This window comes from Ascaphus truei, chromosome 11 (genome assembly GCF_040206685.1).
Source record: "Ascaphus truei isolate aAscTru1 chromosome 11, aAscTru1.hap1, whole genome shotgun sequence".
Classification (NCBI taxonomy): domain Eukaryota; kingdom Metazoa; phylum Chordata; class Amphibia; order Anura; family Ascaphidae; genus Ascaphus; species Ascaphus truei.
The window spans coordinates 11,717,322-11,789,410 of record NC_134493.1 but is presented as its reverse complement, the minus strand read 5'-3'; the positions used below and the strand labels follow the sequence as shown (position 1 = coordinate 11,789,410).

General features: G+C 43.6%; 1 protein-coding gene across 1 annotated transcript; it reads left to right on the top strand.

Moving 5' to 3' along the window:
- Window positions 1–35,628: 35,628 nt before the first annotated feature.
- Window positions 35,629–50,106, top strand: LOC142463046 (hemoglobin subunit alpha-5-like). The gene is made up of 3 exons (XM_075565269.1): window positions 35,629–35,782; window positions 49,023–49,224; window positions 49,860–50,106. Exons 1-3 carry the CDS (start codon window positions 35,688–35,690, stop codon window positions 49,980–49,982), a joined length of 420 nt encoding a protein of 139 aa, XP_075421384.1. The 5' UTR covers window positions 35,629–35,687; the 3' UTR covers window positions 49,983–50,106.
- Window positions 50,107–72,089: the final 21,983 nt, after the last annotated feature.

Below are 72,089 nucleotides of genomic sequence, written 5' to 3'. Positions count from 1 at the left end.
GAAACTACATGCCGATAAGTCCTGGTCAACTACAAACTTTGTTTTAAGGACTGTAGAAACTTGGAAAGTCTAGTTTTTCCCCCTAGATCGCCAGTAAGTGTCTTTTTCTTATATATTTTGTAATTCACTGAGTGTACGTCTGTTTCTACGAAATAAATTACAATTTGTTTTACTCACTTGTTTTGTGTTTTGCTCAGTGAATGATCCCGGTTATAAAGGTGTAAATTTCCATGTTGAAGGGGAGCGCAATCATGAAAGAGAAAACATATATCTGAGAGTGAAATAGGCTTCTAATATTGTGGTGTTGAGTCTTCCCAATCCCCAAATGGATGGTACTCACAATTTTCAGTTAGTTTCAATACACATAAAGGTTTCTTTTTAAAGGATTTCCAAACGATAACCTCAGGACCGAGCGATCAGGAAATACACACGAATGGAACCGTCATAGATTAAATAGAGGACCGAACATAGTGCAGACGGATATGACACTTTATAATGATAAGTAAAATGTTGAAATGCACTCACATGGTACTAGAATTATAAAACCAGTTTGATCCAATGATCTACACCAGCGGTGCGCAAACTGTGGGGCGCGCCCCCTTGGGGGGGCGCACGATTATGTAGGGGGGGCGCGGGCTGCGTGCGGAGAAACCTGGGGGCGGGCAGAGCTGTGCACGGGCGGCCAGAAGCTCCGTGCTGAGGCTGCTTCTGTGTGATGTCTGCCTTGCTGTGGGGGCGGGGCTTCTCACTGCACACAGACAGCCCCTCCTCCTCCTGTCCCAGTTTTCAGCGTACATGGGGGACTGAAGCAGGCTTAAAAGTGAAAGTAAGTATTTGTGTGTTGTGTGTTGTGTGTGTAGAGGTGGGAGACATATTGGGGGGAGGGAGAGAGAAAGAGAGCCATGGAGAGGTGGGAGACATATTGGGGGGAGATAAAGAAAGCCATGGAGAGGTGGGAGACATATTGGGGGGAGGGAGAGAGAAAGAGAGCCATGGAGAGGTGGGAGACATATTGGTGGGAGAGAAAGAGAGCCATGGAGAGGTGGGAGACATATTGGGGGGAGATAAAGAGAGCCATGGAGAGGTGGGAGACAGAAAGAGAGCCATGGAGAGGTGGGAGACATATTGGGGGGAGATAAAGAAAGCCATGGAGAGGTGGGAGACATATTGGGGGCGGGGGGAGATAAAGAAAGCCATGGAGAGGTGGGAGACATATTGGGGGGAGGGGGAGAGAGTCATGGAGAGATGGGAGACATATTGGGGGGAGGTGGAGAGAGACATGGAGAGGTGGGAGACATATTGGGGGGAGGGGGAGAGAGACATGGAGAGGTGGGAGAAATATTGGGGGGAGAGATATGGAGAGGTGGGAGACATGTTGGGGGGAGTGGGGAGGGGGAGAGAGACATGGAGAGGTGGGAGACATTGGGGGGAGGGGGATGGAGAGGTGGGAGAGAGACACTGGGGGGAAGGTGAGAGAGAGACACTGGGGAAGGTGAGGGAGAGACACTGGGGGGAGGGAGAGACTCAATGGCTAAACAGTGGGATGAAGGTCAGGCAGGGATGGCAGAATTGAGGGGCTTGGGAGGATGAGTTTTGGGGGGCTGAGGGTTCTTCTTTGGGTCAGAGGGGTCACTTCGGAGTATTGATCAGCAGGGGAGATTCATCAGTACCCCCCTTGAGTTTGGTTATGGGGTTCCCTGATCCCTGGGCAACGTTTAAAACAGGAAGAAATAAATAATACATAAATCTGGTAGGTAGGAGTGGATGACACTGGGGAAAGCAAATGGGAGAGGGAAGGGATGTAGCAAAGAGGTGGATGAATGCCCCCTCAAATGGACTGCCTTTGTGCACCAGAAAAAAACATATTACCAGATACCAGCAAACAATAAAATAAACAGTGATCCAATACTAGTATACTGCCTGCGCGCACGCCTGCAGCCCAAGCGATTTGTGAACTTGGCTGTAGGAGATTGTAGACGCGTGGCGGGGGCGTCACAAAGCTGGTTCGCCCTCATTGGCTGAACCAGCTCACGTGCGCTGACGTCATGTGATTTTGATTACATCAGGCAGGGGGGCCCGAGAAATTTCATGGATGAAAACGGGGGCTCGGCATAAAAAGTTTGCTCACCCCTGATCTACACCGACAGCTAGAACACGGAGTGCTCTCCTTCCCTGCTATTCAGCTCCGTCGGCATCTCGCGTCGCCGTACTTCTGGGTGGTGATCTCCCGGATGTTCAAGCAACAGGCGATTTTCTCAGGCAGCAGACAGCGTGGTGTGCAACATCTACCGCTACATGGACACTACGCGTTTCACCTCAAAAGGTTTCTTCCGGAGTGTTTGATGAGTGGTATGGAGGCTCTTAAATACCCTCCATGATGTTCTAATTGACTGCTGCATAAATAGTAGCAAATGTTTACAGCTATGTATCAGCGTGGAACTTGAATAGACTGACAGCAATGTTATTTCTTGCTAGTGCAACAAATAAACTTCTATATAATGTACAAAGTTTAAATCCTCCATGTAAACATACATGTAAACATACATGGTGGTTCAAAAACACATTGAAAAATGTCTCATATTACTTACTATCGACAAACATAAAGCTATAAATAAAACTGTAAATAAAACTGACACCTGAAAACAAAATAATTGTGTGTCAAAATAAAAGAAAGTAATTCCAACAAAAATTCCACCAATTCTGGAACCAGATTGCCCCCCATCAGGAAGTGCTATGCTGTCCGGATCCCATCATTATGATGAATACTGGTGTATAATGATTCAACATCACATGTCACAAGCATGGTGCCCCCCTCTAGGGCAATCTGGTCCAGTCTCAATAACAAATCCGTTGTATCCCTAAGGTGGGAGAGAAGTGACTCTACAAACAGTCTGAAAAAATGGTCAAGAAAATGGCAAATGGGCTCACACAACCCTCCTATGTCAGGGACTATGGGTCGGCCTGGTGGACGAGCAATGTCTTGTGGACCTTAGGCAACATATAAAATGTAGGGAACCCCGGTGTCCAGAGATGAGCCCCTCACTGATTTTAGATGTAATTATCCCCTGTGCAACTTATTTATTTTTATTTATAAAATGTTTTACAAGGAAGTAATACATTGAGAGTTACCTCTCATTTCCAAGTATGTCCTGGGTATAGAGTTAAGACAAATAATACATGGTTAAAAATACAGTTACATAAATGAACAGGGTATACATTATATACAAGACATCGCGTGCACAGTTAAAAAAAATATATATTATACCGTAATCTTATGAAACAGTTACAGACCAAATTAAAATGTGAGACAGCCTTAGTTTTGAAAGAACTTAAACTGGTGGTGGATGTGAGAGTCTCCGGAAGGTTGTTCCAGTTTTGGGGTGCACAGTAAGAGAAGGAGGAGCGTCCGGATACTTTGTTGAGCCTTGGGGCCATGAACAGTCTTTTGGAGTCTGATCTCAGGTGATAGGTGCTGCATGTGGTAGGGGTGAGGAGCTTTTTCAGGTAGCTGGGTAGCTTGCTCAGAAAGTATTTGAAGGCAAGACAGGAAAGGTGAATTTTGCACCTAGACTCGAGTGATGACGAATCTAGTTCTTTGAGCATTTCGCAGTGATATGTGTTGTAGATGCATTGAAGAACAAAATGGCATATTGAATTGTAGAGGATGTCAAGTTTGCTAAGGTGGGTTTGGGGGGCTGAAGCATATACTATGTCTACATAGTCGATAATTGGCATTAGCAACTGCGGTGCAATACGCTTTCTGACCAGGAGACTTAGGGAGGATTTGTTCCTGTAAAGTACCCCTAGTTTGGCATAGGTCTTGGTTGTCAGGGTATCAATGTGCATTCCGAATGTTAAGTGGGAGTCAAACCATATGCCCAGGTATTTAAAACTAGTGACAGGGGTTAGGGTGGTGGCGCTGGTTCTGACCTGGAGCTCAGTCACAGGAAGCTTTAAAAATGTAGTCTTGGTCCCAAATACCATTGTTACAGTCTTGTCAGTGTTTAAAAACAGTTTGTTTTGAGAAATCCAGTTTTTGAGTCTCAAAAAGTCAGACTGAAGTATGTGTTGAAGGTCAGAGAGACTATGGCTGTGTGCTTATAGGATTGTGTCATCTGCATACATGTGTATTGAGGCTTCCTTACAAGCTGTGGGAAGATCATTGATGAACACTGGGAAGAGTAGGGGCCCCAGAACAGAGCCTTGCAGGTGGTTGGAGTTAGAGCCTGAGATGGACACATGTTGGGATCTTCCTGATAGGTAGGACTGAAACCAGTTTAAAGCATGCTTCCCTATTCTAGAGCTCTGGAGTTTGTTAAGCAGGATAGCATGATCAACAGTATCAAAAGCCTTTGCAAAATCTAGGAATACTGCACCAGTGAGTTGTCCCCGTTCCGTTCCACACTGGGTTTCATTGCAAAGTTTTAGCAGGGTAGTTACGGTGGAATGTTTGGGGCGAAAGGCAGATTGGAATTGGCTAGAGAAATTTGTCTTGGTATAGTAATCGCTTAATTGGGAGTGGACACATTTTTCAATGAGCTTGTGTAATCTCCCCTTCGGATACTGGGCCAAATTGAAAATTGTGGGCAGTGTTGCGAGGGGGTGGGGATATATGGGTACTCCCAGGATGAGATTCAGGTTTGTGGTTTGGGTTGTGTTTCGCTAATAATTTAGTAGCACACCCCACAAAGTAATCATTGAATGCATTTGCAATGTCAGTGGGGTTTGTCAGAGTAATATCACCCTTAGTGATATTACTTGGATGTTGATGGTTAGAAGGCTGGAATATATTGTTGATAACTGTAGACGGATGTTCACAGAGGTACACAATTGGAGACTTTTGTAAGGGGAAATTATAACAATATGGAAAATAGCTGAAGCGCTCGAATGCAGGTATATCTCAAAATGATAATAAGCCAGATCACTGTACCAGGGTACTAACAATTGATATAGTACCTATTGTGTCATATAATGGGTACTATCCTCCTGAAGACAGGTGGTGTGTGGTGCAACCCACTCACCATATGTCTCATTGGCAGGTTCCCCTGAAAAATATGCAAATACTCACATCCTGGTAGGGCAGGCAGGCAGGCTGTGCAGCTACTCAATGCAATACAGGGAAAAGGGAGACCAAAAAGCGCACCAGCACAAACGGAGCAGGAAGAAACCAGAACAAAAAAATGATTAAAAGGGCACTTTAATGTTCGAAATGCATTGGATGGGTCTTTTGCCACATTAAAGTGCCCTTTTAATCATTTTTTTGTTCTGGTTTCTTCCTGCTCCGTTTGTGCTGGTGCGCTTTTTGGTCTCCCTTTTCCCTGAAATTATAACAAGGCTTTATTGTGCCTTTTCCTTTTCATCAGGAAACCATCCAAACACAGGGGGGGGGGAACAAAGCTTCTATTCACTTGGGAGTATTTCTAGTGAAATACTATGCAATTAATTCACAACTCCCTTAGATAAGCATATCTCCCAGCCCTAAACACATAGCATGAAATGAACAGATATAAAAAGTCTTGTAATAAAAATCTTATCTGTTAGCTGCTGTAGATTAAGCTTCTCTGCTCTCCTGGAACCGCACCTGTGTGTGAACAGAAAATGTCAGCATCCAGGTTTAGAAGTCTTATTTGTCAGCTCCAGAGATCTGTGTTCTCTTGGTCAGTCTCTCCTGGGAGACTAAAGAACCTCTGCTCTGTCTCCAAAGTTCAGCTCACACGTGAGCTAAGGAGTCACTTCCTGTCTCAAAGGTAGGCTTTTTCTACCACCTGTAATCAGGCAGGCGATGTTAGTTAATTTGCTACCAGCAGTTAACCACCACACTGCTGGATTAGAGGCACATTTGTGAACAGGGATAAGTTCCCTGTTACAATAACCTTTCAGAAGTTAGCTGGGTTTGATGTATTCTGGCGGAGATTGTCAGAGTAATATTGTGCTTTTGCATGCCTTGTTTGCCTTGTGCACATATTCCGCTGGCATCTGTAGTGATTGAGATCCTTGGTAGTGCCAGTTACTTTGTAGCTTTTCCACAAAGCATTCCTGAACTGGTAGAGTGCTACTGCACCGACACACTTTATTCGAGCAAATACCCAGTATGTACCTGGCAGATACCTGGAATGCGCCGCTCCTCACCTCTGACAAGCCCCGTTGTGTTTGCCTTCCCAGCCTGGGTTCATGCCTGGCTGACGGGCGGCTGATCTGTTAAATGATAATGATTAGGATTTAATAGGCTGCAATGCTTCGCGTGTCTACCAGATGGCATAAATTCATGAATTGTAATGCAGTATATATATATATATACTGTGCAGTATTGCAGCCAGCGGGAATAAAATGCTTCAATCCCTGCTTGGAAAATACCTCAATGCACTCGGGCAGAAAACAGTCACAAACCTCAATACACCCGGGTATACCCGAATTCGTGGGACTAGCCGAGCTCGAATAAAGTGTGTCGCCAGTGTATAAGGTCATTTGTAACCCATGGAAGGTGGGCCCCCATACCCTTATTCAGTGTTGTGGAGCATGGATATCACAGAGTTTTAAGAACTCGGATTTGAAATAGTCGAACGCAGAATCGGGGCCGGGAATTAAATCAATTCTGTGCCAAGGGCAGTTGGTAAGGTCAGCCAGAAACTGTTGTGGGTTAAAGTTTCTAAATGTTCGTGTGAGGAGAACTTTAGGGCTTGAATGGGGCGGTTTAATTTTCCTTACACAGTACACTATTGCATGGTCACTGAAAATGTCAGGAAGGATGCCAGAGGATTGGATTCTGCTGGGGTTTGAGGAGAGAATCCAGTCTAGCAGGGAATGGTTTTGCGATTTCAGGTTTGCCATGTGGGTTGGGAAATGAGTTGCGATAGGTTAAGTGACTTGAGTTGTATCTGGATTTTGTGGTTTTTAGGGTCGAGCCAATTGAAGTTGAAATCCCCAAGAACTAGCAGCTCACTCTTCTTATTCAGAGAGGAAATGGAGCCAAGAAACTAGGTGATATCAGTTAGGGATTGTAAAGGGGCTTTAGGGGGGCGGTAGATGCCAGCAAGCAAGATGGGCTTAGAAAAGGGGAGGCAGATTCTGCCAACTAGGATTTCAGAAGAGGGTGGGCTTGGGGGCAATTGAGCACTGTAAATTGTAAGGTGTCTGCAATATAAAATAACACCCCTCCTCCTCTCTTTGACCTATCTCTCCTAGAAATTGAGAATCCCTGGATGGCAATATTTGCATCGGGAGTTTTAGGGGTTAGCCATGTTTCTGTTAGAACGATGGCTTTGGGTTTATGCATAAGGCTCTTAGTTCATCCAGTTAGGGCAGTAGGCTCCGAATATTTATATGGGCGACAGATAGCCGTTTTTGGAATTTGAAGGGGGTATTCTCAGGGGTATGGGACAGAGTTGAAATGGGAGGTCCTGGGTTAGGTTCAATATCACCTACTAAAGAGAGTAGTAGTATGAGTACAAATTTGAGTAGTTGCTTGCAAGTTGTAAATTTATGATGTTTGCCATTAGAGTGAGTGGTGATTGCCGTGCTGGTTTTTAGGGTTCTCCACCAACATTCAGTAGATAGTGCAAGGCTTTTGAGCAGCAACTGCATCTTTGATAATATTATCAAGTTGCACTTTAAACCTACTGTAGTTGTGGGGTCACTGGGGAGTAATTTGTAACAGCCTACATCTCGTAGTTGGCGGTAGGCCTCCTTCTCGTACATTGCCCTTGGCCACAGCACAACATTCCCACCTTTATCAGATGGTTTAATTACCACATCTGTAAGAGCTTTAAGTTGTTTAATAGCAGAGAATTCACCTCTAGTGAGAATACTAGGGCCTCGAGTAATAGGTATAGTTGAAAATTCCTTCGTTACTATATTCGCGAACACCTCCACTTTTGAACAAGTCTGTAAGGGGGTAACAGAAAACAGATTTGGTTTTAAGGTGAGGAAAAACATGCTATTATCAACATTGTCAGACCCAGCCAAGGTGTCACTAAATTGTACCTCCATATCATGAATAAGTGATCTTTCTTGACTATTCCATATAGTTTCGGTTGGCTTCTGTCCTATATAATCCTGTTCTACAGCATTCTTAGAATAAAATGTATCCAATAATAACTTTCGGCAAAACAGGTTAAGATCTTTTATCCATTCAAACCTGTTTGCCGAAAAAGATGGTGAGTATGACAAACCTAATTTGAGAACTGATATCTGATCCTTAGATAATACATTATGGGAGAGATTTATGATTTGAAGTTCATTTATTTTCTCTGTTCTTTCCTGCTCTTCAGAGCAGTTGGCTTGTTTAGTGGCCATTGCTTTCTTTCTCTGAGCACTCGCTTGTCCCCTTCTCATCTTGGATCTTGAGTGTGGTGTTCAAGATTCAATATCAGATGTGATGAAGCCAGATTCCGGATCGTGTTCATTTGTTCTTACTTTAGTCCTCCTTGATTTCCTGTTATTCTGGCATGTATGACTCCACTTATATACTGTTTGGTTTTTAAAGTCCATAAAGTCTCTGTTGAATTTCTTTTTTTTAAAAGCCACCAAATCTGCCACATAAGTCGTCAGATAGATCTCAATTTGAGTAATGGCACTAACGTCTGTTAGGTCTAGACTATTCTTTATTGTGTCAATTTGGGCTTTTAAATCAACAAGTGTGGATTCGTCATTAATAATCAATATTTTTATCAATTCTGATGAGCAGTTATCCAAAACAGCCTCCCATTTAGATTTAAGCTCCTTGGTTTTAAAGTCCAAAGAAGGAAATACTTGGATCCTAAGTCCCCTAGGTATCAATTTCTCTTTAAGATAACGTTCTAATGATGTTCAGTTCCACCAAGGAGGGGGGCACCATGCTTGTGACATGTGATGTCGAATCATTATACACCAGTATTCATCTTAATGATGGGATTCGGGCAGCACGGTGCTTTCTGATGGGGGCAATCTGGTTCCAGAATTGGTGGCATTTTTGTTAGAATTACTTTCTTTTATTTTGACACACAATTATTTTGTTTTCAAGTGTTAGTTTTATCTACAGGTCAGGGGAACGGCAATGGGTGCCACGTGCACCCTCCTATGCCAATTTATTTTTGGAACATTGGGAACGGGGGGTGGTATTCCAGGAGGATCTTAGTCCGGGAGTAGAGCATGTCCTGTTGTGGTTGAGGTTCATAGATGACGTCTTTATAATATGGGATGGATCCAACAGGACCTTGGAGACGTTCATCGAGAACCTCAACCACAATCAGCTCAACATTAAATTGATCTATTCAAGACAGGGCACCAAGACCCAATGACAATCTAGTATACTTCATTGGAACATTCAATAAACAGTGGCACCAGGCAAGGTCAATATTCTGTAAACATTGGCATATCCTTACAGCTGATAACCACATCAAGGAAGTACTCAACACCTAACCATCTATGGTCAGCAGACGTGCCAAAAATATACGAGACATACTGGTACACAGCCACTTTAATGAAATACTGGTTAGAACTTGGTTACCACCCAAACCACTAGGTTCATTTGCATGCAACAGGTGCAAAGCCTGCCAGTATGTAAAGATTACAAAAGAATTCACCAACTGGGATCAATCAAAAACTTTTACAATACGCAAATTTATCAATTGCCTAAGCACATGAGTTATATACCAAGGGGTCTGCACCTGTGGCAAGATTTATGTTGGCAAAACCAAGTGCCCACTGAAAGTCAGGATATTGGAGCACATAGGTACCATCCGAAACAAGGCTGACAAACCTCTCGCGAGGCACATCAACAATTGCCACCATGGTGATATGACCGCTATCAGATTTCTTGGTATTGACCAATTTCCTAGTGGACCAAGAAGATGTGACTGGGACACCATGCTTCTTCAGAAAGAAGCAAAGTGGATCTACTCACTCAATACGCAGTCACCCAATGGTCTGAATGAGGGTTTCCTCTTCACCTCTTTTATCTAACACAGATTCCCTTACCACCCATTATATGAACCACATCATTGGCAGTACATGAATTTGGCTCTCAACCTGCCTCTGTTTTTTAGCTTGTCCCTGAACACCTCTTGATTCTGGAATTTAAATAAAGGGGGACTCAGATCTTGACTTTTAAACTCTTGATTATTATACTATGTATTACCTGTGGTAGGATAGTGTCAAAGTGTTGGGTTAACATCCAGTTCACCCTCTTCACAATTATGATCATGGATCATTTAAAATATGAATCAATAATTACTTACCCAATCACTCCTACAAAAGAAGTTACTTTCCTCCTGGTGCTATAATGTGTCATTGATCCAAATGAAGTACAGTAATAAGCACATCAGACAAACTTTGAATTTATTTATATTTATATAACATATAATTACCCACTCACTATCACCTGTAAGTGGTGAGTGAAATTCAGTCCGTCATTGCTCTGGAGTGTATGAGTTGTTTATCCACATATGACATTAAACATTTTTCAGTGTCTCTGTCATCGTGAAGCAAGACCTGTGCATAGTGTGCAACACATTGGGTCTAGTAGACCAATCAGATTGCAGGAAGCAGCTATAAAACCTCCCCCTTTTGCTATAGGACACCCCCTCTCCATTACTGAGCCTTGAGAAAGTGTTTCTTCACATGAAACGCGCGTGTCGGCACCATCCATCACGGGCACGCGCAGGGCAGGTCGTCTGACCGCAGCACTCTCCTTCGCACTGCAATTAGCTGCTGGAACACTGCAGCCGCCCGAGGGAGATTGTATAAGCTATTGTAACGTCAAAAGATTACTCTCCTTGCAGAGTGCGCATAGGGCAACTTTATTATTGCATTTTACTGTACTGACAAGTGTAGCCATTGATTTTAGGTAGTGTGCTAGTGTACCATATCTGTACCCAGTTTTCTAAAATTCTAGCCCATTCATGAATATGGGCTCTGGGTCATGATACTAAACACACTTTTCTGTAAGAGAATAGGATTTTCTATTTACTGTCCAAAGCATACTCTTTGTCAGTACCTCAGTGTGTTTTATCTACACAGATTTCAGAATGTCAGGCTGTGCTATCATCAAGTGTAAATGGAATAGCTCACACAGGGACATTACCATACAGTCCAAACTTAACAGCATATTGAGGATCCACATGTTGCCACATGTGCCATTGCCTGCATTGATCAGCTGCTTTATGGACTAGAGCCTGTGATCAGTTCCTCATCAGGATTAAAGTGTATGTATTCAACGTCAGGTATCACTCTATATTACCACTGAGTGATCTATGTACAGTATGAGTGTCAGCTGGGTTATCTACCACATTCAGGCTGGTTATTCATTATTCTATAGTGGATCCACAGACTGTCCTACACAGACTGTTTACACACTGTAAACTGCCCTACAGATGAAGCTGTGTATTAGCTTCCCAGGTGGACACTTGTACCTATATCTAATCACAGGTTCATGATCTAGGTAATCATCTACTATAGGCACACACTCTTAGCATTATAGCACATAACCTATATACAGTACATACTTGGACTACTCCTTAGGCACCACTTGTCAGTTTATTAGTATATTGGCTATTACAGTCACTTCATAGAGTTGTCCCAGTGCACTCTTTACTAAGGTATCTTTATACAAGCAATCCTCTTAGCATTAACTGATCCAATCAATCTCAATTAACTATTTTAAAACTATTGATCCATGGCACTTTTCTTGACCCGTTAACAACACAGCAATCTAAGTGCAGACAATATTGACGAGTGAATAGCTCAATTGCAATCTTGGCTCCTATGTGCAGCCTTCTCACAGGATTTCAGTGTTAATCAGGCAACATCAGTAAACATGGATTAGAGGTGATCTTCTGAGTTTGAAGTGGTGCTAAACTCCATTTGCAGCGAGATGATGAGATGTAAAGATAGAAAATATGCCCATAGTGCAGATCCATCGTTTAAAAGGTATAGTTATATCAAATTTCAAAAATGCACACTTACTGCACCGACACACTTTATTCGAGCAAATACCCAGTATGTACCTGGCAGATACCTGGAATGCGCCGCTCCTCACCTCTGACAAGCCCCGTTGCGTTTGCCTTCCCAGCCTGGGTTCATGCCTGGCTGACGGGCGGCTGATCTGTTAAATGATAATGATTAGGATTTAATAGGCTGCAATGCTTCGCGTGTCTACCAGATGGCATAAATTCATGAATTGTAATGCAGTATATATATATATACTGTGCAGTATTGCAGCCAGCGGGAATAAAATGCTTCAATCCCTGCCTGGAAAATAACCCAATGCACTCGGGCAGAAAACAGTCACAAACCTCAATACACCCGGGTATACCCGAATTCGTGGGACTAGCCGAGCTCGAATAAAGTGTGTCGCCAGTGTACAATAAAATCTAATTAAAACAGCATTAATCACCAATGTGATAATAGGTGATTTGACTCGTGCCTAGGCTCACCCCCCGCCTCCTTTTGGCCTCTGATGTACTCTGGGGATGCTTCCGCGTTTGGCTGTCTGCTTCCCAATCACTCTCTGGTGCTCAGTGCCGTCGCGGTCTCCAGAGCGTCGCGTCACGTCCGGTTGGGAATCTGTGGTGGGCATTCACACGGCACGTCGTCTCTCCTCCTCTGGGCCATCTTACTCTATGTGTTTTGCCAGTAGAGTATGCGGCTTTGTCAGGAAACGAGTAACGCGTAGAGTAAGACCACCCAGAGGAGGAGAGACGAGGTGCCGAGTGACTGCCCACCCCAGAAGCCCAACCGGAAGTGACGCGACGCTCTGGAGACCTGCTGAGCTCTGTAATTGTTGGAGACCACCTCCCAGTTTGGGCCAATCATGGAACCTTCGCATGGTATTTAAATGTAGGTTTTGATCACTTGCATTTAAATTTCTGAAGAAGTTTTTAACGAAACGCGTAGGATTTGTGTTTTATGGGGTAAATACCTCTATTTACATGTGAGCACGTTTGAACTTTCGTGGACGATTGGAGCCAGCGTTACTTTGTTTCATTTACTTCATCCCCGAATACATCTTATGAGCACTCAATGACGTGGGTCGAGTGACGCCTATCGGGTGACCAGAGGAAATTTTGTGCAGGACTCAGTGCCATAGTGAGTAAAACAGCGCTGATCTTTGGCGGAAAGACCTAAGGGGACTAAATCCATGCAGCAGCATGGTAGTGCACTCGATATACAGCTGGGACCTGTATCCAGAGCTGAGACGTGTCGGGAAGCAAAGACGGTGCCTGTGACTGACGGGTTCTCCTAACCACCGATGGATGCCAGATTCCACTGCCTTTTGGGGGAGGAACCTGTATAAACACTGCTCCAGTTGGTAACATGTGCCAAAATTAATGTATTGCCTGATAACATCACCCTTTTGTGTACACGCATTTATCCCCACCTTCACTTTATTTCAATATAATTTTAATTGATTACACTATGAGTTGTGCGCTGTATGTTCTTTTTTCTTTTACACCAGAAGTACCCAGCTGGCCTCCGACCAGTGGCCTACGTCAGCCGCAGTCTAACGCAGAATTACTCCGTCCACAAGTTGGAATTCCTCTTTCTCAAGTGGGCAGTCGTGGATAAACTCCATGACTATCTGTATGGAGTTACCTTCGAAGTGCTTACGGACAACAATCCATTGATGTACATATTGACGTCCACCAAGCTGGACGCCACCGGCCACCGATGGCTGGCGGCCCTCTCGAACTACCAGTTCATGTTGAAGTACAAACCAGGGCCTCTGAACATCGGAGCCGATGCTCTATCCCAAAGACCAGGACTAGATGCCACTCCGAATGATGACGTCTGGGAGGAGATCCCTGGACCAGGGATGCGAGCCATGTGCGAGCCATGTGCAACACGGTGGCTATCATAGGAGACAAAGTGGCCTTCTCAGACCTGCGGATTCCTTGGGATGTCAATCCAGGGCCATCCCTGCTGCCTACTGTGACCCCGATGGAATGAAAATCACACCAGATAAGATGTTCGCGTTGAAGGATATTGTACAATATCAGATAAGGGACCCCGTGAATGGGATTATCCACCAGGCCGTCCAGAAAAACAGGCCTGAAATTCTGAAACGTGCCCCCAGTGACATGGTCGCCATACTCATGTGAGAAGTTGACAAATTCGAGATTGATAACAGTCTACTAAAGCAGGTGGTACAATACCATGACAACAATAACAAAAAAAGGGAGAAGCGCAGTCAATGAGGGGTTGTGATTAAACTAATGATCTTTATTGAATGACCTTGTCCCAAGGAAATCCCTCTAGGACAACAATGATAAAAATCAATACATGAATAGTAATTAAAAATAGTGCAGATGGAGTAGATATGCGGTTACACTTAATGGGTCTCCAGGGGATTGAAAACGGGGGTAGCCCGATGGATAGTCTCAATCCTGCAAGTTGTGCACTGCCCGGGCAGGTATAAGTGAAGAGGGGTACCCCAGGGTTGAGACAATGCTAGATGCGCTCACCCTTAAAGTACTGTGGATCCTTGGCGGTCCTGTAGTCCCTCAGATGACAAAAAACCGCTCCGGTGCACACTGCTTGGATGTGCTATAGCACGCGATACCACGTAGCCCTCCGGGTGTGAGGGTCTGATGTCACTTCCGGCTGTGACGCACAGACCCTTCCCGGTAGTCTCTGGGCTCCGTCTCTCAGTACTCCTCCTCCTGATGGTTGCAAATGACCATGTAAACAACCCAGCATGTGGTGTTATCCGCTCCTGATGGAAAGCAAACACCCTATTGCTCCTCCTCCTACGCGTTTCACCAAAAGGCTTCGTCAGGGATAACATTACACCATGTGCCATCATGATTTATAGCAAAGTTAATTGCAATAGCTTAATTGTCCAATTGGTAACTTATTCAACTTTGCTAGTATTCAAATGCATCCATTATTCGGACGGACTGGTGCAAACAGTATATATGACTGGTTCATGTCACAAAAAGAAAAGAAAAAAACACAATAATTGTACAAAATGCTAAATATCATTAAAGTTGATTATAATGTATTAAAAATATTGATAAATTGATTTTAAAATTGATGTTTCACAAAGAATAATACAATAGATGAAATAAATACATTCCTTTATAAATTGATTGAAGATGGTCATTATTAAACATTAAAATTCAATGGTAGGTGGTATTTATTTTTAATTTTATATTAACTAAATGATTGGAACATATTTTATAATCCACAAACATTATCAAAAATGAATAGCTTATTGACTAAATACAAAAAGATTAATACATAAAGTATACTCCTTCACACGTTGATTGGTATGGATCATTCTGAAGCATTGATATGTATTGTTCATTATTGTTAAAGCTAAATAATTGAAGATACCTTCTTAACCCTTAAGAATGTATCTTCAATTATTTAGCTTTAACAATAATGAACAATACATATCAATGCTTTATGTATTAATCTTTGTGTATTTTGTCAATAAGCTATTAATTTTTGATAATGTTTGTCCTCAGGAGGACGCCAAGAAAGGTGAAACGCGTAGAGTGACGCTGTCTCTACCCACCGGAACCCTCGGATGCTGATGACGTCACTTCCGGTCGCTGACACGCACCCGTGAACCGCACAGCAGAGAAGGAGAAAGATCCGAGAGAGAGACTTCATCCGGTGGCAGCATCGAGCGATATGTGCAGAGATCATTGAGATCTAAAATGCTGTTTTTTATCTAGCTACATGTGAGTAGATTGGATTTTAACTACTTCATTTATTAAATTGCCAAACAGTCTACGCTATGTCCAGTATTTTTATCCTAAGGTCAGCTGAGAACCACACTCCCCTGGCATCAACATACCCTACAGACTGACATCAATTCGTAAAGATACCTTTATGTGTCTGTATCCTACCTCACGTTTGTGAGTATTTCGTGTCTACATTCTGTGCTAGACAATTCATTTAATAACTGTTTGCACAATATTGCACCATAAGCATTTTCTTATGTGTTCCCACATGGTATGCGCTTCCTGATGATCCACCTGCCACTTCTTCAAACAAGGATTGAGAAAGAAATCCTACATCAGGTTAGAGCTGCAATCAACCACTGTGTTTGTTTAAGTATCACCTTATCATTATTTTATTGATTATATCACTGTTGTTTCAATGTCAATGAGCGCCATTTCTGGTTAAACACCCCACCTACACTATAAATCATGATGGCACATGGTGTAACGTTATCCCTGACGAAGCCTTTTGGTGAAACGCGTAGGAGGAGGAGCAATAGGGTGTTTGCTTTCCATCAGTGCGTTTGAGAGGAGCGGATAACACCACATGCTGGGTTGTTTACATGGTCATTTGCAACCATCAGGAGGAGGAGCACTGAGAGATGGAGCCCAGAGACTACCGGGAAGGGTCTGTGCGTCACAGCCGGAAGTGACATCAGACCCGGACACCCGGAGGGCTACGTGGTATCGCGTGCTATATCACATCCAAGCAGTGTGCACCGGAGCGGTTTTTTGTCATCTGAGGGACTACAGGACCGCCAAGGATCCACAGTACTTTAAGGGTGAGCGCATCTAGCATTGTCTCAACCCTGGGGTACCCCTCTTCACTTATACCTGCCCGGGCAGTGCACAACTTGCAGGATTGAGACTATCCATCGGGCTACCCCCGTTTTCAATCCCCTGGAGACCCATTAAGTGTAACCGCATATCTACTCCATCTGCACTATTTTTAATTACTATTCATGTATTGATTTTTATCATTGTTGTCCTAGAGGGATTTCCTTGGGACAAGGTCATTCAATAAAGATCATTAGTTTAATCACAACCCCTCATTGACTGCGCTTCTCCCTTTTTTTGTTATTGTTGTCACGTTCTTATCAGGGACTGGGGGGTCCCTGTTTTAAGAAGCTGCACTTACCATCGGGTTGTGATTATTTTAATTATATATATACATATACATTTTCTAGCAAACCCCTATATGCACTGGACTGGTTCATGTCACACGTTTATTTGATTTTTGTTTTTTGTTTTTTGTTTTTCACTTTGCTTCAGTGCCCATATTCAAACTAACATCCCATTCAGCGCTTTTACTCTTTTTGTTTTTTCTTGTTGGTACAATACCATGACCATCCGGAAAGAAGACAACTGGTTCTACCCCAGAATCGACAACATTTGGTCCTGAAAGCATTGCACAATGAGCATGGCCTTTTTGTCATAGAGAAGACATTTGGGTTGGTGCGAGACCGGTTCTTCTGGCCACGGATGCGCGAGTCAGTGGAACAACACTGTCGCCGGTGCTCCAGATGCATCCAACGCAAGACTCTCCATACCAGAGCCGCACCAATGGCTCACCTGAAGAGCTCGGGCCCCATGGACTTGGTGTGCATGGATTTTTTGTGCATAGAACCTGATGCCCGAGACATCGGTAACGTGTTACAGTGGTTGGATGGTGTAGCTAATCACTAATTACAATGTAACGAACACCAATTCAATAAATACTAAAATAGAGAAGTACAACATAATATACTTTTATACTAAATCATTTTAAAAAAACATTGTGACTACATTTTAATAATTGACAATACTAAAAACACAATTAAAGAGCATCCGCACTGAAATGAAATAAAAACAGTGTTAATGCTATCCTCTATAATAGTAAACATATAATATTGAAGCTAAAAGAGGAAACTTGAAGATGATAAGTAAAAACACAACTCTGAAAATATATATGCAGAGTTTAAAGAGATACTCAAAATAGACTATGAACAAACTGACTATAAAAAACTAACTAAAAAACTAGGCTAGGATACCTGGTCAAAGAAATGGATTTAGATATTAAAAATATATAAACATAAATATAATACCGCTATAAATATTATTTAAAAAAATATATATTAATTAAATAAAGATGGAAATCTATGATCTTAATGTGGGTCTAAATCAATAAAGAGACCATACATCTAACTCATCATTTAAACTTTTCGGCGATATGTATGCATATTAAAGATCCAAAAGCTCTCTTGTTTAGAGGGAGCCTTTAGTCTATCCCCTCCTCTACGGCTTGGGGCTACAGTCTGTATACCTTTGTAGTTCATTTGTGATTTATCACTGTTATGATGGGTTTTTAAATGGCATGACACGCTATGCCTATCGTAACCAATCTTAATATTTCTGGCATGTTCTGTAATTCTGACTTTTAACTGGCGTTTAGTACGCCCTGTATACTGTTTGCTACAGGGGCATTCCAACAGCTATTGTAGATTACGAAAGTAGTATTGCATGAAATGCAATCCTCTATTGTAAAATATTCCCCTGTGGCAAATGAGTCAAAACTTTTTCTCGGTTTATTGTTATATTATTATTATCGTAATCTATCTATTGGAATGCACCTGTAGGGCACATCTGGAGAGTGGATGGTCAGGTTTGCCCGGTCGGTATTGGAGATGTGAGAACAGTCCAGATACTCGCCGAGGTCGGAGGTCGAAGCCGGTAGAATGGTCGGTATCCGGGGTGCCGTGGTCAGGGGTTGGAGAGATGCGGAAGGTCAGAGGTAAGCCGGGTTCTGTAGTCCAGAGGAGTGGAGTCCAAGGTTCAAGCCAGGTCGGTACACAGAGAATCAAACAGCAAACAAGGTTAGAACAAGACAAGGCTAGGAACGGGAAGTGGGAACACACAGACTACAAGGAATAATGCTCAGCCAAAGTCCTAGTGGCACAGCTGAGCATAAGTAGGGAATAGCGACCAATGAGGCAGGGGAGAGGAGCGGAGGTGCGATCTCTGCGGAGGCAGGGATTGGTAGGAGATGCAGGAGACAGGTGGGCAAGATGAGTTGACTCAGTAATGTTGACACGCAGCTAGGGAGTGGTGCACGCAAATCACGCGTGCGTCCCGTGACGTTGGAGAAGATCCTCTGTGTGCGCATGCATGTCGCAGGAGCTGCAGAAGTGGGTGGGATGTCGAGTAAGGAGGGAGTGCACCATGTGGGGCGCGCTCCCCGATTCCTTACAGTACCCCCCATGAGGATCGGCCTCTGGATGACTCCGATATGGTTTGAGGGGATGCTTCACATGAAACTGCCAGGTTGGAAGCATGTACTTGGTGATGGGGTATCCAGGACCGTTCTCTGGTCCAAACCCCTTCCAGTGCACTAGGTATTGCTCCCCTTGATGCCCGGGAGTCAATGATGGCTTGTATATCGTACTCCTCCTGTCCTTGTATGATTACTGGTGGTGGAGGAATCCGGAAATTTGGAGCTGTGGAATACCAGTTTCAGTAGAGAAACATGGAACACCGAAGGTATTTTCATGGACGAAGGAAGTTTGAGACAGTAGGCAAATGGGTTTATTCTTTCCAGGATTGGGTAAGGGCCCAAGAATCTCAGAGCCAACTTGAGAGTCGGTATCTTGAACCTGATATTCTTAGAAGATAGCCACACTCTGTCTCCTGGTTTGTACTCGGGGGTTCTTGCGATGGTGACGATCTGCCTGGGCTTTCTGCCAGAGCGTGGCCTCCTCAAGAGTCCTTTGGATCCTTCTCCATGACTCCTGTAGGAGATCGATCCTATTGTCTGCTGCTGGGACCCTGGAAGTAAAAGAGGAGATGGGGAGGCATGCAGGGTGGAACACAAAATTAATAAAAAATGGGGATTCCCATGTGGACTCATTCCTCAATAAGTTGTGAGCGAATTCTGCCCAGGGAAGAAGATCTACCCAGTTGTCCTGGGACTCTGAGATAAAGCACCATAGGTACTGCTCCAAGGTCTGGTTAGTCCTCTCGGTCTGTCCATTGGTCTGGGGGTGGTACCCTGAAGAGAAGTGGGATTCCGATGTACATGACGCGTGAATTGTTCAAATAACGGCTGCTCCATCAGTAGGGAGATGCCCATTCTTTGAAAAAAAGAGCACCAGAATTTGGAAATAAATTGAGATCCGCAGTCAGAGACTATAGTCCGCGGTATGCCGTGGATGCAGGAAAACTCCCTAATAAAGACGCCCGCCAAGGTGGCTGAATTGGGCAATCCTTTTAAGGGAATGAAGTGTGATTGCTTCAATAATCTGTCAACTATGACCTGAATGGTGTTCATTCCCTTGGAGGCGGGAAGTTCAACAATAAAGTACATCGATAGATGACTCCAGGGTCGATCCGGTATGGGGATGGGCAAAGAAGACCTGATGGTTTGTTATGTAACGTTTTTCTGCGAGCACAAGTGGAACAAGACTTAACAAATTCTTCGATGTCCTTTAACATGGTGGAAGGAGAAAGGAATCCAGGCACACAGTCTTTTCTTGAAGTCGTTTAATCAGCAATGAAACCAATTTTTCAACTGCCACGCAGTCTTTGTCAAGGTGAGGACCCTCACCTTGACAAAGACTGCATGGCAGTCGAAAGGTTGGTTTCATTGCTGATTAAACAACTTCAAGAAAAGACTGTGTGCCTGGATTTCTTTCTCCTTCTACGTGATTCATTTGGGATATTTCAGGACAATCCCTTCCATCCGTAAGCACTGGCAGTAGATACCTCTTGTGCTATATGTGTGCCAGACAGCTATACTATTGACTTTAACATGGTGGGCCACCAGAAGCTACGTCTGATAAGGTCTGTGGTTTTTCTGGTATCGGTGTCACCGGCAGACTTGGAGGTGACCCCTTTCTAAGATTTTCTTGTGAAATCGTGGTGTGGCATACAAGCAACCCTTTGGAACCTCTACACCTTCTGGAATGTGAGTTTGGGTAGCCAAGATGTCATCCAAAACATCAAATGAATTGGCGAAAGGATGTATTTGGCTGGAAGGATGGTTCCAGATATATCCTCAGATTTCTCCTCTACTAAGAATTGGCAGGACAAGTCGTCGGATTTAAAATTTTTTGATCCAGGAATAAAAGAAATAATATAATTAAATCTTGAAAAAAAAAGTGACCAGCAAGCCTGGCGAGCTCCCAGACGTCGGGTGCTTTCTATGTACAACAAGTTTTTATGATCAGTGAGAATGGTGATTGGGTTCTCATTACCCTCCAGGAGATGTCTCCACTCTTGTAAGGCGAGTTTGATAGCTAGGAGCTCCCGTTTATCGACATCGTAGTTCTGCACTGCAGACGAGAATTTATTTGAAAAGAACCCGCAAGGGTGTAGTTTGGCCTGGAGTGAGAATCTCTGAGATAATATGGCTCCGGCGCCTACGTCCGAAGCATCCACCTCCAGGGTGAAAGGTAGTTTAGGATCTGGATGGACTAAGATAGGGGTGGAAACTAATGCTTTTTTGAGAAGGTCGAAGGCCTGGAGTGCCTTGGGTGGCCAGGAAGTGGCATCTGCCTCTTTTTAAGTTAAGTCTATGATTGGGGCTGCCGTGGATGAAAAAATTCTGATGAATCTACGGTAGTAGTTTGCAAATCCTAAAAATCGCTGGATCGCTTTAAGAGATGTGGGTTGTGACCAGTCCAAGACTGCTTTGAGTTTGGCTGGATCCATAGAGAAGCCAGAGTCTGAAATATTGTAGCCTAGAAATGCCGTAGAAGTCTGGTGGAACAGGCATTTCTCTAGTTTGGCATAGAGGTGGTTCTCTCGGAGATGTGATAGAACCAGATTGGTGTGATTGATGTGCTCCGGAAGGGATTTAGAAAAAATAAGAATGTCATCTAGATAAACTATAACAAAAAGATTGAGGATATCCTGGAAGATTTCATTAACGAACTCTTGGAACATGGCCGGGGCGTTACACAGACCAAAGGGCATGACAAGATATTCGTAATGGCCGTCGCGAGTGTTGAAGGCCGTCTTCCACTCGGCGCCCTGACATTAGCACTAAGTTATAGGCCCCCGGAGATCTAGTTTAGAAAAAATGGTGAACCTTGAAGACGGTCAAAAAGTTCAGAAATAAGAGGTAGGGGATAGCGGTATTTCAAGGTGATCTTATTAAGCCCTCTGTAATCTATGGAAACAGAAGTTCACCAGGTGCTCCGATGGGTGTCTCGGATAAGCACTATAAAAACCACAATAAATGGTACAATTGAAATAAAGAAGAAAATATACAAACGGTGACAAAATGCAGCTCAACCCTCACTGGAACTTCCTTGTTGATCCTTAAAATGTTCTGGTGTAGAGAAGTCACGGAGCGCAGAGCACCGGTAGTGACATGAAAAACAAAACACACAGTAATAGTGCAACTCTGTCTTAATAAGTGTGAAATACCTATAATAGGATACAGTGATAACCTCGAAAAAATGGTGCAAATAATCAAGTCTCCCACATGCAGATGAAATAGCTGGGAAAACACACAATATACTCAAATCACTCCAGCAGAGTAAAGGTGTGTGCTGGATGGCACAGGAAAGCAAATAAGATGTAGAAAAATTTCTATCAGCATACACACACAAACAGACCTCTCCAAATAACTTGCAGGAGATGGTATGAGTATTAGCATACAGAAAACCGCATCACTTTTACTCTGATGGAGTGATTTCAGTATATTGTGTGTTTCCCCACCTATTTCAACTGCATGTCAAGAAACTCTGGGTTAGGGACACAACCTGAGCCTCAAGTTTGAGACACCTGTCACAAACGGAGGACAGGGCTTGACCCACCTCAGTGGGGTCCATATTTGGTGGGCTGAGCATACTGTAACACTGATGCTCACCACAAACAAGGCGGGACCCCGGTACTGAGGTGGGAAGGTGCAAATGCCACCCACAGCAACGAGGGCACGTCTGGAGAGTGGATTGTCAGGTTAGCCGGATCGGTATTGGAGATGTGAGAACAGTCCTGATATTTCCTGAGATCGGAGGTCGGAGACGGTATAATGGTCGGTATCCGGGGGGCTGTGGTCAGGGGTTGGAGACAAGAGAATAGTCGAAGTCCAGTGCCATGGTCAGGGGTTGGAGAGATGCGGAAGGTCAGAGGTAAGCCGGGGTCAGTAGTCAAGTGGAGCGGAGTCCAAGGTTCAAGCCGGGTCGGTACACAGGGAATCAAACAGCAAACAAGGTTAGAACAAGGCAAGACAAGGCTAGGAACGGGACGTGGGAACACATAGGCTACAAGGAATTATGCTCAGTCAAAGTGCCAGGGGCACAGCTGAGCATAAGTAGGGAAGAGCGACCAATGAGGCAGGGGGGAGGAAATGAGGTGCAGTCTCTGTGGAGCCAGGGACAGGTAGGAGATGCAGGAGACAGGTGGGCGAGACGAGCTGACTCAGTAATGTTGACACGCAGCTGAGGAGCGGTGCACGCGCATCACTTGTACGTGCCGCGCGCCACCAGAACGCGCCACGATAAGGAGGCGGGCCAAGCCCCGTGACGTCGGAGAGGATCCTCTGTGCGCGCTTGCATGACGCGGGAGCTGCGGGCACGGGCAGGATGTCGGGTAAGGAGGGACCGCACTGTGAGGAACGTGCTCCCCGATTCCTTACATCTGATGAGCACTCAATGACGTGGGTCCAGTGACGTCTATCGGGCAACCAGAGGAAATTTTGTGCAGGACTCAGTGCCAGAGTGAGTAAAATAGCACTGAACTTTGGCGGAGAGACCTAAGGGGATTAAATCCAAGCAGCTGCAGGACAGTGCACTCGATATACAGTACAGCTGGGACCTGTATCCGGAGCTGAGATGTGTCGGGAAACAAACACGGTGCCTGTGACTGACGGGTTCTCTTGACCACTGGTGGATGCCAGATCACGCTGCCTTTTGGAGGAGGAACCTGTATAAACGCAGCTCCAGTTGGTAACATGTGCCAAAATTAATGTATTGCCTGATAACATCACCCTTTTGTGTACACGCATTTATCCTCACCTTCACTTTATATCAATATAATTTGAATTGATTACACTATGAGTTGTGCTCTGTTTGTTCTTTTTTCTTTAACTAGCCACATCGGATGCTGAGCCATCTGAAGTAACACAGCAGCAGACTCCATTATTATTATTAAGGTTTTTCCTTATTCTATATCACGATTCACTTTATAGTTATATTTTTAGTATTCACTGATATATCACTGTATTTTTTACATTATATGATACACCGAGTCATCACTTATTATTTATTTAAATCGTTATGGTTGAAGGCGTAAGTGAGAACGTGTGCCTTCGTTAGACTTTTCTTCTGGCCGATGAATGCTTTTTCACAGGTGTTTGTCCACTTGTCATCAAACAGCAGTCGCACGGAGGTGGCCTTCCGCCCTGTCCCCTCGAGGTGTATCTTGAGAAGATTGTTAAGGACCTTTGCTTTGCTGGAATAGCCCTCCATGAAGCGACGGTAGTATCCGAAAAATCCTAGAAAGGAACTGTTGCAGGGTACATGCAACCACACGCGGGTTTTCTTGATAAGGCTTATTTATTGAGCCTTAAAAAATACAGCACACAAAAACAAAACAGCTTCTTGTCAGCATACAAAAACAAAATAGCTTCTCTTCAGCATAGAAAAACAAGACAGCTTCTTTACAGCATGCAGGACACAGACAGTTCATCAAACATGTACTTTGAAAACAGACCTTGTAGCAGTAATCTTGCTTCAGCATTTCACTCCTGTCTCCTGTCCAGCTAGCTCCCATGTGTGTCTAGCCTGGTGTTTTTAAAGCCCCTTGATGAGGCAGCTGGGATCAAACTAATTAAGCAGCCCTCTCAACTGAACTTAACCTTGTCACTGCTGCACTGCAAACCTAAACATAGGTTTGCCAGGTATATGGCTGGTGATGTTTATTCACCCTGTCACATTCCTCCCCTGTTAGTATGTGGCTGGGTCCACGCACGGCTGAAGCCCGGCCATCCACACCTTCTCTAGAAAAGAGACCAGCATTTGCATTTTCTTTTCCAGGCCTGTGCTGAATCTCAAATGAGAAGGGTTGGAGGGCCATATACCACCTGGTCAATCTAGCATTGGAGTCCTTCATAGTATTTAACCACTTTAATGGAGCATGGACTGTTACCAACGTAAAATCGACTCACGCCAGGTAATGCCTCAAGGCCTCAATTGCCCACTTTACTGTGAGGCACTCCTTCTCAATTACTGAGCAGTTTTTTACCCTTGTGAACAATATCCTACTCAGAAAAAGGATTGGATGTTCCACTCCCTCAAACTGTAGTGACAACACTGCCCCTAGCCCTATCTCTGATGCATCGGTTTGCACTACAAAAGGCCTCTTAAAGTCTGGTCTTCTAAGGACGGGACCCTCTGATAGACACCTTTTTATGTCCTCAAAGGCTCTCTGACACTCCCTTGACCATACCACTTGTGTAGGGGCACACGTTTTTGTGAGATCCGTTAATGGGGCTGCAACTTCCGAGTAGTTGGGGATGAACCGCCGATAGTACCCTGCTAAACCGAACAAAGAGCGTACCTGCGTTTTTGTTTGGGGGGGTCGGAACTTCTTTCAGGGCAGCTACATTGCTATTTGGTGTTCTTACATATATGTTAATACATGTGGGTGAGCATATTTACCAATAGAGCCCTATCATTTATTTATTTTCTTCTTTTTTACTTTAATCATCACTCTTTACACATGTTCCCTTTCTCTGTGATAGATTGTGGGTGCATATATTAGTCTCAATCGGGCGTGACGTCGGCTCTCTTGCATAATACACTCCCCACTGATTAATGTGGGCGAGACAACTGAGTGAGTAGCGTGATGTCACTTCCTGTTTTGATTTCTATATCAGGATAATGCAACACGAGTGAAAGCACTATTTGACAAAGTCCCTGTGCGGACGAAACGCGTCAGAGCGCTGAGGGGGGACCCCTTCTCCCCTTTTTTATCCATGTTTGCCGGGAACAAATAAAGGCTTTTATATTTTTTGCACAGTCCAGCCTTCTTGCCAAGCAGTGCCTGCTGATTACTAATTCCTATGGAGAGGATATCCTGCTACTTTAATACAGTACTTGTACATTGGTACAAATGCTACCCCTTCCCCCCCTCCCCGATCTCCCTCTTCTCCACTGTTTCATTACCAGTTTATTTGTATTACTGTATCCCCTTTTTTTAGTGTAGTATGTTATGTTTACCTCATTTTGTATGTTTGAAAATGCTCAATAAAAATGTAAGTAATAAAAAAAAAAAGATATTGGTCTGTATAGTATTGCTGAGATCCACATGAAATGTCACATCCAAAAAATGAATATGGTGAACATGCGTCTCCATAGTGAATTTTAAATTAACATCATTAATATTAAGTATGTTAAAAAAAGTATTTAATGTTTCTAACTCACCATCCCAAATAAAAAAATAGGTAATCTATATAGCTTATCGAAGACAATTGGCTGGGATAATCCTTTTACAGGAACACTATCAATAATACACACACTCAAGCATATACTAACAACCTTTACTGGACACAATAATATTGGTATTATTGACACAGTAATATAGGCCCCAACCTGATACCACCAGTACACTGGCGACACACTTTATTCGAGCTCGGCTAGTCCCACGAATTCGGGTATACCCGGGTGTATTGAGGTTTGTGACTGTTTTCTGCCCGAGTGCATTGAGTTATTTTCCGGCAGGGATTGAAGCATTTTATTCCCGTTGGCTGCAATACTGCACAGTACATATATATATACTGCATTACAATTCATGAATTTATGCCATCTGGTAGACACGCGAAGCATTGCAGCCTATTAAATCCTAATCATTATCATTTAACAGATCAGCCGCCCATCAGCCAGGCATGAACCCAGGCTGGGAAGGCAAATGCAACGGGGCTTGTCAGAGGTGAGGAGCGGCGCATTCCAGGTATCTGCCAGGTACATACCGGGTATTTGCTCGAATAAAGTGTGTCGGTGCAGTAAGTGTCCCGAAGTACATTGAGTGCCAGGCAACAATACCCTGATGTCACTTTTTCCCAATGTCAATGCCCACCCAAAGTGGAGGAGATAGCGCTATCCCAGGAAGTGTTGGAATTAGCGCTATCCCTTGAAGTGTAAGTGCACTTAGTTAGTTACCTGCCCAGGGCTCCAGCACCCGGGTATTGCAGAAGAACAAAGAGGATCCATCTGATCCAACGTTGTCATCCGTGATGGTGTCTGCCTTTGCGTGGGGTGAATTCCGTCATGGATAATATCAGCTTACCGTCGTTACCAGGTAGCTGGTCTGCCCCAGAACAAAGGTCACAGTCACCGCGTGGTGTCTCACCGGGGCTGTACCCGACTATATGCAGCTACTGGGGAAAGGTCCTAACTATGGGCTTTGCCTATAGCAGCCACAAGCTACAGTAAGTCGGGGCCTAACTGGGGCCTAGGGGAGGAATCTGGCCTATCTGGCCTAATCCAGGGAAGCACTGTTCCCTGGACAATACCTGCTCCTCAAAGGTCCCTCTTTCGACTGACGTGGTCCCAGATGCACCAAAAGTATCAATTCCTGGCTGCAGAGGAATGCTGCAGCCCAATCAGCTTTTTGGGATCAGATGGCTGCAGCCCCAGGGGCTGCTGGGGGTTGTAGTCCCCTGCGGAGTCCTGCTGCAATTGCTGCTGCTGCTTGCGCTTGCACAGTGCATGCGCGAGGAGTCCCAAGATGGCCACCACAACAGAAAACACTGCCCTGCGCATGCGCGACTGTACTGCGCATGCGCGAGCAATACCAAGATTGTGACGCCCTGCACCGAGAGCCGCCGATTCCTCTGGCGATGCGCTAGCCTGCCACAACACTCCGCAAATCCTCCTGTTGCAGCGAATGTACGCAGGGGAAACGGGGATCTGGGGAAAGGGACCCTGCTACATAGCATAGCTTTTTATAGACCTAATTTTTATATTGACAATATTTATAAATTAGAATTATGATCTCATGACCAAGAGCCTAAATAGATTGTTAACAAATGCATTCATGACATAATTGTGTAATCATAATGGAAAAAGTGAACACTATAGCCAAAGTAAACTTGACATACTGTAGATGTATCCATAAGATATATGGATTTTTCTACTAAAAACTAAAATCCCTGAGGGTTTAAATACAGAATGGAACTTGAGTCACTTTCTAAGATGATTTATCTTTTTTCATATTTAGCAACTTGTTGTGTAAGGTATAGCTCTCACACTGGGTCCCTCTATATTGCACTCAAAGTACATATTAATGACATTTAACATGATGAAATCACCAGGAAATAATTGTTCCTATAGAACCAGGTATCAAATGCTCCTCATATGTACCACTTACATGAAAAGGAATAATGAAAAACTAATAAAGTTTTATTTATCTTCAACAATGACTCTTGTGATTTATTTACAGTGATTCGTTAAAAATTGAATTTAAAATCCCCAAAAGGAGGCGCATATCCCAGCTATTGACCACTGGTATGAATCCCAACTATAGTGTAGTTCAGGTCAGATAGTTGGGAGCAAGTACAGTATCATGTACAGTATTAGTATCTACGCTCTATTTTAGCAGTTGTATAGCGCAATGTTATAATACCATGCACTAAAAATGACTGTGATGTAATTTCAGGTAATGCTATTATTAGATAGCTTAATAGAGAGCAATATATCTTAGATTCAATGTCATAGGATTGACTGGTACCTGCTAATCTCAACAGTAATTGAATAAAGAAACGCCCTGCATAAATCTGTTTTTAATCACCAGATGTATATTTTACAAAGGCCCCTAGTCTTGATTTGATACCATTAGCATCAGTCTGTCCATAACCATTATGTGTACAAATCACAAAGGCTACTGCAAATATATATATATATATTACCAGATTGAGGTGCAGCAATTAGGAGACAGCACACCAGGAATGATTTTCAAAAAGTAGTTTGTATTGTAGAAAAATACAGGCACCTCTGCCAACATATTGGTCTGCAGAGAAGGACCTTCCTCAGGGCAGTGCAATGGTCAAATGACCGTGACTGATATTTATACCACCACCAAGTGCATCATAGCACCCAATCAACCACTAGAAACCTTAAAAAAAAAGCCTGCAAAATTGCTCACCTGTTGTCAGGCAACCTTACCTGTAGGATTGCAGGTAAATGTCATGTGGAGCTCGTTGGATTGGCCGGATGCCAGAAAGCGTGTACTACGGAGGCCGCCTGGTATAAGCATTTGCCTCCCCGTCATGGACACGCATGCGCAAGCCCGCACAGCGTCATAGACACTGCTTGTCTTCTACATGCGCGCCACAACAGCCGCCCGCTATGCAGGCAATGTACTGCGCATGCGCACAACAAAGCGTCCGACGCAGCCATGGCAACCCCTGTCCACTATCCTGGAGATGAGGAAGCACAATACTTAGGCTAATACTAAGTATAGAGACAGCTCAACCAAAGACAGTTTGATGCTGCAAGTGTAAAAACATTGTATAATACATTATATATGCCCTTTGCAGAAACAATAAGTTTCATTAGTATAGGCACCATATACTCATATAAAAATGACACCATAGGCCACTCTATGACAACGGATGAAGAAAAGAAGGAACAGAAAGGAAAAAAAGAAACCAGTTGTATTCTGCTTCCAGTGATGCTCTGGTAAGGCTCATTGTGGCCTTCAGCTCATCATGCTGCTCGGTGGGGACCCACTGGGTACTCAGTCGCTCCTGTAGCACTTGCTGCTTTACTTTACCCAGCTCTGTTTTAAACGTGCAGATCTCTCGCTGAGAAACTTCTAGCTTGCCGATGAGGCATTGAACGTCTTGTTGGGACACCTTATAGAACCGTTTCCAGTCAACACTCTTTTTGTCTGAGTCACTTGGATTTCTTCTTATGGCGGTATCGGTAGCCTTGTCATACCAAGGCTAGTAGTTACTCCTGTGACGATGGTGCCAAGCGCTCTGTGTTGTAGTCCACCTCTGGTCTTTTCTGATGCCACGGGGTAAACTTTTCCTGCAGCTTCTGTTGCACACGGAGGTTGTCCCTTATGCGGGGCCATATAGGAGTCCTCATCCTCCTCTTCTGAACTGCAAGAACTGTGCTGAACCGTAGAAACCCAGCGCGAACCATGCCCCACAGAAAAGTTACATTCCATTGGTTCCGCGTTCCGGGGGCAAACTGTAGCCACATGTCCACGTTCATGGCATCTGTAGCACTCTATATATTTTCCAAAACTGGGTCGGGTTTTGTCTCCAGTCTACTGGGAATAACGTGACCAGATTCCCTCCTAGGTGCTGTGGGACTTCCTACTTCTTTACGCAAGTCAATGAGTTCTTGGAGATTCCTATCCCGATGAACAGTCTTATCGGACCTCCTGGAGCGCAGGAAGCGAGAACCGGAAAACTCATCTGGACGGTCAGCCCGGGAATAAATTCTTTAACATGCAAGTTTGTTAAGGATAAATGAACTGAGGGATTTTTCAACTCCGTACTTCAAAGCCACCCTGCAGAGTGGGTGCCTCAATGTCTATAAGAAGTCCGGAGTTGAAAAGCCTCAGCAATACTAGGTGTTAGGATGGCCGGGATATTGTAAGTGCCAGATACCGGTGTAAAGTATGGGTATTTCACACTTGGTGGCCAAACCCCAGACTCAGTGTCGCCAGGTAAGGAGAGGGTCTCGGTATGCTAAGGAGCTTAGATGTGAAGTTAGCGCCTGCTCTGTGCAAACCGGGATGCAACTTCTGCCCTTTCTGCAAACTACTGGCAAGTCGGGGGTAGGTGGGAGAAATGTTCCCACGGGTGGGATTGGTTATGCATCTAAGGTATAGGACCTTCAACCCTATAAAAATGCCTGCTGGCCAGTCCCTAGCAAATTCACCTGATTCAACAATGATTTGACCAAGTTCCAGCGTCAGCAGTTCCGGTGTTTGAGGGGTTAATAATATCGTAACCAAGGATCATTGCCCTCTTCTGGAATTCGATAGAGTTAAAGGTTCCCGAACGAACCCTGTAAGGACTGAACGAACTTTTGTCTGTTGGCGGAAATATAGGGGTGGCAACTTGTGCCCCTAGCCAGGAACTGCTACACTGATCATTGTGCGCACACACATGCATGCAGGGGTGCCCAGAGACTTTGTTTCGTTCCAAGGACATTTGTTTTCGTTCCCCCATCCCAGTAAGTGTTTTATTAAGTGTATATTGTGAAGATTTGTGTGTCTGTCTGAAATGAAATAAATTACAATTTATTTTACTCAACTTGTGTGCTCAGTGCAGAATTCCGGTATTAATTTGTGTACAGGTCTTGGTCTCCCATGACAGGGTTATTTAGTTGTTTTTTTCGCCCGAAAAATTAGACTTTTGGGTTTTTACTCATATTTTCCTTGTAAAATGTTTCCAGGGGATCGAGTCAGAATTTAACTCCAACACCGGGTCTGCACAGTTCCAATGTTGAACCCCAGAACATGTCCATCCTTATCATAAATAATAGCACCCCACATACCAAAAAATGTCCCGAAAAACAATTGTTGTATGTGTACAAATATGATATAATTAGTCCCAAATAGAGATGGATGAAGTTTTGGTTGGATATGGATCTGCAGCGGAGTGGCTGATTCTTTTGTTCCGTGGATTTCAGCAAATCAATGTCAAAAAGGAAGGATTGGCGTTTTGAAGATTTTTTATTATTATTACCAATACAACCCGTGGATGGATTTGTAGAATCCAATTCTTTAGAATCTGCCAACAGATTACTGAATACGCGGATTGGATTCTGCAAATCCGTCCATGGTTGTAGCCAATGGCGGATTTTGACGAATCCGTGCTGATTGAAACCGTCCATATCAGTCTGTGAATTTTGCACCACGAAACGGATTTTGGGGTATCATCAATGAAAATCCGGTAAACAGATTTGGCGGATTCGCTGATCTCTAGTCCCAACAGCAGATTGTAATAAAGGAACATATTGTCTTTAGATGCAATTTTATTATTGTTCAGGGGTATTGGAATCATCCATCAACACAAAACGGGGCAATTACAACACCAGCGTGAGGTCATCTTTTGTATTCTAAATATGCAGATCAGGAGGAATTTCAAACACCGAATGGAATCACTACGTACGTAACACTTTGCTCGGTCTGATCTCTAATTAATATTGCTAATACCACTTTGAAGGTCCATTCTTGCACCTTTAATGCACTGCATCTCTAGATTGTAGGTTCTTACAAGCAGGGCCCTGGTTACCTCCGGTCTTTGCCTGTCTGTTCATATTTGTATATGTATGCAACTGTTTATATAATGATCAAAATTCTGTGCTTCCATTGTAACGCACTGCGGAATATGTTGGTGCTTTACAAATTAACAATAATAATAAAAATAATAATAATGACTCAACTTAATCCCATTTAAAAAACAAATGTTCACTGGAGACCAGGACTTTTAACACCTTTATACCCCCTGGGATCAATTTTCTAAGCAAAACAAGGTAGTGAAATAAAATGTAGTTTATTCGAGTAAACCCGTGTACCCCCAATGAAATACAAAGATGCAGGTAAAATACAGACTTACTGGGGTTCTGGGGGTGAAAACTAGACTCAAATAGGTGCAGGCGCTTGCTTTCGGAAGGCTTACCCTGATTGGGACATAGTCCGAGCTTCCTGGTCCTCTTTTCGGATGGAAACCCTAGCCGTGACCGCTACATTCTATTCTCAGAACTTGGTCCTCGCGTCTGACTTAGTCTCTGCTGGGCAGGCTTTCCTAGCTCCAAAACCGAAGCCGTTTACGCTGCTATTCGCAACAGAGCAACTTTGAAAAGCCCGCCCTTGCTTCACCGACTAAAGCTGCTAGATGGTCTGGTTCTCTGCCTCGGCGATCCCCTTACATACCCTCCACTGAGCTATCCCTAGCCTGGAAGGTCGGGACAGCGACCAATAAGAGTGCCAGCAGCCGGGCCCCACAGCACCGCAGCTAGCGCCACTGGCCCCCTGAGCACCGTCACCCCCCGCAGCACCACAGCACCGCCCTTTCCCTCTGCAGCCACTGCCCTTCCCCCCACAGCACCACCACCCCCGCAGCCAACACCCCCCTACAGCACCGCCATCCCCTGCAACACTGCTGCCGCAGCCACGGCGGTCTGGTTACACGCTGGCGCATGGATAATGCTTTATAATGCTCTTTTTTTATTGGCAAATTGTGAGTGTGCATTTGTCTTGGTTCGTGTTATTAAAACTTTGTCATTGGATTTTACACGAGGATCGGGTGCTTTTCCTCTTCTTGTTTTTCTAATACTGTAAATATATATGGGTGGGGTATTTGTTAAATGTTTTGGGGTATTTTTCAGATGTATTGGGGGGTTGGAGTATTTTTTAGATTTATTGGGGGTTGGAGTATTTTTTAGATGTATTGGGGACGTTGGGTTATTTTTAGATGTATTGGGGAGGTTGGGTTATTTTTAGATGTATTGGGGAGGTTGGGTTATTTTTAGATGTATTGGGGAGAGTGGTGTATATTTGTATGAGTGGGTTATATGTGTATATTTATTGGGGGGAGTGGGCTATATTTGTATATGTACTGGGGGAGAGGGGTATATTTGTATATGTATTGGGGAGGAGAATTGGTATATTTGTATATGCATTGGGGGGAGTGGGGTATATTTGAATATGTATTGGGGGAGTGGGGTATATTTTTATATGTATTGGGGGGGTGGGGTATATTTTTATATGCATTGGGGGAGTGGGGTATATTTGTATATGTATTGGGGAAGTGGGGTATATTTTTATATGCATTGGAGGAGTGGGGTATTTTTTTTAATATGTACTGGGGGTCCAGTACTGTTTATATTGGGGTGGTATTTTTATTTGTATTGGCGGGGTGTATTTTTATATGTTTTGGGAGGACGTGGGGGTATTTTTTATATGTATTGGGAGGGTCTCAAATATTTTAGCATTGTGTCCAGTATTTTTGGACACGCCACCTGGCAACCCTAGCTGCCACCCCCTTCCCCCAGCCATCCTGCAGCCACCGCCCTCCCGCAGCAACGGTCCCCCCCAGTAACAGCCACCACCCCCCCCCAGTAGCAGCCCCGCCCCCGCCCCCCCCCCGGTAGCAGCTACCAGCCTACCGACCCTCCCTAAGCCACTGTCCCACTGCCCATACCACAGCCACAGCCCCCCATAGCAATGGCCCCCCTTCACAGCCACTGGCCCTCCCCCAGATACCGCCCCCCCCCGCCCTGTAGCCACCGGGCCTGACCTGAGACCATCCACAAGGTAAGTCTGATTTTTATTTGTGTTGGGGGTGTATTTTATATGTATTGGGGGGTTGGGGTATATGTATTGGAGGGGTTGGGGTATATTTTTATATGTATTGGGTGGTTGGGGTATATTTTTTATATGTATTTGGTGGCGTTTGGGGTATATTTTTATATGTATTCGGGGGTGGGGGTGTATTTTTATATGTATTTGTGGGTTAAGTAAAAGTTGCGCGCTAAAATATTTTTTTCCGTAGTAGGTACGATATGGGTTGGGGGGGTGGGGGCTGCTCCTTTCATTTGTCCTGGGACCCATGATTTCTGTTGGTGGCCCTGAGTACAGTGAGTGTCACTCAACCTAGCCCTTGTCCTCATGTAACATGCAGTACACATTCAGCACAGCCCTTGTCAGCATGTTTTTCCTACAGCTAGACGGGGCAGGACACAATAACTCACGATCACCGAATTGAGATTCTGGCTGGTATTGCATATAACGCCACATATCGAATTTCTGCCCGCCTTCAGGTCTCACTTCACCCAGGTTAAATCGCGTATAACTCGCGTAAATTTCTTGGGAAATCTCACGTAAGGGACAGGCTCGGGTCAGGAAAACCCCGGATACAAACTGGCTACATCTGAATGTGTCATGTGTAACTTCTAACTATTGATCCATGTATTTTAATTTGGGGAAGACTGAATGTGTATAAATTGTTTATTTAAAAATTGAGTCTGGTATCGTTGTGTCTGAAATATATTTAAATGTAAAAAAATAATGTACTAAAGTAGACACACTGCTGACGAAGCCGACGTGACTGCATGGCGAAACGCGTAGAGTGGGAGTCATTCTATCACACGGAGCAGCTTGGAGAGGAACTGCAGGAAGCTGAGTTACCACCGAAGTGCAACCGGATCTGACGTCAGACGCCCAGTCTTGCAGTGACGCGACGGAGCAGGGGCTAGAGACGGAGGTCTATCGGGAGCCACGGGATGGTGAGCAGGCTTGTTGACGGTCTCTTCTGTACACTATTGTAGTGTGACATGCCCGATTTTAATTGACACATTGTGAGTGCATATTTTTTTACTTAGATTAAAACTTTTTATACCTGCTTGATCTGTGCTATGCAGTGTTTTCCTCTCTCTCTCTACATTTGGGGCTCTTCATCCTGAGTACCGGGGCTGCCCTGATGACTCTGAACTTACACCCACTATGGATTTACTGCCTTAGCCTTTATTGCTGTTATAAATCTTACAGTTTGTAAGTAGACACTCTATACGAGCCAAGTTTTGGAGCTTATTGCCCATCCTGTAATTCCTCTGCACATAGATTTTCTGTGCTTTTGTGTTTTTCTCCTTTATGTTCCCCCTGGATTTCGTGTATCTACTAAAGTAGACATTTGCATGATGTTTTGCCATAATGTACAATGTAAAATCTTCATATTGTACAACATGGGTGAAAATAAATGTTTTCCTAATAATTACAAGCATTTTTATTATTTTCAAAAAAAGTAAATGTGTTATATAGATAGGACTTCTGAATATTTGTAGGCATTAGTATAAAAAGATTATTTCCTTGCTCATTCGTAGCTGTGATAAGCTAATTACTTTCAGGGGTGGATATCAAAAAGGACCAACAGCAATTACTTCCTGCTAAGCTGGGGTGTCACTGTACATTCTCCTATATAAGCGAGAATCGTCTTATAATATGGACTTTAACTAAACAAGCAACAACCCCATCATGTCGTTCAGTGTCTCTGAAAAAGCTGCAATTGTCTCCATTTGGAAAAAAGCTTCAGGCGACACCGAGACTCTTGGAGCGGAGGCGTTGGAAAGGTACAGTGAATTCTTATTTGTTTTTTTCTTTTGGGCTGGAGAAAGGGATTTGAGTATGTCTAGCACTTACAAAAGTCTGTATAAGTATGTCTAGTTCTACAAAAAGGGGCTCCCACAATAAATGAAAAAAAATACATACATACATATATAAAAATAATAATAAAATAGTAATAAGAGGTTAATTATATACATTAATCTTGGGAATACAACAAAATTAGAATCTGCTAACTGGTAAACTGCCACACGGTCCCCCGAGGCTCCGGTGACCAGATGTTGATTACAAGGCAGCTCAGACTCGCTAATGTATCAGAAAGAAGGTCCCCAGTGACGGAGATGCACCAGAAGTATATCTGAATGCCAGAGATAAATTTCGTATCACCACCTTTTACACAATTGTTGACAAACTTGAAACTGAGATGAGAAGAGGAGAGATATACAAAGAAATAGCAGAGATTTTCTTTTCTAAGTGATGTGCCACATAATCACTTCATCGTCTACTGAAATTGAAAGGTATTCTCAGTGTTGTCAAAAGCTGATTTATACTTACCCAGAGGACTTGAACACTAATTTCTCAGCTGAGCTTCAGCAGTTTCACTCATACGTGCGTTATAAGTTCAGTGCAACAAAAAATGTAAAAACAAGATTCAGTCATGCTGAACTTTATAAAATACTTGTAGGAGATAATATTGAGTGCGTCTTTCCAAATGTAGACATTTGCTTTCGTATTTTTTTTAACATTAATGGTCAGAAATTGCTCAGCTAAGCGCTCATTTTCTCAGTTGAAGTATATTAAAAAAATCCCAACAGGACAACTATGCAACAATGCCGGCTGGATGCCTTATCTCTGCTAAGTATAGAAGCAGAAGATTCATTTTGAGGATCTGATCACAGACTTTGCAATTAGAAAAAGTAGAAGAAAACTTTTCAAATATAAATAAAGTGGAAGTATACAAAAATAAACATTATTTTCCATCTTACTGTAAGTTTTGTTTCATTTTTAAAAATAACATTTTATTTTACGGTTTATTATTGTTTATATTTTGAATCGGATATATATGGGGGCACCAAAACCTTTTAAGTGCTTAGGGCCTCTAAAGGCCTTAAACAGGTCCTGGAGAACCGGGACAGCTGTCCCGGGTTGCCGGCTCTCCCCAGCTCCTGCGGTCCTCCTGCCTCTCTCTACCCCCTCTATTTTACCAGTGTGTACCGGTTGCTGGGCCAGATATCCGGCTCGCACACCGGTTGGAGAGATAGAGGCTGGAGAGAGGCCGCAGAAACTGGGGAGAGACGTGGCCCGGCGGCCTCAAATCACCAGCAATGTAAGTGTGTGTTGCATTGTGTGTGTGTGTGTGTGTGTGTTGCATTGTGTGTGTTGCATTGTGTGTGTGTGTGTGTGGCATTGTGTGTATGTGTGTGTTGCATTGTGTGTGTTGCATTGTGGGTGTGTGTGTTGCATTGTGTGTTGCATTGTGTGTGTGTGTTGCATTGTGTGTGTGTTGCAGTGTTGCTGTGTGTGTGTGTTGCTGTGTGTGTATTGCAGTCTGTGTGTGTGTGTGTTGCATTGTGTGTGTGTTGCATTGTGTGTGTGTTGCAGTGTTGCTGTGTGTGTATTGCAGTCTGTGTGTGTGTGTGTTGCAGTGTGCGCGTTTTGCATTTTGTGTGGGGAAAGGGGGAAATGTGTGAGGGAGGGGGGATTGAATGGGAGGGGGTAATCAATTGATAGTGGTGGGGGAGGGGGGAAAGTGAGAAACACACAGGGAGAATAGAGGAGGTGGCTCATGAGGGTGTGAAGGGGGGGGGCTCGTAAGGTCGCAGATACGGGGTGGGGCTCTGGTCAAAACTCTAGTCCTGGGCCCCAGGGTGTGTGTGAGTGTGTGTGTGTGAGTGTGAGTGTGAGTGTGAGTGTGAGTGTGAGTGTGAGTGTGTGTGTGTGTGTGTGTGTGTGTGTGTGTGTGTGTGTGTGTGTGTGTATTAAGAATGCAAATTGCGCACTTACAACAATAAAAGAGAAAGTAAGCACTGCTGATATAGAGATGCAGCCAGATTCATTTAGCAGTTTGCTTCAAGGAAACTGCAGATGAAATGCAGCTAGACCACGGCCCGATCGTGGCCTCCCAGTGGCCAAAAACTCAGTAGACTAATTGTCCATAAGGATTAACACAGCGGGGTCCCATTCAGAAGCCGGGACCCCCGCTATGTTACTTATGATGGGAAAGTCCCCCCTGCTCTGCATTTGGCTGTGATCGGGTCACACTTAGGCTGCAGTTCACACGCTGCAAGTTCGGGGCAGGGTGGAGATGAATCTGGCTGCATCTGTCACCAGAAAAAACAGCCAACTTTTGTAAGAGAAAAGCTGAGCTCCATAGTGGATTCCACCAGTCCTGTTTAACCATCAACCAGGGATCCAGATAGACCACAGCAGATCAGACGGAAAAAGACGGCTTTAAGGAGGTTTTACCCAGTACACAGAGAGCTGTGTATTAAGCTTTCACCAAACAGCTGAGAATAGGATATCCTCTTTGCTTCATCAGCTGGGCTGTGTCCTCCACAACATAATGACATCAGTGACGCAACCCAATGCGTTTCGTCACTATGACAATTGACTTCATCAGAGGATAGATATAGATATATAAGGTTTTTTTTTCCTTCTATATTTCTGGTGTTGTGTACATCCATTACATTGTGGCAGCATTCATTGACACCATTGTAACATTATTAAAAATTAGTTTTGCTATTTGTCTAGATATATGTATATAACACACACACACGTTTCGACTACTTTCTGAAGCCACTATAAAGGCATATTTATGGTTTGCCTATCCCCTTGTTATTTAAAGTACCTAATTGTGATGGTGAGAGGGTAACCAGGCTCACAAATAAAGGTTAAGCCTGTTTGGTTACCTCTGATACATGTCTTGGGGTTCTAGTGAGTCAGCTCTTGAACCTAAGTGTATGATTGTATGAAATTATGCAACAATAAAGATTTGTTGTACTTTTACCTTAACAGGAGTGCCAGCAAGCAGAGATTGCAAGGCTATGAGATTCAGGGTGGGTTGTGCGGAGAAAGTCTTGTCAGATTGTGTCTAGATATTCGGGGCCCAGAGTTGCTGGATACCCCAAAAATGTGAAACAAAGTGGATAAAGTGCGCAGCTACAATCAATCACGTGGGTGGGGTGATAATAAAGTGATGAGGAAAATTAATACGTGACCTGGTGGACACTGATAAGGGAGCGTCTGGAGCCGTGGAACCAGCATGTCAGGGGTTAATGTTACCCATGCGTCAACCGGATCTCCAAACAGGATAACGTCTGTTGTTTAAGCAGCTTCCAGCCTCTGGGTCCTCCTGACATTCTTGACATGCTGGTTTTTCTCTCCCTTGATGTACACATAATACTTACCTGTACTGTTTGATTGGAATAATATTTCTTTTAATGCACTATGAGCGTTGTGCGCTGTGTTTTTGTGTTTTCCACCCCAAAAATATACCTGGTAATCAGGTCAGATTCCCGGATACATGTAGACATATGGCTCCAGTAAAAATCCCTCCTTAAACAGTTACACGACTCACCACCAGGCTTCCCTGCTTCAGAACGTTCACAGCATAATCATGGAAAAATAAAGACACACAACATAGTGCAACCTGTGCGCATACAATAGCACTTTATAGGGGTGTAGGATGTTTGCACTCACAGTTTATCCCCAGAAATCACGCAGTACAGAGACTCTCTCTGAAACTAGCAACTTTCAGTTTCATACAGAAAGGAAAAAGACTGGCATAGTGTAGTATATCTTCAAAATTGTATTAAAGACCAGTAGCAAAAAAAGATAAAATGCACTGACATTTTACAATAAAATAATGGGAATGGTACGAAATCCCGATCCTTTCGGCGTTCAGTGTCCGGCACGTGTGGTCCTCTCGCTCGCGTCCAACACTTCCGGTGTGCACAGCAGTGAGGATGGATGTGACGTCATGCTTGGTCTCCAGCTGCCAGGATCTCTCACACAGGACACAGACTAGGATTCTACGCGTTTTGTCGTTCGACTTCCTCAGGAATGTTCACTTTCATTACAACCCCCTGGTTTAATTAATTATCTTAACACCTGATATCAATCTAGCATAACTATAGTGACCTTAACACTCTCTGGATGGCAATACAAACATAAAATTATATTATTAACCCCCGATATCAATAATCAAGTGTATGACATTCTAAATAATAACAGTAATGGTCTTAAATTCACCACTCACATACATAGTGGAGACCCAAAAAAACAACTGGAAAACAACAATATAAATACAAAAAAGCTCTAATAAAATGCAACTTGTAATACAATTTAACTTTTAATAAAACTTAATAATCATAAAGTATACAAATCGACTAATGTAATATTATGACCTAAAAAACTAGATGAGAAGACAAAGACAAAATTAGTGCATAGCACCTGTCTAAAAGGGAATCACCATGCTCCTACAGTACATATAATCCTAAATGACACCTTTGAGGGGCCTATATTACATAATATACCGTATTTCCTCGTTTGTAAGACGACCATCGATTTGGCCCTTAAAATCGAGGAAAATTATTTTTTCACTTACGATGTTTCAGGAGAGGTCCCATGTCAGTGGAGGAAGAAGCGGGCGGTGGCGGCAGGAAAGGTCCCACGTCTGCAGATGGTTGAAGATGGACAGTGTGCGGCGGCAGTACAGGTCCCAAGTCTGTAGTTGAATGAAGATAAGACAGCGGGCGTGCAGTGGTGGCAGGAGATCATAATAGCAGGAGATCTGAGCAGGAGCAGAGCGGCATAGGGGAATGGCTTGGGAGGTGCATACTATAACCGGAAGTCAGACACTGGTCAACTTCCGGTGTTACAGTGGACACCTCCCCACCCGTTCCCCTATGCCGCTCTGCTCAGCTCTCCTGCTATTATGATCTCCTGCCACCACACGACCGCTGTCTTATCTTCATTCACCTGCAGACTTGACACCTGTCCTGCTCCCACCGCACAACCGCCAGCTGCCCATCTTCAACCATCTGCAGATGTAGGACCTCTTCTGCCGCTGCCACCTGCTTCATCGTCCGCTGACATGAGACCTCTCCTGAAACATGGTAAGTGAAAGAGGGGATTAGTACTGTAGGCACTTTTTTTTTTCTCTTTTCATATTTTAATACATTGATTCTAAGACGCACCCCGATTTCAGACGTGAAAATCGGAAAAAAGGTGCATCTTAGAATTGAGGAAATAGGGTATTAAATAAATGCTCCAATGTCTATAGTGACATTCAAGCCACATGGGACCAAAGTGTCCAATTTAAATATCCAGTAAGGTTCACGCTGTGCTAGATGTTGAGTCCTATTGCTCCCTCTCCAGTGGGCAGGAACATGCTCAATTCCCTTAAAGGTTAATGATTTAGGATCCGAGTTATGGTATATGCTATAATGTTTTGAAAATTGATGTGTTAATACACCCTTCCTTATATTTCCTAGATGTTCCAAAATTCTTACCCGTAAGGGTCTAGTGGTATGCCCTACATATTGGACGCCCCAGGGGCACTCCAATATGTATACCACAAAAGTGGTTTTACAATGAATGTAATTTTCAATTGGAAAATTGTCATTAGTTCTATTTGATTTAAAATTGTTTTTTTCTGAATTTTTATGAATAAACGCTTTACATATAAAGCAACCAAAGAAACCTTTTGGTGTGTTTAGCCAAGTAGAATTATTTTTATTTTTAATTTGTTCTCATTAATGTTGTGCTAAATTACCCTTCAAATTGGGAGCTTTACTAAACATTATGTTAGGTCTCTCTGGTAAGTGTTCCCATAATACTTCATAATTTTTCAGAATGTGCCAATGTCTATTAATAATTTTCTTTATTTCCATGGCATCTCTATTGCTCTCCGTTATAAAAGACATATTGAATCCATTTTGATCGTTTTTCTTTACTTTATTTTTGGGTTTAACAATTTCACTTCTGGATAACATATTGTTATTTTTGCATTGCCTTATCTATGATGACATCCTTATAATTTATTTCCTTAAATTTGTTTACAAGAATAAAAGATTGTTCTTTATATATGCTGTCTTCAGTGCAGTTACATTTAATTCTCCTCAACTGCCCGTATGGAATATTTTTTAACCAATTTTTATCGTGACAGCTGGATTCTAAGATGTAATTTTTGCATCCACTTGTTTAAAGTGTGTCTTAGTTTTCACAATATTACTTTCTATATATATTACTATATCTAAGAATACCACTTCTCTTGTACAGCTGTTAGATATAAATCTCAAATTAAAGTTATTCGTATTAATAAATGTCAAAAAGGAGTCTAATGATCTCTGATCTCCCTGCCATATGAAAATGACGTCATCTATGAAACGGCACCAGAGGACTAGGTTTGCACCGAGCTCGGGGTTGGACCAGACAAATTTGTCTTCCCAATTACCCATAAAGATGTTTGTATAGCTCGGTGCAAACCTAGTCCCCATCTCCGTTCCACACTTTTGTAAATAGAATTTCTCATTAAACCAAAAATAGTTTTTACCCAGTATGAACTTTATAGATTCCAGAATGAATTCAATTTGGTCCACAATAAGTCCTTCATCAGGTATTAGAAATGCCTCTATGGCATCACATCCATCTCTATGTGTAATTGAAGTATATAGGGAAGTAACATCTGATGTTATTTGCATGTCTTAGACAGGTCTGCAACCCCCCTTTCACCATTATAACACAGCACTTCCACTGCAGCAAGGGATTCTGGGAAATGACATGCAAATGAGCACACAGTGCCACCTATCTACGTATCTACACACACAAATACATGATATCTGTCTATCTCACATGTATTGCCATTTGGTGCAATAAATTTGTGTATGTGTATACAGGGTCCCGCTTACCTCTGCTGCTGCGGGGGAGTGTTGTGGCAGCTGCTGGTGGGTGACCCGGTCGCTGGATATATTGGCGGCTCCAGTAGCAGGGCGCCACCACCTTGGATTCAATTGCGCATGCGCAAGATGCCGCGCATATGCCATGATAGACTGCCAGTAGAGCGAGGGATACGCAGGGACTACAACCCCCAGAAGGCCATAGGGCTGAAGACCATGTGATACAGATAGGCCACTAGGGCTGTGAAGATCCCCCTGCTCGAGAAAGGATACATTTGGCGCGCTGCAAACCACGCCATTTGGGTGGAATTGCTGCTTGTGGACACCGGGGTGGTTGGGAGCCCAATTGCCCCTCAGTACTTTGGGGGTGGGTGACTATCTCACCAGGTGGGGTCAAGGGGTTGGTGTGCACAGTATATAAATATATATATATATATATATATATATCTATCTATATATATATATAGATAGATATATATATATATAGATATAGATATAGATATTGGATATTGGATATTGGCCAAAATTTCTAACTAAAAAAACATATTTTATTATTAGCATTAGCATTGTTATTAGTACTGAAGCATCATTTCTTGTAATTATTACCATGTATGTTTTGTCATTTGGATGTAGCACTGTTCACCCCCTGTGTTTTCCTATATATATATATCTGTTTATGCAGGTAGTAAACTGTTCCTTTTACTGGTGTGTGTTTCATTGCATGGGGTCCTGTAACGGGGTTATCCCACACAGTAGGATTCCATACAGGTGGAGGCACTAGCGATCATTCATTCAGGTATACCCCAGGTTCCCAGCAGCGGAGGCTCAGGCCCAGGGCCATCAACAGAAATCATGGGGCCCAGGACAAATGAAAGGAGTAGCCCCCCCCCCCTACACACACACACATAGCGCACCTACCACGGAAAAACATTTTTTAGCGCGCAACTATTACTTAACTCCCCAATACATATAAAAATACACCCTCACCCCCCAAATACATATAAAAAATATACCCCAATCCCCTCAATACATTTACAAATATACCCCAACCTCCACAATACATATATAAAATACACCCCCAATACAAAAAAAAATCTGACTTACCTTGTGGATGGTCTCAGGTCAGGCCCGGTTGGCTGCAGAGGGGGCGGTGGGCCAGTGGCTTAGAGATGGCCAGTGGCAGTGAAGAGGGCCATTGCTACGGGGGGGGCTGTGGCAGCGGGGTGGGCCGGTGGCTTAGGGAGGGCCGGTGGCTGTGAAGGGGGGCTGTTGCTATGGGGGGGCATTGCTGCAGGGTGGCTGTGGGCTGGTAGCTTAGGGAGGGCCGGTGGCTGCAACTGGGGGCTGGTGGATGCTACTGGGGGGGGGGCTGATGGCTGCTTCTGGGGGGTCCTCTGGCTGTGGCTGCTACTGGGGGGCAGTGGCTGCTACTGGGGGGCACCGGTGGCTGCTACTGGGGGGGCCAGTGACTGCAAAAAGGTTGTCGTTGCTATGGAGAGGGGGGGCGTTAGACCAGTGGCTGCAGGATGGCTGGGGGCGGCGGCTAGGCGAATCTTGTGTTTTGGTCCTGTTTCCTGTGAAGACCAGCAGGTGGCATCCGAGAGGAGGAGCGGCGGTTTCCCATTGTTAGTCAATGGGCCCATTGACTTCAATGGAGATTCCTCGACGGCGCTTTCCAGGAACGAGTTGGCTGCCGTCCAAACCGCAAAACCGCAAAGCGGATACTTTTTCTATAAGAGAGCTTTGATCACTTAGCAGTCAAGTTCAACATTAAGTGGCGTGGGAATAAACAGTTCTAGAGCACCTAGAAATAAAATTATTTTTGCCCCTAGTTCCTAGGCCTCCCCCCACTCGACCACAACCGGGTCCCCGAATCCTGGACCCCCGATAAGGGTCGAACCGAGAAGAGCGGGTCGCTCCATAGGTTCCAATGGCGGCGGAAGAAACAGCTCAAGAAAACGGCTAAGTGTAAAAAGCTGAAATTTAGGAATCCATATCTCCGGTTCCGGAGGGTCCAGAGTGCCAGGGTTTGGGGTACCTGTAGTCACTGCTCTGGCATCGCTGCAGAACCATCCTTGACACTCTTGGACCAACCCGACGGAGTATGGACCCCCTTGAAAGTTCGAGACTTTTCCCATAGACTTCAATGGCGGCCAATCTCCATTGACCGGCTATGCCGGAAAAATCCCCATTGACTTCAATGGCGGCATTGCCCCGTTGAAAGTCTATGGCGGCGGATTCCCATAGCCGCCAACGGCGGCGGTTTGCCATTGAAAGTCTATGGCGACGGAGCCCGTTGTTTTCAATGGGGATTTAGTGAAAAACCGTGATTTAATTTACAGCGGAGTTTTTTTGTATTAAAATAGGAAACGGTTTAAGGTGTATTTGTGTAATTCGCAAATTGGACCACATGGTGTCCCAGTTCCGGCATTGAGAACTGGGAAGTTTGGACCCGCTCAGCCCAACAGAACCGGACCTTTTAATATGTTTGTGTTTAACTTGTAACACTGTATCCCCAGGCAGGGATAAAACCCAGAGGAAATTCCTTTGCATACCAGGGTAGCATATGGCCAGAGAGGCGACCCAATGTCTAGGACTTAAGTATTGTTCAAAGGATTTTGTCACCCTCACTGTTTACCTGATGGCGGAGACGGCTCAAACCAGAGCAGTCTGTAAGTGTCCCATTTAACACCTTACAACAAAGAGTATCCTGCCAGAAATCCAATTTGGTAGACTGGCTGGCATTCCTGATGCAGATGTGGGGCTACAGAAATGAGACCCCAGAGTTCTAATGCGCATGTGCCAACTAGCAGGGGGGCATGTATCAAAATGTGTTCCCACGTTATAGAGTGGCTACAGGTAATTGAAGACCAATCAACTGTACTTAATGTTAGGGATAGGGTTACAAAAGATATATAAACTGTGGTAATCCCTATACCCATTGTCTTCTGATATCATCTTGATTGTACCTGATTGCTGGAGAATGGCTAAGCAACATACTTCTCATCCCCCATCCCCAAAGTAAGTTTACTTCTTGCCTGTTACTGTACTATTTTGTGTGTTCACCTATCCAAAGGAATAAATATACTTTATTATATCTAAGCCACGTTCTGTTCAAACCCAGTTATTTGATGTACATTACAACCTGTCATAGGCTATCGTCACATACACCATAGCCACATATCTCCCAGGGGGTTGGGGAAAGTGTGCTACATACACATACATACGTACGTACATACATACATACATACATACATACATACCATGCACTGTGTCTATATATTGTTTGTTCGTGCATCTGGTGTGTTAATTTGGTCTGGTATCTTGTGAAAGGTGTGTGTATATATCTGGTGTTTATTTTGCATTTGCATTTGTAAACAGCTTGCCAATTGTATGGTGTATGCAGATTGTTTATGTATGGTGTGCGGGCCACCTGCTTGGGCTTGCCCTCGGGCTAACATTTTCCAGCCAGCCTCTGGGTGCTACTGGGAATGTGAGCTCACACTGGCGACACACTTTATCGCAGTGCGGCCAGATCCGCAAGCCGGGAGATTTCCCGGCTTGCTAGTGGCCGCCCCTCGGCGATGACGCGCGGTCACGCGTCTTCGGGAGCCTGCGCCCCCTGCACGCGCGTCCAGGGCTCCCCGAGGGAGCCCTGGTGTCCCGCGATCGCGGGACAGCGGCAGGGGGTTCCGGGGGACCCGGCGGACCCGGCAGCGGTAGGGAGAGCGCCCCGATCGGAGGGCGCTCTTCCGCTGCTTCGGCGCGCGCCCGTCACACTCGGGCGCGCGCCAGGCTACTGCTGCGGCACAGAACGGGCAAATGCTCGAATAAACTGTGCCGCAGCAGTCAGATACACATCAGGAAACATTGAAGCCCCAATGCACATCGAATACAAAAAATATTTAATTTATATATTTTCTTTTAATATGTAAGGATCATTAAGTTCAATATTTTGGTCAAAACATGTTAACTCTGCTGCCACGTCTAGGTAGACCCTTTCAGCTGATTCCAACACTACCAAATGTATATGTTGTCCTTTGAATTTCCTCCATTATATAGACGAAAGATTTAAAAAAACAAAACAAAAAAACAATAATAGTCCAAAGCTAGGGATTTGACCAGTATGTTGTACCTAAGATGTTAACAATTAAAAGCAGTATGGGGAAGACTCACTAATTTCTGATAGAAGGTAATACACCAAAATCCAGTGTTTAGTGCCATTGACTTAAATGTCAGTTAATGCAGGATCGTGGTGCAATAACGCATACCGGAAGTTAGTGAATCTCCATCTGTATGTGCTATATGGGAGCTACAGTTTAATTCAAGTAGTGTGTTGTAGAGTGATATATGGTGCTCAAAATCACATATGAACTCTGTCACAAAATAGTATCTTTGCATAAGTCCGAAAGGTTCAGGTAAAGGTGGTAATGTCCTCAATATTACAGTCCATAATAAATGTGCCAAACCTCCCACAGTATGTGGCACCTAATCAAACGCTCAAAAAGGCAAGATATACAAATTCAGAGCCAGGAAATATAGAGTGACTGTGCCCATTACCTGTCAGCTCACACAGGGCCATCCAGCAGCCCGTTGAAGTGTGAAATCCGAAGAGAAGCAGAGAAAAACGGAGCACAGCCAAAATTCACACAAAATGCCAGGATCCTGGGCAACTGTAAATGTATTAATTGTGCAGCTCAAAAAGAGGCAGACAATAAACGCACCAACGCATTTCGTGCAGGACGCACTTTATCAAGGTGCATCCTGCACAATGAAGTGCGTCATGCATGAAACGCGTAGGTGCGTTTATTGTCTGCCTTTTTGTGAGCTGCACAACTATTTAAATACATTTGGAGTTGCCCAGGATCCTGTCATTTTTTGTGAATTTTGGCTGTGCTCCATTTTTCTCTGCTTCTCTACAGTTTAATTCAAACAACAGAAGTGACCTAAAAATATGGGGGACGTTTTTTTTTACAAAACAAAGGGTGTGGGAAAAAAATCTACTTACTAAACTTATGTTAGCAGCAACGGTTATTTCCACTTTTTCCTCCTGGGAGAAACACACACACATGTAATAGAAGTAGTTATAATTATTTCATCAAAAAAGCCTATGCATTAAGCTGTGAAAATACATGTATACAATCTACAGGTAAACCCCGTTATAGCGCGATCCTCGGGGTCCACCCCGAGACCACCGCGTTAATAACGGGGGCGCGCTAATTTTTAAAAAAATGGCCACCGCGCCTGATCGGGAGGGAGGGAGTGAGGAGGGAAGGAAGGAAGAGGTGGTCGGAAGCCCTACAAATGGCGGCGATTCATCCCTCCTCCCTCTCTCCCCCAGCCCCCTCCCTCTCCCTCCCAGCTCCCTCCCTCTCCCTCCCAGCCCCCTCCGGCAGCCGTGTGTTTTTTTTTCTTCAATAGCAGGCTGCCGGGGAGGTCAGTGTGTGTGTGTGGTTGGTGAATAGAGGGTGAAAATAAATGAAAGTGCAGTTTGTAATAGACATTTAGTATTACACATATAAGTTGCTGAATGTAATTAGAATATAGTAATACATGAATAAGGGTTCCGTTAGTAATCGGTATAACATAGTAAAAACTAGGAATATAGAAATGTATGATACAAGGATACAGTATGTAATAGTTTTGTATTACATTATTACAGGGCTCAGCGTGTAATAGGAATATGACATTACATAAGTACAAGTAAAACAGGACAATGAGGCTCTACGTATCGGCTGCGGACCTCACAATTTAACTTGCACTTCCCTTATTAACTCTAATTGCCCAAGGCTTTGTCTTGTGGCCCTGCTTGTGTCCGTATCAGTACAGGGATTGGTTGCACAGAGCGAGTTGAGATGTACAGAACTTCTACTCGCGTTCGCTAGCCTTGGCGGTATTTGCCTATTTTCCCCTCTGCGCAATCTGAGTTCCCCCTCCACTCATGGCCCTATGGTGACGTAACGATCAGTGCCAAGCAAGTGATCGTGACTTTTTGGAGGGGGCGTGAACATGAGGTAACCCCTGCCCTCAGGCAATTGAGGGGTCATTTATACTGAGCAGATACTGTAGGATTAACAAGTGTCTTACAGCCAATGTACTTGGGTTGGACGTAGAATGTACTCTGGGAGGGGACAGACGCTGTGTGTGTGTGTGTGTGTGTGTGTGTGTGTGTGTGTGTGTGTGTGTGTGTGTGTGTGTGTGTGTGTGTGTGTGGGCACAATGACGCAGAATGTACTCTGGGAGGGGGACGGAGCCACGGGAAAACCGCGTTATAACCGATTTGCGTTATAACGGATCGCGTTATAACGGGGGTTACCTGTATTAACTTTCATGTTTGCTACATTTTCAGGCTTTTTTTGAGCTTCCCCCAGACCAAAACTTACTTCAGTCGCTTTGACCTGAGTCATAACTCTGCTGATCTCCGTACTCATGGAGGAAAAGTCTTGAATGCCATTGGAGATGCTGTCAACCATCTGGACAACATCAACAAGACACTGGCCCCTCTCAGGGACATCCATGCAAAGCTGAACGTGGACCCTGGAAACTTCGTGGTAAGATGCGAGAACACCAAACTTGGATTGCACATTAAGAGCGGCTATTAGTTATGATACAATATTCTCCAGTACACACAGTTGAAGCCTATAATGGAAACTTAATTCAGTCATTCTCATTTCAAAGCTTTCCCTAAATGCAAAGTTGGGAAATGAATCATAAAAACATAATTGTCCAGTAAGCTGCATACTGTATGATGAGAAATGCTACTGTAAGCATGAATATCCCATTTTAAACATTTAACTAGGTTTAAATTAGCAATAACTCCTTGGTTTTAATTTTTTAACCAGCCAACCTAAAAAGGGGTGTTTGGCTGTTCATTTTTTTTTATTGAATACCGTTAAGTCAGATAATAGGGAGCAGCCAGAGGAAATCACGGCCCTACCAAGTCTCAGCAGACTATGTTTACAAACTGACATTAAAAAATATTTTAAATACTAAAGTGTCAAGTATTTGTAGCAAGGGCATCAGTAACCCACATATAACCCCTTAAATGCCATTGCCATTAATACATTGGTCCTAGGAAGGATTGCTCCTTAAGGTAAATATTAAGCAGATTATCTCCCAATAAATTACTTTTATTGAGTGTTCTATTTCTCTTCTATGTGTCCTGCATTGTACTTTTCTCTTGCAGCTTCTCAATCATGCAATTCAAATCACCTTGGCTAGTCACTTTCCTAATGACTTCACTGCACCAGTCCAGGCTGCTTGGAGCAAGTTTCTTGCTGCTGTAACCACTGCCCTGACCGCCAAATAAAGAAAAATATTAAATTGGATATAGAAATCGTTACCTAACAAGAAATGTACACGTTTTCCATTACAAGGTTTTTAAAATAAATATTTCCGTAACAGTCACCTAATAAAGTATTAATGCAATGACATCATTGTGTGGTCCTTACTTTTGTCATATACATGTAAGTATTTTAACATTGTGGCCCATATGAAGCCGTGGCAGGCACCTCGTGGCCCTATTCAAGTGAATAAGCCATAACAGGCTATGTTTACTAAACTGTGCTAGTCCAAAAGACCCCTTCCATGCCAAGACACTATAGACCATTCACTTGAATGGGCTGAGAAAGGGTCCTATTTACGATGCTGTGCAGGAAGTGTCTAACGGCGTAGCACTGCTTAGTACATTTGGCTCTATTTAATTGTAGTTCTCAAACTGACTGCAAAGTATTGCGATGCCCCCTTAAGTGGAGGCGTGCTTTTGCTTAAGCTTTTACTTAACAACTAGACGATGAGGATGATGGCTGTACATCAGCGGTGCACAAACTGGGGGGGGCGCGCAAGATTATTCAGGGGGGGCGTGGGCGGTTGCAGAGGCCCCGCGCTCTTCCCCCAAGACATTTAAATTAATGCCGGGGGATCATGTGAGGCCTCTGCAACTTCCCTTACCTTCTCTTCGTTGACACGTCGCCATGGCAACACGGTGTCAAATACCGCCGCGGGGTCATGTGACATCACGTTGGCATGGCAACGTGACGTCAGTTGACCCCGCAGCGTCATTTGACGCCGGGAAGGGAAGCAGGAGGGGGCGCGAGTAGAAAAGACTGCTCTACATCACTAGATTGTGTGTACATTTTCTCCACCTTTGATAAAAGTGACAAATCCAGGAAAAATAAAGCATTTGCTTTTTAAACAACTGAACTCTCTTGCTGCCCTTTTGTTACAGTGGGGGTGATTACACATATTTATATCGCACAGAATGGGCTTTGTCATTTTAAAGCAAAATGCGATTTAAAGACACACATTTCTACATATAAAAAATGAATGCAATGTTGAGCTAAACAATGCCAAATCGTTTAAAGGAGCATTTCCCCTACATGGGAAGCATGGGGTCTCAGGAGCTGAAATTAAACCTAGGCGGAACCACACCTTTAATACATTGATTTATTTATTTTTACACGCTCTGCAAACAAAACAGGACTGATCAAAGAAAACATGCATATAGGATTGTGCTTTGATCAATCTGGCGATGTTTTGTTTGTTACTGTTTTGCACCTTGGGAGAATTCCCCCAACTCCATTACTCAGTATGCTGTGACGCTGCTTCTGCAGGGCAGAGAAGCCTCTGAGCTCTATTCAGGTGAATGGAAGTCTGAGTCTTAGAAGAATATTGAAAAAGGGCAGAAACTCACCTATACATTAAGCCCAACTGAAAATACATGAATATTCACCTTAGTAGAAGTTTATGTGCTTGTTTTTATCCCTTTTAAAACTGCAATCTGTGCTGCTCATTTGTATGGTCCTTTCCCTGCTCTCCGGAAGTACCTGGTCGCCATGAAGGGTTGCAGAGCACTGAAGCATGCCAGGAACTGGTACTGCTGCTGCATTTGTAGGAGATGGGGAGCGTGCCGGCAAACTCCTCCTGTGGCAGCCACTCTTGCTCCAATGAGGTGCTGGATAAGCGCAGGAATTGTGTCCGGGGAACGCAATAAGATTGTCCGAGCCCTGACGCACTGGCTTACGAGGAAATTAACTGAAAAGACAGCACGCTGGCCAGGAGCTTGTATAGAATTTCAAGGTATCTTCAGAAAGTTAATAAGTTTAATATATGATTGTTGGAAAAGGGAGAGAGAAGAAGACTGTGGCCCAGATTCACAGGAGGGGGTTAAACTTTAGCACACATTAATTCCCATTTATTTAAATGGAAGTTAAGGCATTCTTGAGCAGAGCAACCATTAGTAAATCTGGGCCTTTGAGTGGACAGCATAACAGAGCAGGAGTGCAAACAGAATTTAGGAAGTAATATATATATTTTTAAAAAGAGATATAAATTGGAAGAAATAAAATGTGCATGATTGATTTGGTTAGAGAGTATGAAAGGGTGAGAGAAAGATAGAGTGAAGGACTGGGAATGAAAGAAAGTTTAGAGATGAATTGTTATATGTATGTAGCACACTTTCCCCCACCCCCCGGGAGAAGTGTGGCTACGGTGTGTGTGGTGCGATGCAATACCTGTGGTGCCCAGGAGATCCGAGCCTCCACCGCTGGGAACCTGGGGTGCACCTGTGTGATGCTCTTTAGTGCCTCCACCTGTACGGGATTCTAATGTGTGGAATACCTCCGTTACAGGACACATCAAGAATTACACACTGGAATAAGATAACGATTTTACTATAGGTAACCAGAAATAACTCAGATATACACACCAACCACCACGCCACACACAGCCGTACCCACCAGCCCTTTGTCCCACCACCTAGAACACAGTCCCCAAAACACTGAAGGGACCCTTGGACACCCCACCAACCTGATATACACAAGGTAATACCCCACCCAATGTGTGGTACAGTGCTGCCCACTAAAGTATTTGTTGGTGCACGTGTTGCGTTGGGTACCTGCCGGGTGACCCCATACGTATATGTAGAGTATAAGTAAGCAGATAGAAAGTTCGAGTTAATTGGGTATATAATTAAGAGAGAAAAGGCAAAAGTTGTCAAATATAGAGACAAATAAAGAATAAGATAGATAAGTAAACAAATAGGCAGTTCAAATTGTACATAGAGGGATATGATAGGTCCAGATCAGGACATAGGATATAGTTAGTGGAGAATTATATAGGTAAAGGAATATTCTTCCCAGCAAGGGGAAAATACTGACGGTGCACTGCGTATCAAAGCGAGTTTACTTGGAACGCATCAAGCACGCTTTGATACACAGTGCACCGCCAGTATCTTCCCTTGCTGGGAAGAATCTTCCTTCACATCCGCTATGGGCTGAGAGCACGCTGTGTCCAGAATTTCACATTGCCAAGGTCGTGAGTACTCATGCTACTGTACAAGCATTGAAATTCTATAGGTCTAGCTCTATGGAGTAGTGGATTTATGGGGAAGGCTTCCCTTATTACACGGGTTTCCTGACATCCTAACACTCTACATGCCATCAACATACCCTCAATTGTGAGCATCAATGACCATACTGTGCAGTACTCACATTTATTCACCTGGTCACATCAACACATGTGCATTTATTGTGGATAACAATCACAATAATCACCATTAATATGCTTTTTTTGGAAGTATCTTGAGCACAGGATTAGGAGAAACTTCTCTGTTTTTTGTTTTTTTTTATTATATAGGTAGTTGGAATAAGTAGAAAGATAGATGCATAGACGATTAGCAAATAGTCATTTATAAAAATAGAATAAGGCTAAGGCCCCGCTGCACGCGCCTGCACGGCTGCCTTGCTTGCCGGCGGCGCATGCAAGTGCAAGTCACTGCACCGCGAGTCAGATGGGCGCAGCCATGACGTGGGGGGGAGGGGCCATCACACAAACACACAGCACTGCAGCAGCCCCACAGATGAAGATAGGTGAAGAGTATAGATGTACCAACAATGCATAGCAAAACATATCACTGCCCCTGATCTTACCTGGTGATTAACCCAATGCTATTTCAGTGTAGGAAGCTATTCATTTGTTAGGATGCATTACACACACACACAAAAAAAAAAAACAACAACAACAAGAGTATAGAAAGTAATTAAAAAACACTCAGTAATCTTTCAGAGATCCTTTCTTTAGAAATCAAGCTTCTATTCTGTCCCTTTGTTAACATACATAATAATAAAGCTGCTGCCGAATTCCAGCTTCCTTGCACTTCCCTCCCAAGATGCCTCCCTCTCGTAGCTCCAGATAGCTCCCTCCTTCCCTCCTCATTGGCTCCCTCGCGTACCACGTGACGCGTCAGCGCTTCTGATCACCAGAGCCTTGTAGCTCCGGCCGGCTGACGCGTCACAGCATGTAGTCAGCCATTTCGGAAGGAGGCAGCGGGGTCCACCAGACTGGAGGTAAGGGGCTTGTTGCCCGCGCGCGCCACCAACCGCAGCGGGTCCTTAGTCTAAAATTGATAGATGTCACGGGAGACCAGTACTTTTACACCGAAACCACCAGGATCACTAGCACCAGACAGGACAAAGTTGTTGAATAAAATGGGATTTATTCTGGCTCACCAACAGACAAAACAAATATGTACAAAGCAAGATACAATACCAATTGGGGGCCTGGGGAGTAGACTCTATAATCGCTAGGTGCAGGGGCCTGCTTCACAAAGGCTTGCCCTTTCCGCTTCTCATCCAGGATCTCAGAGTGCTGATTACACAAAGCAGCCCCTCTGAGATCTGAGATATCTCTCCAGCTGATCACTGTAAATATCAAACTCCTTCACAGAAGGTCTCTCTGTCTCTCAGATAGACCTCTGAGGGAAATTCCACACTCCTTCCCAGAGTGTCTCTCAGTCTCTGTTAGTCTCACTTGCTCTCAGATGCTCTCTCAAGGTAGATCTGATTCTCTGATCAGCAGCACCCATTATATACCCCTCTATGGCTATCCATTGCATAGGAGGGGGCTACTGGACAATCAGAGCACAAATTAAGTTGGTGCCACAACAGCCAGAGACATGCTAAAAACCAATCCCCATCCCTAATTATTCACTTAATTCAATTAACACTTTACAGGGCTGACTCCAAAATCACATCACAGTGCTTACACATAGATCACAAACACTTTATCTCATATTGCTTGCTCAACTAGACTTGGGAATTGAATTAAAAGGGAACAATGTTGATTCACTAAACTGTGGGATTGCATTTACAGGGAATAACAAATAGAGACTTTGAAATACATTCTTACAGACATGGAAATACATTAACACATTCCCTGTTCTTCCCCAGATATTAAAGTACATTTGGCCAAATAAGCCTTACAAAGGTGGCCAAGTTACATATATTTAGGGGTAGCTAGCTGGGCTTCTTCCCAGTTTTGTGATGCCAGCTAGCTCTACCATCACAATAGATTCATATTTATATAAAGGAATTGAGGTATATAGATATCAAATTAGACATACTAGGATATACAATTCAGAACACACACACACTGTAGTATTACAGTCACATCACAGACAAGAGGTATACAGTTACTAACAATAGGAACATGAACTGACGCATGGAGATGGTAGGAAACTGAGCTGGAAGCTCTGACAAATCATTCAATGCAAAAGGTATAAAGCAGGAGCCAGAAGGACACTTCATTCTCAATTAACCGAATCCCTGGCTACACAAGTTGCGTGATCATCCGTAAGACTGGTACTAATTTGCTCAGGTGAGCGCTACGTGTAACCACACATCTTAGTACGGTCACATCCAAGTAGCATTCTAATACTAGTAAAGAACACTGTAGAGGATTGGTTAGACACTGGGACAAGCCCCAAGCACTCACAACTCACCGGTAGGAACAAAAATAAAATACATTTTTTTAAACTACATAATAAAAGTGACAAACTGGGGACATACTGGGACAAAGCAAACAAAACTCTCCTCCCACATGTTTCACGCTCTAACAGCGCTTTCTCCTTTTGTCACTTTTATTATGTAGTTTAATAAAATGTATTTTATTTTTGTTCCTACCCGGTGAGTTGTGAGTGCTTGGGGCTTGTTCAATTGTCTAACCAATCCTCTACAGTATTCTTGATTCTGCTTTCTGATTTGACAGACCCGCAGCAGCAGTGCAGGACTGGCTTCTTGCTTCATTGTCGGTATACAGCTTTGGAGATACAGCGTATGTGTTATGGCACACTTTTCCCTGGATCAACTGTGGCACAAAGATTGCAACATCACGCAGGACAAACAGAGGTAATTTCAAATCATTTACCCACTATGAGATATTTTCTTACCAGCAATTTGTACAGAGCGAGATAGGTTAACTCGCTTCCACGGAGAGATATACATACTACCACACATATACTCTGTCTCCTAATCATTATAATACTCCTGCACGTGAAGGCTGCTGACAACAAGCCACTTCATACTACGTTTATTGCCTCATATAACCACAATCCCTTCCACATGTGCTGGGATTTAAGTGTCTTTAGAGCTGCCAATGGTCTCTATATATTTCTAATAGGAGTAGACTGGTGAGGTTACCTAAACTATTCCAACAACGCAACCAGGGAAATACACAAGTTGCCAAGTAGCGCTATAAATATTAAGTTCTGACCAGGTGAATAGTCACAAAGCAATTACAGAATGTACTGGGGCTATCTACTGCTACTGGGATTATATAGGCTACACATTAGAAAGGAATGGACTAAGGGCACAATAGAGACGTGCTTATAGTAATTTGATCTGTTTTTATTATATTAATCAATCTGGCAAATGAGAGGTTAATGTTGGTTACAAATTGTCTTAAAAAGACAAGAATTGTTTGTATGGCATGTTAAACCTCTTACCAGGCCTATGTTTTATAGGACTGAGGGTATCTAGTTTTGTAAGTAGGGGGGTTCAAATATTGCTGTCCTAATAATAGAATAAATATAAACATTTTCAATGTACCTTGAAAGGCATTTGTTCTGATGATCTGTGAAATATCAGGTAGGTGTGGCCAAGATTCCAGCCCAAAGGTTTTGGTAAAGTTATTAAATAGGAAATTCTGGGCCTGCCATCAAATAACAAGAATAACAAATAGATATTGGGAGCCATGGTGATTACACAAATCAAATGATATCAGAAACCAGTGTTTTCTATGTGTAATCTCCGAAATCTGTTTCTCATGCAAAAATAGAAGTTATGGGGTCTTATTTCATATTCAGATGTACATATTGAGTACGCAGATGCAACAGTAAGGATGGTGTTTATCTAAGTATTATAGAAACAAAGTTATGAAGTCGTATATACTGTATTGAAGCAAAGTTTAAACGTCAAAAGAAAGTGTTTTTTATTCAGTCGTAAAACTGTTGTGAGGCTGATTGATGAAAAGAGGTGGGTTGAGGACACACCCTGAAAGCATGTTTTCAGTGGGTTTCAATGAGCAAGGCTTTCAGAATATAAAGCCTGTAGCTGGGCTAATGAATCAGAATTCCACAGGAGGTGGGTTTTGGGATCAGACACGTGAGTTCTCATCTTTTCTACTCCAGTGACCTCTTTGGGAAGAACCTATTGTGGCGATAGAGGGGTTAATCAGGCCATTAATAAAGGCATTATACCCGGCTGATAACAAAAAAACAGGATAGGTAAAGCTAACTGGACTTGCTGTATATATATAATATAATACAATAACCCAAAATCTTGAGTGAAAAAAGATATAGGTGGCTGCCTATGATATCACTCTGACCCCCTGGTCAGAAAAACACTGAAATAACAAAGAATCGATATCTATGGCGCCAAGCATAAACAAGAAAAAAGGATATATATATAACCAGGACTGGTAGATGAGCAGATCTCAGGATATCTCCAAATAGTGAAATAGGTGCTTAAAGAAAACAAATGAAATACATGGCATAATACTGAACAGGACAGTGATACACAGCACACACTGAGCAGCAAGATAATTTTTTGAGGGTGCAACGGACTAAGGAGGACCCAACACCTCCAATATAAATATATAAGTAACACAATAATCCAGCACACACTGTCTATAGATAATAGAACAAATGAAAGGGATAATGCCAAAAGAAATTAAATGAGATTTAATGTGTAACACAAACCACCATAAGCATAACCATACCCCCTACATCAAACAACGATAACACGCAATAATAAAAACATATAACAGGCAAAACCGTGGGGAGTAACGGAGGGGGGAGGGGCAGAGAATAGGGTACGTAAGCACAAATACAATATAGGGTCAAGACAACACATAGGTGGGTACAAAAAATGGGGAAGCAGCAGGGGGGCAACATTTCGGGGAACACCCCTTGGCCAGGCCCGTTCCCCCTCTCTCCAATGGAATAGAGGGGTACTTCCCTGTCCCCCAGACCCGGAATAATAATGTCAGGTCCCAAAAGGAGACTAAACAACCCCCACACAAATAGTAATAAAGTGCAAATGAATAACCAATATGGTAAGTGAAATGGCAAAATCAAACGGAGCAGGATAAATGGTGTGAGGCAAAAATGCAAACCACAGTCAGTCTAATGGAACTCAGCAGTCCTGCTCCTGTCATAAGCTGGGGGTGGAAGGATTTTTAAACTTGGATGTGGAGTTGGTAGTTATGGACAGATTAGTATTTGGGTCTTGTCTAGAGATGGAGTCCCTCTTGAAATATTTTTTGAGGCACAATTTGCATACATAACGTTGTACGTCTACATATAGTTTAAAGCTATCTGGACCTGTAACTGGTGCAAATGACAATCCCTTAGATAATACCTCCATTTCCTTAGGTGTAATGGGATGTTGGCTAATATTAAAAATGTTGGCATATGTAGTTTTAGATGTTAGTATTTGTGAATTTTGCACATTCTTTCTGCCTCCTCTCGTTCCTCTATGGTGTTTTTCCTTTTTCTGTCTCTGGACATGCCCTCTTTCCCTAGTAGGTCTCTTATCACCTCTCTGGCGTGTTTTGGGTCTCTGGCTTGTCTCCAGTCTAAGGAAAAGGGAGACCAAAAAGCGCACCAGCACAAACGGAGCAGGAAGAAACCAGAACAAAAAAATGATTAAAAGGGCACTTTAATGTGGCAAAAGACCCATCCAATGCATTTCGAACGTCGCAGCGTTCTTTTTCAAATAGAACGCTGCGACGTTCGAAATGCATTGGATGGGTCTTTTGCCACATTAAAGTGCCCTTTTAATCATTTTTTTGTTCTGGTTTCTTCCTGCTCCGTTTGTGCTGGTGCGCTTTTTGGTCTCCCTTTTCCCTGTATTGCATTGAGTAGCTGCACAGCCTGCCTGCCTGCCCTACCAGGATGTGAGTATTTGCATATTTTTCAGGGGAACCTGCCAATGAGACATATGGTGAGTGGGTTTCACCACACACCACCTGTCTTCAGGAGGATAGTACCCATTATATGACACAATAGGTACTATATCAATTGTTAGTACCCTGGTACAGTGGTCTGGCTTATTATCATTTTGAGATATACCTGCATTTGAGCGCTTCAGCTATTTTCCATATTGTCTCCAGTCTAAAAAAGAAAAAGTAGTTTGTCCTCTTTATTTTGAGTGGATTAATGTCGTTCCCTATCTAAATTTATCAGAGGTTGATATTTATTTTGATGTTGATATTGTTCAAAGATATTGTCAATGTCCTTCTCTAGATGGTTAGCTGTTGGAGCCGGGGTAGGTGGTTCTTGAGTATTGCCCTGGTTGGATCTAGATTGTATATGTCCCCTTTTAGATTTTTTTGGGGAAATAAATTGTACTGGATTCGTAGATGTTTCCCTTGTACTTGGAATATTTTTTCTGTAGTGTGATGGTATTTTATGAGAATAATCTTTAGGGTTAGCATCCCTATTAGATTTATATTTGTCATTTTATCTTGGTGGTTTTTTCCAATTTCTGTAACAACCAGTTTTATAGCCAATTTTGTCCCTCTGGAACTTCTTTTGTTTTTGACTAATAATTTCTTTCTGCATGTTATCCATTTATTTTGAATTCTGGTTTCTAAAACTGGTAATTCACTATTATCTTTGAATTTATCAAAATGTTCTTTCATATCGTTAATCTCTTTGTCTAATGTCTGAAGAGATACTTTACGTTTTGAGATTAACAGACGCATAAGTTCAAAAGAACAGTTGTCTAGGATGCGATTCCATTCGAGGGTAAATTCCTCACTCTGAAAATCAGTGGTGGGCTTTTTAAGTAACCTTAGTCCTCGTGGAATCCTTTTTTGCTCCATATACTTCTCTAATGGGATAGCATCCCAGAGTTGTTTAGTTTCACCGATGAGTAGTCTTTCCAGTTTGCTAACCAGTTCATGCATCAACACTTTAAATTATGTCAAGGTGGTAGTTTATCAAGGTTTAAATGTGTAGCTATTGAACACAATAAGACTAATTTAAGAGGGGGTGATAGAACAAACTATCTTCATAGAAGAGAAGCCTTCTGGATCTTTACTTTGGATACGTTATTACCAAAGGGTCTTAATACTCAATGGGACCTCAAAGTCTTTTTGTGAAATCATATATATATATATATATATATATACAGAAATGCATTGTGCAGGTATACTTTATATATGCTCTATACAGTATGCTGTATTCTGGAATCTATTTCTTCCTGATTAATGCATAATATCAATCAAGTTTTATATGTGCATTTAATAATGACATGCTTTTCTGTGTTCTGCATATTTTGAATTCATGCCACATCCATTGATATGCCATACTGCCTCAGATATATATTATGTCATTTAAATGTTGCATTATTATATTTAAATCAAAATTCTGTAGCATTTTGTAACAACATAATTATATTATGTATTTCTATATACTAGTATAAACAGCTATTAAGATTAGGTTCTGCTCTGAGCAATGTTTTGGCATATCTTGCTAAGTTATTATTTTCTAACCAGTGTATCATTTAACAGTGACCCCAGCAACATACTTGCCATTTACCTTTATAAAAATATTGGTTTATCATACATACTTATGACTATGTTAGCTTATATTGGATGCTAGAGATGCCTTTTATTTTAAGGCATCTTTAACACATAATATTACAATTCTACTATTAACAGGCTATTTTGTTTAACCCCTTTATTACTGGTTCCTCTGATGTCTGTATTTCCATGCTTCGTTCATTTAATGGCTGTTTCATAGTTTTTCTTGGTAAGCACATGTGTGTGCAATGTTTTAATTACAAGGGAGGGATTTAAATAGATGTTCCCCTCCCTTCCTGTTATGCTCCTTGAGAAAGCGCCAGTGACGGCGTGAAACGCGTAGCAGGAGGAGCTTGCTCTTCATGTGGATAAACAAAAATAAACTGTGCGCTACTATCTAACTATTACATATATATGGATACAGTGCAGTGACTAAACCATAAAATATTGAAATAAACCACAATACCACAGTGAATAAGTGATAGGATAATAAAATTATATCATAACCGTGTGGTTGATAAAGGCGTCTGCTGCTATAAACATTAGGGGTGGCTCAGCACCCCACACACTCTAAGAAATGGAAACAAAAAGAAAACAGCGCACAACGCCAAATAGTGAAGCAAGTACTGATATATTATATTAATAAAAAGGTAATGAATCTGCGTACATCAAGTTGATAAAATATGTGCATTTAGTGTATACTACACTGGTTTACCACTCCACAGCTGTAAACAGGAAGGTTCTGGTATATGGCTTTCTCTGTAGGAGCCTCCGTGGTGGTTCTGGAGCATGGAAACCTTCCTCCACTCCTCTCTGGCAGAACGTCACTCTCAAGGGGGTTCCCTTTAAGCAGCCTGGCTTCACTGTAGGTTCAGATGCTCAGTGGGACCGCTCCTCATCCGGCAATGTGCCGCATTTGGGGGGATTTCCCCTAGAATATACCGTCTCTCCTGTGATAATTAACTGCGCGTCACGGCCACTTAGATGCAAAAGCAGTCCTGAGCCGTTGGATGTCTTCACATTTTTATGTAGGTTAAATAAAGATTTTTTTATTCAAATCGTTTTGGCCGGTGAGTTCTGCTTTTTCCCTCAAATTGGCTGTTACACAGATCTCCTTCTCTACATTGCCTGCATCTGGATTGGACCATACGCTGACACGAGACACAGGATCTTCTATGCTCCAGCATGGCCAGGAGGACCAGGGGTACGGCAACATATTGTGAGTAATGTATTAACTCCACGCCGGCTCTATATCCGTTTGGGTTTATGCTTCCAGTCTCAGCAACTTACATACCCATGAGACTTTGACTATTGCTCTGGGCTCTTCTCTGCTGATTCACTCCCCCACGGTAACCCCTCCATACAGTATGCCTCTTTACTAGTGCCTATTACTCGTTACGAGGCGAAGCTATTAACTTTACATATCTGCACAGCGCTGTTCCTCGAGCTCACAGCCGGTTTTGTTTTACTCTGAGTACCGGAGTTAAATTCAAGTACCAACGTCCTGGCTTGAATAGAAGCTATCCGGTGGCCATTTGCAAAGTCCCAAACTCTGAGGAGCCTGGCACAGCGGGTGGGCTCTGCATACCAAGTGGCAGAGGTGCCAAGTTGGTGCACGTCTTTAGCAGAATTGGAATCAGTTCTCGTCCGGCTTCAGGGTACCGGCATGTCTCTGTGAGGCCGGTAGAAATATTCCCACGCTCTGATTGGCTGTAGTATTTTGTGAATGGGACTGAAATACTATAAGAATCCCAGCAGCCAATCAGGTCAGGAGATTATAAACGCCAAGACATCAGCAGCAGATTTAAAATGACCAAAAGATGCACACGGGGAAATAGCAGCGAGCCAGCTTCAAGGATTTTGAGCTGAAATATTTTCTAAGTCCTGACTTTTTGTGGCCAAGTTCTGAAAATCGAACATAGCGGTCGCGGCTAGGAAGTCATGCCGATTTGAGTTCCAGGAGGTTTGGGACTTACTCGCGGTCAACCTATTTCAAGTTTCCGGAGCTTATCCAGTGGTGGCGTGTGGAACCTCATGACAATTTTAGTTCCAGGATATTTCGGGCTAAGCCCCAGTCAACTACAAACTTTGTGTTATGGACTGTAGACGCTAGGAAAGTCTAGTTTTCTTCCCTAGACCCCAATAAGTGTGTTTTTCTCTTGTATTTTGTAATCCACTGTGTTTATGTCTGTTTCTATGGAATAAATGACAATTTGTTTTACTCACTTGGTTTGCTCAGTGAATGATCCCGGTATAAAGGTGTAAATTACCTGGTGTCCCGTAACAGACCTTCCATCCGGCTACCCACTGACGGGTGTGATGAGCTACAGTAGCTGAGAGGAGAACTCCATTTGAGTGTCCCCGTGCCTTTGTCCAGAGCCCTGAACTGGGCACGATAGGTCTCCGGGGTTATTGCATTCCTGGCCAGCAAGTTGGCCTTTACAGAGGGATAATTGCCGGCATCCGCTCGGTCAATCTCCCGGAATGCCTACTGTACCTACCTGCTCAGCTGTGGGCTCAGGTACTTTACCCACGCTGATTCCAGCAACTCGTGCAATGAGCATTGGTTTTCGAATGCCCTCAAGAACCCATCGATATCATCGTGTAACGCTTGCGCTCACCACGAACAAGGCGGGACCCCGGTACTGAGGTTGGAAAGTACAAGACTGCGCACCCACAGCAGCGGGAGCACGCCTGGAGGGTGGATAGTCAGCGTAGCCGGTTCTGGGTTGGAGAGAGTGGGTTTAGTGTGAGTACTTGCCGCAGTCCAGGGGCGGAGCCAGTGGGGTGGTCAGTGTCCGTTGTGCCGTGGTCTAGGGTAGGAGCCAGGAGAGTGGTATATTGTCCGTAAGCCGAGGTCTGGGATGGAGAGGTGCGGGTAGTCAGGTACAAGCCAGGGTCTTTATCCAGAGGTGATCCAATAGTCAAGCCAGGTTCTTTATCCAGAGGGGGTCCTAAAGTCAAGCCAGGTCGGTATACAGGAAAGCAATAGAGAACACAGCAAGGCACAAGCAAAGCAAGGCAAGGCAAAACAAACTCAGGAACTCAAGGTCACAAGAGTTATGCTCAGCAATCAAAAAGTGAAAGTCTTAAGTAGCACACAGGAATCAATGAGGCTGGGGTAACTGCACTCCCAATGTCATTAACACCACTGATATGTTTCTTGTCAAATGCTTAATATATTGTCTGTATTTGATGTAATATATGACGAATCATGTTAATTACTCAATTACCTCCCTGACTCTTGTCATATGTGAGATTTACACTTTGCATATTTACATATTGAAATGCATTTAATGAACACATTTATTGAATTCATTGAATATATTCCCTCTGAATATAAACTGATAAAATGATCCCTCAATATATAGATGGATGTTTTCTCCATGATATAGCCTGTTGATCATACAAATACTATTATTACAAGCAGCATTAACTGTGTTATATATACTTTAGATATTACTATGTAGGTGTTTTATGTCTGTGTAATTATGTGTGTAGCCATGTGGTAAAAATGGTATACAGTTCTCTCTCATGCTGGCAGTAAGCCTGGTAAGTATACAGGATTGCCAGCATCAATCATGGAGGTTTGCCCTCACACCCTAGTGAGGTGTCATATGTACATGAGGGGAGTGGTAATAGACCTTGTGTCCATTGTTAGTGACACAGGACGTGGAGCCATTTCCTGGGTATATAAGGCACAGCACTGCCCAAAAGTTAGGTTCTACATGACTAGGTTCAGAGTTGAAGGTTAAGGCGATCGCTAGTGTGTTAACTAGTGGTGCAGTCCCAGTTCAAGAGCCAGCAGCAGGAAGGCTGGCTGGGCCACACTGTGTCCAGGGACCTTTCACAGGTGGTGATCTCCCTGAGGGGAGAGGTTTTTCAACTCCATTGGGGGGCAGACCTTTTGAAGGGAAAGTACGGGACATGATGAGCGGCTGAGCTGCCAGCTGCGAGGGACAGTCCGCCCATACCATCATCAATAAAGATGTCCTGTTTCACGACAACCCCGCTGTGTGAGTGTGAAGTTACTCCACAGCGGAAGGCACCACCAAGAAGGAGTTCCTCATCAGAACCATCTCCTTGCGGACGCAGAGATCCTAATGAGGTGGAGGCGCTGCACTGTATGTAGGTATGACTCTAGCACACTACCTCTGCTGCCTGTCTGGGTTGACACCCAAACACCATGTAGACGGACATTCACAGAGGTACACAATTGGGAGACGTTTATAAGGTGAAATTATAATAAGGCTTTATTGTGCCTTTTCCTTTTTTATCAGGAAAACATCCAAACAAGGGGGGGGAACAAAGCTTCCATTCACTTGGGAGTATTTCTAGTGAAAACACTATTCAATTAATTCACATCTCCTTAGTCAAGCATTTCTCCAAGTTCCCAAACACATAGCATGAATTAGGCAGATATAGAAAGTCTTGTAAATAAAAGTCTTATCTGTTTCCTGTGGTTTGGAGGGAAAATCTTCTCACTTCCTGGTTCAGCTTCAGGTGTAGTAGTTTTCCCTGTGTCTTGAAATCAGCTCTGCTGGGCAGTACTCAAGACTGGTCAGCTCCAGAGATCGGGGTTTCTTTTGGTCAGTCTCTCCTGGGACTCAAGAACCTCTGCTCTGTCTCTCCAAAGGTCAGCTCTCAGTCAGAGCTAAGGAGGAGTCACTTCCTGTCTCAAAGGCAGGCTTTTTGTAAAAAATCTAATCAGGCAGGTGGTGTTTAGTAATTAACTACCACACTGCTAGATTAAAGGCACATTACTGAACAAGGATAAGTCCCCTGTTACATACCTCCCCTGTTTGTGGGAAGCTCGGGCTTACCACAACCAAAGCCCATCCTTCCACTCTCATTCTAGATATCTCTGTGACTTGAATGAGAGTGGATGGAGGAAGAGAACCCTCTGTCCCGCTGAGATTGGAGCCCTTTCTCTCTATATTCCACATACTCTTTGTTTTTAAACACGTTTTTGTCTGTCTTTGTTATGTTTGGAATTCCTATGTTTGTGTACATGTAATGAGTTCACATTGTGTCACCTTGTGTTCTCTTAGAGCGCTTCCTACTCCCTCCCTATGCATGCCGAATTTATTCAAGCCTGATTGGTTCCCAGTTCATTGGCTGGAGTATACTCATGTGATTATTTTTAGCCAATGGTTACACGGTATTGCATACTTAGGGAGGGGATGATGGAGAGGGTATTACTCTTTGATAAAGTTCTATCTATAGAACGAAAAGCGTCAGAGTTTCACAGCTATGTGGATGTTCTTTTTCTTTTTGATGTATTAAAGTACTTTTAGTTTTTCATGCGCCTGGTTGGAGTTCTTACCAGAGGAGCAGTGACCGCCATTTTTTCCACTTACCTTCTCTCACCCATTGCGAGCAGGAGCACACCACCGATCACAGTAACAGCAGCAGCTCTTCTCTTCAGCAGCACCCGGCAGTTCTACAGCTCAACAGATGATGTGTGCCGGCTGAGACAACCCTTCGTTGACCAGATGCAGGTGAGGCTAGCAGTAGCTGGACTTGTGACTTACTCCGGGGCTCTGTTCTGACAGGGCTCCATTGTACTTCTACCAGCCATGCTATATATGCCCCCCATCTAGGTTTATGGGTTTATTATGCAGGATTTTCTATGGACTTATTAGATGTCATTTTTTGTTGCTGCAGTGATTATACTCTGGCTTCTCTATATATATCCACAATATCTGCATTGTTGTAGCATCAGTGTTTTAGGGTCCAAACCCTGATTTTTTTCACCTACAGACCAGATACCCCTGTTTATTATGTTGTAGATAGGGACAGTACCCTTTATGTAAGGATCCTCAAAAGAAGGAATGGAGTTCTGTATACTATAGGAAATGGAATACAGAACGCCACATAGGGTCTCAGGAAAGAGGGCAACCGGGTGTCGGCGAATCAGCTGTAACTGCAGATCTGCACTAATATTCATCATCAGTCTGTATGGAAGTGGCAATTCCCAAACAGGCTAAGGGTATTGAGTCACGTAAGAAAGACCCACCAGGACTTCCATATGGGCCTAGTGAAATTGGATTAATACCGATGATATCACGAAGCAACACATCTACGTAGAGCAACTACGTAAATGTACCTCCATTCAAGTGTTGAGTAGGCACTAATGGAAAAACAATATTCAAGTATGTCTAATATAATAAATGTGTATGTGTATGTCCCTGTGCTGGGGACACGAATAGATGACAGTTGTATTTAAAAAGTTCCTGGTGCCCATTTTTATACACCTTTGCTACCTCATCGCCCAGCCATCTGAACCCATCACCCTGAGTCAAGGTAACCCATGCAGAGTAGCCAAACATAACACACCGATTGTGAGGATCCGCCTGGCGGCTGAGACCGTATCCTCACCTGAAAACACCTGCCACCACAGACACCCAGGATACACTGTCTCATGGCCCCATTACGCATGAGCGGATCTTGCACGGCCTGTCTGCCCGCCCGAGGGGCTCTACCTCCGCCCCCCGCTCCGGCACACGGTGAGTGCGCTCATCCAGCCTCCCATCTGACTCATGCCCCAGTCTCCGCCCCCGTACTGGTGACAGACAGGACCGGCGGGGGAGGGACTTGCGATCCGGTCTCCGCCCCCTGACCTCAGTGACGCGCGCGGGTCGGCGCGCGCTCGGTTCCGCCTCCGTTCCTGATCAGGCTGCATCATAGGGCACACCTGTGTGCACCAGCAGCCTATAGGATTCGGTTTCCTGGTTCCGCCCTGGCTCCCCATTGGAGGATCTCCCTTTATATACCCTCTTGCTCCAGACACAGATTGCTGAGCATAGTCTCGTGTGACGCCGTGCCTTGCTACATTCAGTTCCTGTATCTTCTGCCTTGCCTTGTCTGTTGATCCTGCCACTGCCTGACCCTGCAACATTCCTTGGACTCAGCATCTCTCTACTTCTGATCCGGATATCGACCTACCTTCCACCAGTCTCCAATTCTGAACCTGGCTATGCACCCCGACGATCCGCTACTCTCCAATCCTGAACCTGGCTACGCACCCCGACAATCCGCTACTCTCCAATCCTGATCCAGCAAGTACCCTCTACTACTCTCACGTCTATACTACTGACCTGGCTTGCACAACCAATCTACATTCTAGGTGCGCCCGTGTGGCTGTGGGGTGGTGTTACTCAATTCCCTACCTCAGCACTACAGTCGCACTTCGTTTGTGGTGAGCTACGCGTTACAGTATGCTCAGCCACACAAACTTCCCCCCCCCCGCTGTGGTAGGAAGAGTCCTGAGCATACACGCAAGCTACCTGTCCAGTATTGAGGAAAAATGAGTGGCTAGTGATCAAAGCATGCATTCCCTTCAGGAGAACTTCAGGTCTCTCGCCTGTTCTCTCCAAGATCCTCGCCCGTCTCTTACCCATGCTGTCCCTGAGTCTGCCACTGTGACAGAGTGAAGTCAACTCCTATCAGTTACGCCTGGGAGACATATGTCTAAGTGCTTCATCCAGCACTCATAAGGGTTAACTCAGGTGGAAGTTAGGAAATCAGAACTCTTTAGCTGACACCTGAGAGCCAGCAAGGTAGATAAAGGATCATGTGACTGGCAGTAGCTGGCAGAGAGAGAGAGAGAGAGAGAGAGAGAGAGAGAAGCACACTGCTGCGTGAGCCCTTAGCCAGAGGGATTTCACCAAAGACTACTTCAACTAAAGTAAGGATTATTCATTTGTTTACTGACTGCTTAAAGTACCCTTATGGTTTGGTTCTGGTTTAGCCAGCCAGCCTGCTAGATAGGTCTGCTGTGTTATTGGTCAGTTTTTCTCCCAAAGTGGAGCAGGATTTATTTTGTTAAAGGGACAGTGTACCCGCATGTTATGTTACTGTGGAGAAATAAAGCCACTGAACGTTTTTATTTATCCTGAAACTATACGTGTGGACTGTTCCCTGACCTCGGCAACAGGCCGTCCTGCCACAGCCACTATGCCCTCTTCGCACATCTCCCAAGAACCCCGGTTACCTGCTCCTAAATGCTATGGTGGTGACCCCCACAAGTGCCGGGGATTTCTTAACCAGTGCTTTATTCAATTCAAAATTAATCCATCCCGCTTCACAGCACCCCGCGCCAAAGTGGCATATATTATTTCTCTTCTTAGAGACAATGCTCTTGCCTGGGCCTCTCCCATCTGGGAACGAAGATCCGACCTCACACAGGATATTGGATCCTTCACCAGGGAGTTACGTAAGGTGTTCAATACACCCGGCCGTAAGTTATCTGCTGCCTCTGCACTATTCCATGTCTCTCAACGGAATCGCCCGGTTGCTAGATACACACTCAACTTTAGGACTATATCTGCAGAGACAGATTGGAATGACAAAGCCCTGTCCGTGGCCTTCTGGCAGGGGCTATCCGAAGCCTTGAAGGATGAGCTGGCAGCCTACGATCGCCCTATCAATTTGGAAGAACTAATCGCCGTTTGCATCAAGGTGGGTCATTGCCTTCAGGAAAGGAGATCAGAGAGGGTTCATCATCGTGTCACTCCACCCCGGATCACTACCGGTCAGGTGAGCCAACCTGAGATTCTGCTCCCGGATACTTCCGAACCTATGCAATTGGGGGGTACTAGTCTTTCCAAATCCGAGAAACAATGACACAAGCATGCCGGTTTATGTCTACACTGCGGTGCATCTGGACCTTTTGCTAACTTTTGTCCCCAAAAGTCAGGAAACGCAAAGTTCTGATGAGACCTGGGGGAGTCTCATTGGGAAAGCTTTCTCTTTCCCCTATTTCTGCTGACAACCCTTCTCGCATTCTTCTTCCCATCACTCTCTTTGGGAAGGGCTTCCAAGTCTCCACACTTGCTTTCCTCGATTCAGGTTCTGGGGGAAACTTCATAGATCAAGCATTCGCAGAACGCCATCTGGTTCCCATCAGGCGTAGAAGATGTCCCATTGCTCTTGAAACAAAAGAAGGTGATGTATATTAGCGCTAATGTCAATAGATAATATACCCTACTGTAAGGGTGAGCCCTATTGGTATAACAGGCAGCCTGGTGGTGATCTGACAGTACAATCAGAATAAAGGCATAAAACAAAGAGAGATACCGGCGCCAAATGAGTCCAAGGAAGTGGAATCCTGGACATCCAGTGGAAACAGTTCAAGTCCCAAGGTGATCAACAGTCTCTAAGTCTTTGGGTGACTAGATGGGACTTCGTTCATTGGAAGTGGAACATGCAATGAGAAAAGAGATATTTAGTGCAACACAGCTATGGCAGTTTACACAGACATAAAATCACAGACTGGCTGGCACTAATAACAAGACAGACAGACATGACAGGACAGATAAACACAAAGCAAAGCTAGAAATAAAAGTGAGTTTAATATAACTAGATTAAATAAAATGTTGGACAAATCTGGAACGCCGCTCTGGTCGGTTAAAACCTGAGTAACACTCACAGGACGGCAGATGGTTTAAAGCAGTAAACTGGTGTGGACTGTTCTCCACGTGTAGAGGGTCCGCAGAGTGCCCTGGGAGCCGTGCAATCCTTCTATGTCTCCTAGTGGACAAAAACCGGAAATGGCGTCTCCGTCGTGTGCCGGAACTGATGGTGACATCACCGGACGTGGCGTCAGAATCCGGCAATTCTTCAATGAAGCCAAGGGAGCGGTAACACTCGCTTTTCTGCCCCTCACAGCACTGGACCGCAACACCGCAACACTCAGCACTTGTACTGCTTGTCCTCCAAGAATGTCCAAACAGTATATAATGGCCCTACGCGTTTCGTGTGTCTACACACACTTCCTCAGGGGATAAAAGTGGTGGCAGTGATGCCTGGTATAAATACTCCCACCTTTGCTCCGATTGGTCTGTCAATCAAGGCAATCTGAAGGATATACCAATTAGCACATATGAAATCACTGACACTTGATTAGCTTTGCATTACATGTAACAATAATAACCTAACACAACACTTGACATAAAAAACAAATATAAAACATATATATCATAGCTCATAGCAGCACATATATCAGTAACATTTAGCAAATAACATTTAGATGGTGTAATATAATATCCTCCACTTTTGGATGGTAAAGAGGAAGAAAAAGGAAAAAACGTAATACATTTTCACAGAAATGCTCCTAGCTCAAAGTCTATATTTAACCCTCTCGGGGATAGTGTTTTAAGCTCATATATCCAGTATGCCTCACGCATACTGGATCTTTGTAATCTATTACCACCTCTTAGGCTAGCTGGAATAACCTCAATGGCCTGACATTTGAGACCATTAGGATTTCTGTTATGGTGTGTGAGGAAATGGTGGGATACGCTATGAGTTATCAATCCCCTTTTTATATTGTATATGTGTTCATATACTCTCCTTTGATATGTCCTTCCGGTCCTTCCCACATATTGCAGGCCGCAAGGACATTGGAGTAGATACATGACATAACACATATGGCAATTAATATGTGACTTGATGGGATATTCCCTCTGTGTAACGTTTGATTTAAATCCTTTGGCATTACTACTGTATGCGCAAGCCATACACTTTGAACATTTAAAAAAACCTTTATCTATCTTGACACTGTTTAGTTTCAGATGGATGAGTGGGCTAATCTAGATTTTAAATTTGGCGCCCTGGTAAATATAATTTGTGGTTTCATAGGAAGAATTTCAGCTAATATATTGTCCCTTAGGAGAATTGGCCAATGTTTATTGATTATCTTTTTGATCTTTGGTGCCATTCCATTATATTGTGTAATGAATGGCACCTTTTCAAAGAAGTTGTTCTTTTTTCTTATATATAAGAAGATCATCTCTCTTCCGATTTGTGACCTGTTCTATCACTCCATCCAAAAGATGCTCAGGGTAATTTCTACTGAGGAACTTGCACTTCAGTTCCTCGGCCTGGGACGCGAAGTCCCTAATATCAGAGCACTTCCGTCTCAGGCGGAGGAACTGACCCCTAGGGATATTTTTTATCCACAATGGATCATGTGAACTATCTGCTCTCAAATAAGTATTAGCCTGAACTGGCTTGAAGTATGTTTTAGTGTGAAGAGTGTGATTGGTGACATAAATATGCAAATCTAAAAAATCAATATACTCTGTGCTAAAATTAAATGTGAACTGTAAATTTTTATCATTACTATTTAAATATGAAAAAAAGTGTTGTTATTTTGTATCACCGCCGGACCAGATGAATATTACGTCATTTATATAACGTTTCCAGAGCACCAGGTTTGCCTCATATGGACAGTTGTTCCAAATAAAATCTTCTTCCCAACTGTCCATAAAAAGATTTGCATAACTTGGGGCAAACCTGGTGCCCATTGCGGTTCCACATACCTGATTATAAAATTGTGAATTAAAAGTAAAATAATTATGTGTCAAAATAAAATGGATACTGTCAACCAAAAATTGTTTTTTTAGCAGATGTCAATTGGGAAACTGATTCTAATTTCTGAGATATCGCCCTGCAACCCAATTCATGGTCTATTATCGTATAGAGTGACTTGACGTCTGCTGTTACCAATATATAATTGGGCTGCCAGCTCAACTCCTGTAAAATT

Coding starts and splice junctions, on each gene's coding strand:
- LOC142463046 (XM_075565269.1), top strand. CDS start 35,688: ATGTCGTTCAGTGTCTCTGAAAAAGCTGCAATTGTCTCCATTTGGAAA. Junction 35,783..49,022: donor GGAGCGGAGGCGTTGGAAAG/GTACAGTGAATT, acceptor CTACATTTTCAG/GCTTTTTTTGAGCTTCCCCC. Junction 49,225..49,859: donor TGGACCCTGGAAACTTCGTG/GTAAGATGCGAG, acceptor TTTCTCTTGCAG/CTTCTCAATCATGCAATTCA.